General features: G+C 45.4%; 1 protein-coding gene and 1 non-coding gene across 3 annotated transcripts; both read left to right on the plus strand.

The window, feature by feature from the left end:
• The first annotated feature begins 8,870 nt into the window (after positions 1-8,870).
• PCMTD2 (protein-L-isoaspartate (D-aspartate) O-methyltransferase domain containing 2) lies at positions 8,871-53,665 on the plus strand. Of its 2 annotated transcripts, none has more exons than XM_069751109.1 (6): positions 8,871-8,998; positions 40,322-40,659; positions 42,487-42,589; positions 43,214-43,385; positions 46,718-46,841; positions 52,307-53,665. In XM_069751109.1, the coding sequence occupies exons 2-6, from the start codon at positions 40,353-40,355 to the stop codon at positions 52,669-52,671; spliced, it is 1,071 nt and encodes a 356-aa protein (XP_069607210.1). In that variant the 5' UTR covers positions 8,871-8,998; positions 40,322-40,352; the 3' UTR covers positions 52,672-53,665. The 2 variants fall into 2 exon arrangements, with proteins under 2 accessions (XP_069607210.1, XP_069607211.1); XM_069751110.1 differs by lacking the exon at positions 8,871-8,998 and adding an exon at positions 28,268-28,387.
• On the plus strand, positions 11,344-11,483 carry LOC138668334 (small Cajal body-specific RNA 16). Its single transcript, XR_011319160.1, has one exon. It is a non-coding gene; the product is annotated as a small Cajal body-specific RNA 16 (non-coding RNA).
• Positions 53,666-72,089: the final 18,424 nt, after the last annotated feature.

Here is a 72,089-nt window from a genome sequence, read left to right on the forward strand (position 1 = left end):
GTGTAGCCGGCAATGTGTCCTGCAACCGCCACGCTGACACAACAACTGAAATTTAAGGGAACCTGTCCCCCCCCCCCCCAGGCGTTTGTTACTGAAAGAGCCACCTTGTGCAGCAGTAATGCTGCACAAGGAAAAGGTAGCTCTTTTAGTTTAGCTCCTTGCACACGCAGAACTTAACACTTATAAAATGTGTCCACTGATACCGTAAAACCGTCCCTGAGGTGGGACTTTCCTTCGTAATGGGACATAGCAGAGCCATCATTCCTACCCCCTTGGTGCCGTGCGCCGCCTCCTCACTGTTGTTTGAATCTGTCCCGGAGGCAGCGCTGTTATGTTATCCCTTGGCCATGCACGCTTAGCGCTGCCCGTCTTCTGACATCTTTTGGTGTCAGGCTGGCTGCGCCTGTGCGGCCGCGCTGGCCAAGATCCCACCTCGCAGTGTCTTCTGATTTAATCACACTGCGTGCCTGGGATCCATGGGCATGCGCAGTGCATATCTTCACCTCAGGCTCTCACTCATCTCCCTCCGCCTTCTTTAGACTGTGCGCCGTCAGCTGATCCCTAATAGCATGCCACGGCCGTGACGCCGCACAGTCTGAAGAAGCCAGAAGGAGGGGAGTGAGAGGCGAGGATATGCACGGCACATGCCCATGGATCCCAGGCCCGCAGTGGGATTACATTAGACGACACTGCGAGGTGGGATCTCGGGCAGCGTGGCCGCACAGGCGCTGCCAGCCTGACACCTAAATGATGTCAGAAGATGGCCAGCGCTAAGTGTGCATGGCCAAGGGATAACATAACAGCGCAGGCTCCGGGACAGATTCAAACAACGGTGAGGAGGCGGCGCACGGCACCATGGGGGTAGGAATGACGGCTGTGCTGCGTCCCATTACGAAGGAAAGTCCCACCTCCGGGACGGTCTCACGGTATCAGGGGACACATTTTATAAGTGTTTAGTTCTGGGTTTGCAAGGAGCATAATTAAAAGAGCTACCTTTTCCTTTTGCATCCAGTGCTGCACAAGATGGCTCTTTCAGCTACAAACGCCTTGGGGGGGTTAAAGGTTCCCTTTCAACTTGCTGCAATCAGGCTTCGGCCTACACTGTAATCCTCTGCTCCTCCTGCTGTCCCTGGGCTTCAACACCGCTAGTTGCTGCCCAGAAGTGCTGTCTGCACAGTCAACAGTCGCTCCTCTGTTATTGGGGTTCAGCAACGCCAGCTGCTCCCCTGCTGTGTTGCGGCAATACCTCCAGCCTGCTCCTCCTGCTGTCCCTGGGCTTCAACACCGCTAGTTGCTGCCCGGAAGTGCTGTCTGCACAGTCAACAGTCGCTCCTCTGTTATTGGGGTTCAGTAACGCCAGCTGCTCCCCAGCTGTGTAGCCGTCAACGTGTCCTGCGACCGCCACGCTGACACAACAACTCAAATTAAAGGGAACCTGTCCCCCCCTAGGCATTTGTTACTGAAAGAGCCACCTTGTGCAGCAGTAATGCTGCACAAGGTAAAGGTAGCTCTTTTAGTTTAGCTCCTTGCACACGCAGAACTTAACACTTATAAAATGTGTCCACTGATACCGTAAAACCGTCCCTGAGGTGGGACTTTCCTTCGTAATGGGACGCAGCAGAGCCATCATTCCTACCCCCTTGGTGCCGTGCGCCGCCTCCTCACTGTTGTTTGAATCTGTCCCGGAGCCAGCGCTGTTATGTTATCCCTTGGCCATGCACGCTTAGCGCTGCCCGTCTTCTGACATCTTTTGGTGTCAGGCTGGCTGCGCCTGTGCGGCCGCGCTGGCCAAGATCCCACCTCGCAGTGTCTTCTGATTTAATCACACTGCGTGCCTGGGATCCATGGGCATGCGCAGTGCATATCTTCACCTCAGGCTCTCACTCATCTCCCTCCGCCTTCTTCAGACTGTGCGCCGTCAGCTGATCCCTAATAGCATGCCACGGCCGTGACGCCGCACAGTCTGAAGAAGCCAGAAGGAGGGGAGTGAGAGGCGAGGATATGCACGGCACATGCCCATGGATCCCAGGCCCGCAGTGGGATTACATTAGACGACAGTCGCTCCTCTGTTATTGGGGTTCAGTAACGCCAGCTGCTCCCCAGCTGTGTAGCCGTCAACGTGTCCTGCGACCGCCACGCTGACACAACAACTCAAATTAAAGGGAACCTGTCACCCCGTTTTTTGAGATTGAGATATAAATACTGTTAAATAGAGCCTGTGCTGTGCGTTACTATGGTGTATGTAGTGTACCCTGATTCCCCATGTATGCCGAGAAATACATTACCAAAGTCGGCGTTTTCGCCTGTCAATCAGGCTGGTCTGGTCAGGTGGGCGTGTTCACAGCGTTCTTTTCTTCCCCAGGTTTCCGTTGGTGGCGTAGTGGTGTGCGCATGTCCAAGGTCCGGATTCCCTGTGCCCACGTGAAGACACAGCGCGCGATCTGCGCTGTCATTCCTTTCATCGGTGCGGGCGGCCATCTTCCTGGGGCCGCGCGTGCGCAGATGTAGTGCTCTGCTGCACGGGGCTTCAGGAAAATGGCCGCGGGATGCCGCGCGTGCGCAGAAGAGATCGCAGCGGCCATTTTCCCAAAGCCGAGATGCAAACTCGGCTTTGGGAAAATGGCCGCCGCGATCTCTTCTGCGCACGCGCGGCATCCCGCGGCCATTTTCCTGAAGCCCCGTGCAGCAGAGCATTACATCTGCGCACGCGCGGCCCCAGGAAGATGGCCGCCCGCACCGATGAAAGGAATGACAGCGCAGATCGCGCGCTGTGTCTTCACGTGGGCACAGGGAATCCGGACCTTGGACATGCGCACACCACTACGCCACCAACGGAAACCTGGGGAAGAAAAGAACGCTGTGAACACGCCCACCTGACCAGACCAGCCTGATTGACAGGCGAAAACGCCGACTTTGGTAATGTATTTCTCAGCATACATGGGGAATCAGGATACACTACATACACCATAGTAACGCACAGCACAGGCCCTATTTAACAGTATTTATATCTCAATCTCAAAAAACGGGGTGACAGGTTCCCTTTAAAGGGAACCTGTCCCCCCCTAGGCATTTGTTACTGAAAGAGCCACCTTGTGCAGCAGTAATGCTGCACAAGGTAAAGGTAGCTCTTTTAGTTTAGCTCCTTGCACACGCAGAACTTAACACTTATAAAATGTGTCCACTGATACCGTAAAACCGTCCCTGAGGTGGGACTTTCCTTCGTGGTAGCGTGCAGGACCGACGTTATTCCTACCCCCCTTGGCGGCGTGCGCCGCTTCCTCAGCGTTGTTGGAATCTGTCACCGAGCTCCCCTCCTTTCGGCTTCTTCAGAATGTGCGGCGTTAGCTGATCCCTAATAGCATGCCACGGCCGTGACACCGCACAGTCTGAAGAAGCCGGAAGGAGGGTAGTGTGAGGCGAGGATATGCACTGCGCATGCCCATGGATCCCACGCCCGCAGTAGGATTACATTAGACTACACAGCGAGGTGGGATCACGGGCAGCGCGACCGCTCAGGCACCAAGGCCTGACACCAAGTGATGTCAAAAGACGGGCAGCGCTAACTGCACATGACCGAGGTTGAGCATAACAGCGCCGGCTCGGTGACAGATTCAACAACGCTGAGGATGCGCCGCACGCCGCCAAGGGGGGTAGGAATAACATCGGTGCTGTGCCCCACCATGAAGGAAAGTTCCACCTCCGGGCCGATTTCACGGTATCAGGGGACACATTTTATAAGTGTTTAGTTCCACGTTTGCAAGGAGCATAATTAAAAGAGCCACCTTTTCCTTTTGCAGCATTTGTGATGCACAATTTGGTTCTTTCAGCAACAAACGCATTGGGGGGGGGGGGGTTAAAGGTTCCCTTTCAACTTGCTCAAAGTAGGCTTCGGCCTACACTCAGCTCCTCCTGCAGACCCTGGGCTCTAACACCGCCAGTTGGTGCCCGGAAGTGCTAGCTGCACAGAGAAAAACACCCGCCAATGTGTCAGTGGGGTTCAGCAACGCCAGCTGTTCCCCTGCTGTGTAGCCGGCATCGTGTCCTGCAAACGCCACGCAGACACAACAGACCTAAAACTGCCTCCAGTGCAGGCTTCGGCCTATACTCTGCTCCCCCTGCTGACCTTTTGCTCCAACAACGCTAGTTGGGGCTCTAGGAAGACAATCTTGAATAGGTCCCCATCTTGGTTCCAGTGCCGTCAGCTGGTTCCGGGTAGAGCATTTGGGTTAGGTGCCTCCTTCTGGGTATCAGAGTTCCACCAACGTCAGGTGTCAGGTGGTCCTTGGTAGTGCTTTCAGGCACGGGTACCTCCTGCTTAGTAACCGGGTTCCAGTACCGTCAGCTGGTCCTCGGTAGTTCCATTGGCTCTTGGACCTTCGGCTACCATCCGGGTTCCAGTACCGTCAGCTGGTTCTCAGCAGTGTCTTTTGCTCTTGTACCTTCTGCTCCCCATCCTGGTTCCAGTACCATCAGCTGGTTCCGGGCAGAGCCTTTGGCTTAGGTGCCTCCTTCTGGGTATCCGAGTTCCACCAACGTCAGGTGGTCCTTGGTAGTGCTTTCAGGCACGGGTACCTCCTGCTTAGTAATCGGGTTCCAGTACTGTCAGCTGGTCCTCGGTAGTTCCATGGACCTTCGGCTACCCATCCGGGTTCCAGTACCATCAGCTGGTTCTCAGCAGTGTCTTTTGCTCTTGTACCTTCTGCTCCCCATCCTGGTTCCAGTACCGTCAGCTGGTTCTGGGCAGAGCCTTTGGCTTAGGTGCCTCCTTCTGGGTATCCGAGTTCCACCAACGTCAGGTGGTCCTTGGTAGTGCTTTCTGGCACGGGTACCTCCTGCTTAGTAACCGGGTTCCAGTAACGTCAGCTGGTCCTCGGTAGTTCCATTGGCTCTTGGACCTTCGGGTAGCCATCCGAGTTCCAGTTCCATCAGCTGGTTCTCGGCATTTTCTCAGCCTTCTTGTACCTTCTGCTACATTTCCAAGTTCAAGACCCTAAAGACGACGACCCGGAAGACCACCCCTAAGATGATGACGACACCAGAGACGACAACCACTGAGATGACGCAGCCCCAGAGACGATGACCCTGAAGACCACCCCGATGACGACGACGACCCTGGAGACGACAACATGGAAGACCGAGAAGCAGAAGAACAAGAGGCTGCAGAACAAAGAGCAGAAGAAAATTAAGCATAACACTAAATATCAGAGCAAAATATATTATCTAAATTATAAGCAGAAGAAGACTAAGCAGTGTATGGGGGTGAGTCCGTTCCTCCTCGTGGTGCCCCTGGATAAAGCCTGATGCTGCAGGCCAAACTGAACGCGGACAAATGTAACTTTTTTGTGACAGGCAGAACGGAAGGTGTAATCTTCAAACTTTTATAGATAACAACTACAGGAATGCCTGTCACAAATAAGAATATGATGAAGAAGTAGAATATGAAGAAGAATAATAGTTGAATAAAAAGAATATGAAGAATGTAACAAAAAAAAATAATAGGTAGAAGATGAAGAAGATGAATAAGGTGAAGAAGATTAAGTTGATGTCAAAGATGCTGATGATGATGAAGAAGAAAGTGTGGGAGAAGTGAAAAAAAGGTGAAGGGCGTGGAAGTAGTGAAACATCAATATCTGACAAAATAAAAAATATCTTAACATAGTCAATATCTTTGTAACTCCGTACGTCTAAAAAAAAAAAAATTCCTGCTATTCTATTTGATTGGGCTAAACCTCTATGCCTTTAATGTCTCCGCCACCTCCCCCAATACATCCTACATTATTCTTAGTTGTTTTCCTTCATGTAGAATGAACCTACAAGGAAAGAAAGGGTTTATTTTAATTCCGATATTTTCGTCCCATTGACTTGCATTGGTATCGGTATCGGCGATATCCGATATTTTTTGAATATCGGCCGATCCAATCCGATACCGATACTTTCCGATATCGGAAGGTATCGCTCAACACTAGTAGTGACACATTTGACAACAGAGACACATTGGTAGGTGAAATTTCACAAGGATATCGGAAGGAGATATAAAAGGGGAGACAAGGGGCGCAGAGTCTAAGTGTAGGTGTATATTCACAGCAAGAAATATATATTGATGCACTCACCCTTTGGATGTCTTGTATGTACATTCAATTGATCCGTATGATGGATCCACGCCTTATAATATTCCGGTATGCAGCACTATTGCAGGAACTATGTCAGCCTTAATCCAAGGATTGCATGTGAATACAATGGTTAGAGGGGAAAAAAAATTCCTTTCTTGGCGCTTCCGGAAGACAAGGAGAAGGTTGAGAGAATTTGCTCAGTACCAAATTTATTAGGACACTTTAATAAGAACAAAACAACGCGTTTCAGCCCACAACGGCCTTCATCAGGTATTATATGTGCTTTTAAAAATGTTTTAAAAGAAAGTTATCTTTATAGACTGGTGACTCCTAACACATAGCAGGGGTGTGCCTGAATTAATTAGGATTAACACTCCACCCCAAGTGAGTAGGTGTGATCTTAAAGGGACACTGTCACTGATAGTGTCCCTTTAAACCAATCCTGGTGTATCAAATGTTATAATGGTATAATAAAAAAAAAAAAAAATATATATATATATATATATATATATATATATATAAATATACAAGACATATTATAAATTGTAAAGTTACACAGTAAATCCTTTCGAAAAGCATTTAAAAAACAATTAAATTACATATCATCTTGGCAAAATTTAAAAGTTAGGAAAGGAAAAAATAATAAAAAATAAAAAGTAAAAATAAAATAAATGAATAAATAAATTAATAAATATGCGAAGCACATTATAAACTGCAAAATTACACAGTGGATCCTGTAATCCTTTCCACAAATATTAATAAAACAATTCAATTACATGACATTTTAGCAGAATTCAGAAGGGAGAAAATATACATATACCTATACGCACACACATACACACATACATACATACACACATATATATACCGTATATACTCGAGTATAAGCCGAGATTTTCAGCCCAAATCTTTGGGCTGAAAGTGCCCCTCTCGGCTTATACACGAGTCAAGGTGGGTGGCAGGGTCGGCGGGTGAGGGCGCTGAGGCATACTTACCTGCTTCCAGCAATCCTGGCGCTCCCCGCCTGTCCCACGGTGTTCGGTGCTGCAGCTTTTCCACTGTCCAGCGGTCACGTGGGACCGCTGATTTGAGAAATGAATAAGCGGCTCCACCTCCCATAGGGGTGGAGCCACATATTCATTTCTCTAATCAGCGGTAACGGTGACCGCTGATAGACGAAGAAGCTGCGGCACCGAAGACAGCTGTCCGGGAGAAGGAGCCGGACGCCGGGAGCAGGTATAGCATATTTACCTGTCCACGTTCCAGCCGCTGGGCGCCGCTCCATCTTCCCGGCGTCTCTCCGCTCTGACTGTGCAGGTCAGAGGGCGCGATGACGCATATAGTGTGCGCGGCGCCCTCTGCCTGATCAGTCAGTGCGGAGAGACGCCGGGACCGGACGCTGGGAGCTGCAAGCAAGAAAGGTGAGTATGGCATTTTTTTTTTATTGCAGCAGCAGCAACGGCAGAGATTTATGTGGAGCATCTATGGGGAAATATGAACGGTGCAGAGCACTATATGGGGCACAGCTATGGGGAAATATGAACGGTGCAGAGCACTATATGGCACAACTATGGGGAAATATGAACGGTGCAGAGCACTATATGGCAGAGCTATGGGGCAATATGAACGGTGCAGAGCACTATATGGCAGAGCTATGGGTAAATATGAACGGTGCAGAGCACTATATGCCCCTCATCAGTGTGGAGTAGGAAACTGGCTATCAGGAGCAGTGCCTAGTAGAAAGTCTATAAATGCACGGATGATTGACCTCGTGGGGACCAAAACATCCAACACCGCGGAGACACTATCACGTGTTATACGTGGCTATCAGTTTCCTACTCGACACTGATGAGGGGCAAAAACCCCGAAACAGCTGTCTGTGGATGGATACCATGCTTGGCATAGGTGGTTTTCCTTTATTGGATGTTTTCCTTTATTGGATGCTGCCCTTCCCTTGGTTGTTCCTTCCCGGGGAAAGGCCTGGCTATTCACTAACTGCGTTGAGAAACACGTGATGGTGTCTCCACAGCTTCTCTACATGCATTTGCATATTTGGGGGCAGTGTTCTGGATCACTGCGTTGAGAAACATGTGATGATGTCTCCGCAGCTCCTCTACACCCATTTCTTTAGTAGTCATCTGTATTCATTTTGAGGTGTGATAAATTGGGTCATATGTAATATTTGTGATAAAACCACCACAGGTAGGACGGTGCAAAAATGAGCAAGTTGTACATTTTGTGCAGCACTCATTGCTGTCCTCTTTAGCATGTCTTAAATCTGTCTCTCCAAAGTTAACAAGTATAGTTACATACCAAATCACCTATAAAGCTTTGCATTATATATTTAGTAAAATGAGCTTTTTGAACAGGGTCATAATTAGATTGCCCATGTCTTTTTGTTTGCAGACCAACCCCTTGTCAAAAGGCAAAATGTGTCAAACGTGATATTTTAACACCGGTCACTACAACACTTTGCTGGGTCTCACTGATATGTGAGGTTCCTCACTGTCTTTAGAGAACAAACAAAGAGCTGATGGCCGAGGTCTCCTGTGCGTTCTCAGAGGGGCTCCTTGTCTCTCCTCAGCGTCGTCTTCATGATTTGGAAGCACGCTAAGAGAAGAAAATAATTTCCCGCCCTCTGCCGGCCTGCACCACGTGACTGGCACAGGACTCAGGCGGCGCATGAGCAGTAAAAAAAAAAAAAAAGCGAGCCTGTGCTTTTGTTGGGCGGGGTTACGGACTAATAACGCCCACTTTATTACCTTGTCTGGTGACGTCACGGGTGGTCAGCTGCTTGTGTGTTTACAGCAGGAGGTGAGCGAGCGTGAGGGGACGCGCCGCTACGGAGCACCGACGGCAAACGCGGCCTCTCACCGAGCTCCACCGGGGTAAGACGCCGAGCCGTCCGGGGACGGTATAGTGCTAAACTCTGAGAGACGCATGCCATATGTATTGTCCTGCAGGCAGTCAGGACTTGTGTCCTGCAGGGGGCGCAGTGCAGTACTTCGTATTTGTAGCTACTGTCTCTAGCAAACGTAATCCTACTTGTGTCCCGGGGGGGAGGCGGGCTTTTGTTTTTTGGTGTCTACGTATTTCCTTTTAGTGGTGGGGGCGGATTTGTAGTTCTCTTCTTTCCTGCAGGCCCCCCCTCCCCCGATGAGACATTGCACGGGGTCAGCATTTACTGCTCGAAATGACTTGTTATTCCCATTGTGTCCTGCAGGGGGAGCTTTATTTTTTTATTGTGATTTCTATAACCTGTGGTGTGGGGGTGCAGTTCACTTGTTTGCCTTAGGGTATGTGCACACGATGCGGATCCGCAGCAGTTTCTCATGAGTTTACAGTACAATGTAAACCCATGGGAAACAAAATCCGCAGTGCACATGCTGCGGAAAAAAACACGCGGAAACGCAGCGTTTTATTTTCCGCAGCATGTCACTTATTTGTGCGGAATCCGCAGCGTTTTTACACCTGCTCCAATAGAAAACTGCAGATGTAAAAACAGCGGAATCCGCGATAAATCCGCAGGAAAAACCGCAGCGGTTTTGCCCTGTGGATTTATCAAATCCACTGCGGAAAAATCAGCAGAGGAGCTTTCTACGTGTGCACATAGCCTTATTCCTCCCAGGGGGTACTGCACAGTTGTCTTCTGCAGCGTGTCCCCTCTTCCAGGGGGTACTGTACAGTTGTTTTCTGCAGTGTGTCCCCCCCTCCTCCCAGGGGGTACTTCACAGTTTTTTTTCCACAGTGTGTCCCCCCTCCTCCCAGGGGGTACTGCACAGTTTTTTTCCACAGTGTGTCCCCCCTCCTCCCAGGGGGTACTGCACAGTTTTTTTCCACAGTGTGTCCCCCCTCCTCCCAGGGGGTACTGCACAGTTGTTTTCTGCAGTGTGTCCCCCCCTCCTCCCAGGGGGTACTGTACAGTTGTTTTCTGCAGTGTGTCCCCCCCTCCTCCCAGGGGGTACTGTACAGTTGTTTTCTGCAGTGTGTCCCCCCCTCCTCCCAGGGGGTACTGTACAGTTGTTTTCTGCAGTGTGTCCCCCCCTCCTCCCAGGGGGTACTTCACAGTTGTTTTCTGCAGTGTGTCCCCCCCTCCTCCCAGGGGGTACTTCACAGTTTTTTTCCACAGTGTCCCCTCTCCTCCCAGGGGGTACTGTACAGATGTTTTCCGCAGTGTGTCCCCCCTCCTCCCAGGGGGCACTGCACAGTTTTTTTTTTTCCCGCAGTGTGTCCCCCCCTCCTCCCAGGGGGTACTGCACAGTTGTTTTCTGCAGTGTGTCCCCCCCTCCTCCCAGGGGGTACTGTACAGTTGTTTTCTGCAGTGTGTCCCCCCCTCCTCCCAGGGGGTACTGTACAGTTGTTTTCTGCAGTGTGTCCCCCCCTCCTCCCAGGGGGTACTTCACAGTTTTTTTTTCCACAGTGTGTCCCCCCTCCTCCCAGGGGGTACTGCACAGTTGTTTTCTGCAGTATGTCCCCTCTTCCTCCCAGGGGCCACTGTACAACTTTCTGCAGTGTCCCCCCTCCTCCCTGGGAGCACTGTACAGCTCCGTCAATGGAAATGGTGCTCAGAATAAAGCAATGCGCTTTTTTTTTTTTTTTACCATAAAAGTTTTCCTTGTGTAAAATAAGCAAATTATGAAAAAAAATAATGTTCTATTACTGTAATCGTACTGAGCTGAAGAATAAAGCTGCCTTATGACCATACAGTGAACAGCATAATAAAAAAAAAAACTTCACGAATTGCTGTTTTTTGTTCATTCTGCCTTGTAAAAATCGAAATAGAAAGCGATCAAAAAATGTTATGTGCCCAAAAATAATACTAATAGAAACGTCAACTCTTCCCATGAGTGCAGAAATGGAAATTATAGCTCTCAAAATATTTTTAGTGTGTAACAGCAGCCAAATCTAAACTCTCCTTCAGGCCCTGGGATCCATATTCATGTAAAAAATAAAGAACAAAAATAAAAAATATGGATATACTCACCCTCTGACGGCCCCTGGCTCACAGCATTGCAAGGGGCAGCCTCCGTTCCTAAGAATGCATTGAGCATAGGACCTGCGATGACGTCGCGTGACCGGGGTTAAAAAGTCGTTTTATGTATGTATATTCTCTATCTATCTATCTATCTATCTGGTATCGCTGTAATCACACCGACCCGGAGAATACAGTCATTTAATTGCTTACACCGCACAAAGAATGGTGTCAACAACAACAAAAAAAGACAATTCTTGAGTGGTCTGGGCTTCAGCTTCTGGTTGATGTACCTGACAGCCTCGCTCTGACCTAGAGGAATCCCCCAGGTGAGTCCTGGGCAGTAACAGGTGTGGGCATCTCCTAGTGTCTCATGCCCATGTATGATACTGCAGACAGTTGTTGGTGGCGCTGCAGGGCTTGCTTAATATGTTCTGCCCAGCTTAGCTTTTGGTTAGTTTTCAGAAGTCCTTGAAATCTTCTCTAGTCTATGGTTATCTATTCACTGCCTCTATATATGGGACACAAAATGGGGAAAGCTCTAATCATCTTTATGGTCACTGGCATGTACTGGTGGTTCTACTCCTAAAACTGGTAAATATGTAGAATGCCAAATCCTGGCCTTTAAAGGTGTGCTCCAGCCTGGCATTCTCACTCCTGTGATTGGGTGACATTTGAGACACTGATTCAGCTGTAGGTCCTGTTTCCTTTAGTGCTATAGACTTTGCCTTAGCTTGAGTGAGAGAGTATTTACCATCCATGCTTTTCCTTATCTGGCTTGTTGAAGGATGTGAGGTACAGTGGTAAGTGATTACCATAGCTAGAAAAATGGGGACTCTTCCATTCAACGTTATGGGATCAGTTTTTCACTTGTCTTTATAGCATAGCATGTTTTAGCAAAAAAAAAAAAACCCTCAGTGACTAGAAATAAGGCCTTCCAAAGTTTGTAGGCCTTGATTGTTTTGTTTCCCTCTCTAGGACTTAGAGGGAGGCAGCTGTGATAATAAAATGCACAGTAGGATTTAAGGTGTTAATCTATATCTCTCCTATATTCCAGAAAAAAAAATTCTTGAGCTGCTGTTGATTTCTTCAAACTGCGTCTCAAAGATCACTGTAAGGCCACATTCACACGCTCCTTTTTTATACTGCGGGTTTTCCCGCAGCGGATTTGATAAATCTGCAGGGCAAACCCGCAGCGGTTATCCCTGCAGATTTATCATGTTTTGTCCTGCGGGTTCCGCTGCGGGATTGACCCCTACTATTGATGCTGCATATGCAGCAATATGCAGCATCAATAGTAGTGTTAAAAATAATAAAATCATGATGACATACTCACCCTCCGACGTCCCGATCTCCTCGGCGCTGCAGGCGGCGGTCCGGTTCCAAAGATGCTGTGCGACCAGGACATTCGGTGACGTCACGGTCATGTGACCGCGACGTCACCGAAGGTCCTGGTCGCATAGCAAACCTGAGACCGGACGGCCGCGTGCAGCGCTGAGACTTCCGAGGGTGAGTATACATGATTTTTTATTTTAATTCTTTTTTTTTTTTTTTTAATACAAATATGGTTCCCGGGGCCTGGAGGAGAGTCTCCTCTCCTCCACCCCGGGTATAACCCGCACATTATCCGCATTACTTCCCACATGGTGGGCACAGCCCCATGCGGGAAGTAAGCGGATCAATGCATTTCTATGTGAGCAGAATCGCTGCGATTCTGCACAAAGAAGTGACATGGTCCTTCTTTTTTTTCTGCAGCAATTCTGCGCGTTTTTTTTCGGGTTTTTCCGCATCATGTGCACTGCGGTTCCTGTTTTCCATAGGGTACATTGTACTGTACCCTGCATGGAAAACAGCTGCGGACCCGCAGCGGCAAAATCGCCGCGGTTCCGCAGTAAAAACCGCATAGTGTGAACATGGCCTAAGGCTATGTGCACAAGTTCAGGATTTCTCGCAGAAAATTCCTGAGAAAAACCAGACATTTTCTGCAAGAAAATTGCATGCGTTTTTGACGCGGTTTTGATGCGTTTTTGCCGTGTTTTTTTCCGGACACTTCCCAATGCATTTTGTAGTGGGAAATCCGCCAAAACCCCGCAAAATTAATGAACATGCTGCGGTTTTTACCGCGATGCGTTTTTTTTCGCGGAAAAAGACGCATCATGTGCACAAAACATGCAGAATTCATTCTAAATGATGGGATGCTTATTGTATGCGTTTTTTTTTGCTGTCTTATAGCGTTTTTATCGGGAAAAAACGCGGAAAAAAGCGCAACGTGTGCACACAGCCTAATACTCGGTTCATATTTATTTTGGGCTCTACACCTGGGTTTCCTTGTTAGGCCGCCGTCACACTTGCGAGTTTTACGGACGTATGAGTGCAGAAAATACGTCCGTAAAACTCGCCAAACAAACGGCACAATTATTCTCAAGGCCCCTTCTCCTATCTGCCGTATTTTACTGATCAGTATTATACGGCTTTCTACGGCCGTAGAAAATCGCAGGATGCTGCGTTTGTCACCGTATTGCGCAAAAAAAAGCCAATGAAAGTCTATGGAAGCCCCAAAAATACGGATTACACACGGACCAGCAGTGTGACTTGCGAGAAATACGCAGCGGTGTTAGAGAGAAAAGCCGGCAATTCAGTGCGGTGTACAGTAAAATCACACTGACAGCTTACAGTAGAATAGGTAGAATAAATGTGTACACATAGAATAGGTATATATATATATATGTCAGTGAGACACATATATATATATATATATATATATATATATATATATATATATATATATATATATATATATATATATATATATATATATATATATATATATATTATTACTTCATACAGTGCTATATAGCTTTAAAGCCGGTAATTCAATTGCCGGCTTTTGCTATCTCCTTCCTAAACCCGACATGATATGAGACATGGTTTACATACAGTAAACCATCTCATATCACCTTTTTTTTTGCATATTCCACACTACTAATGTTAGTAGTGTGTATATGCAAAATTTGGCCCTTCTAGCTATTAAATTAAAGGGCTAAATGGCGGAAAAAATTGGCGTGGGCTCCCGCGCAATTTTCTCCGCCAGAGTAGTAAAGCCAGTGACTGAGGGCAGATATTAATAGCCTGGAGAGGGTCCACGGTTATTGCCCCCCCCCCGGCTAAAAACACCTGCCCCCAGCCACCCCAGAAAAGGCACATCTGGAAGATGTGCCTATTCTGGCACTTGGCCACTCTCTTCCCATTCCCGTGTAGCGGTGGGATATGGGGTAATGAAGGGTTAATGCCACCTTGCTATTGTAAGGTGACATTAAGCCAAATTAATAATGGAGAGGCGTCAATTATGACACCTATCCATTATTAATCCAATAGTAGTAAAGGGTTAAAAAAACACAAACACATTATAAAAAATTATTCTAATGAAATAAACACAAAGGTTGTTGTAATAATTTATTCTACGCCCAATCCATTCACTGAAGACCCTCGTTCTGTAACAAAAAAAAAATAAACCAACAATATCCTTACCTTCTGAAGATCTGTAACGTCCAACGATGTAAATCCATCTGAAGGGGTTAAAATATTTTGCAGCCACGAGCTTTGCTAATGCAACGTTGTTCGTGGCTGCAAAACCCCGGGGAATGAAGGTAAAGTAGGTCAATGACCTATATTTACCTTCATTTGCGGTGAGGCGCCCTCTGCTGGTTGTTCCTAGATCGTGGGAACTTTCCTAGAAAGCTCCCAGGCTCGAGTTCATATGAGGACAACCAGCAGAGGGCGCCTCATAACCATGGGGGGGTGTTGTGAATTCTGTGGCTGAATTCACTCCTGTGGTCACAAGTGGTACTGCAGCTTCTGAGCTTCCTCCCTCAGGTGTTCTGGTGAGCTCGTTAACTGCTTCATTACTTAACTCCGCCTGATGCTGCTATCCTTGCTCCTTGTCAATGTTTCAGTGTTGGATCTGAGCTTCTCCTGATTGTTCCTGTGACCTGCTGCTCTGTATAGCTAAGTGCTTTTTGCTTTTTTGTTGCTTTTTTTCTGTCCAGCTTGTCTTTTGTTTTGCTGGAAGCTCTGAGACGCAAAGGGTGTACCGCCGTGCCGTTAGTTCGGCACGGTGGTTTTTTTTTGCCCCCCTTGCGTGGTTTTGCTTTAGGGTTTTTTGTAGACTGCAAAGTTCGCTTTACTGTCCTCGCTCTGTCCTAGAATATCGGGCCCCACTTTGCTGAATCTATTTCATCCCTACGTTTTGTCTTTTCATCTTACTCACAGTCATTATATGTGGGGGGCTGCCTTTTCCTTTGGGGAATTTCTCTGGGGCAAGTCAGGCCTATTTTTCTATCTTCAGGCTAGCTAGTTTCTTAGGCTGTGCCGAGTTGCCTAGGTAGTTGTTAGGCGCAATCCACAGCCGCTTTTAGTTGTGTTTAGGATAGGATCAGGTGTGCAGTCTACAGAGTTTCTACGTCTCAGAGCTCGTTCTTGTATTTTTGGGTATTTGTCAGATCACTGTGTGCGCTCTGATCGCTAAGCACACTGTGTTTCTGGATTGCCTTCATAACACCTGTCATTAGCAAACATAACAGGGGGGCCAATAACCATGGACCCTCTCCAGGCTATTAATATCTGCCCTCAGTCACTGGCTTTACTACTCTGGCGGAGAAAATTGCGCGGGAGCCCACGCCAATTTTTTCCGCCATTTATCCCATTATTTTAAGAGCTAGAACGGCCAAATTTTGCAGATACACACTACTATCATTAGGTGATATGAGATGGTTTACTGTATGTATGTTACCGACTTCAAAGCTATCTAGCGCTGTATGAAGTAATAATATATATATGTATCTAATGATAGAGATAGATATATATATATATATATTTAACACATGGATCCCTTGTATAGCCGTGTGTTGGTTTTGCAAGCCTGCGAGAAAAACACGCAGTACGGATGCTATAGGGATTACATACGGAGGATGCCATGCGCAAAATACGCTGACACACCCTGCCTATGGAGGAGCTACGGACCACTTTTTTGGGGACTTTTCAGCGTATTACGGCCGTATTGTCTTACGCCAAGTGTGACGCCGGCCTTAATATCTGAGATGTGATTGAGATGAGACCCCATGCAGAAGATTCCCTATAATTGTGCAGTTTTATGGACATCTGAAAAGGACACCACTGAACAGAGTCCAGAGTAACTCTGCTGCCCTATTATAGTGAATGGTTCCCATAGGCTTTTCATCTCAATCGCGTCATTCAGAGATTTAGAAGAAAAACCCCTATGTAAGAGCTCAAAGTAGAGAGCAAGTTAAATGTGATCCCAAATGTTACAGTATGTAAAATGTACCCAATAAAAGCTTCAGCTCAATCCACAAAAAAGCAAGGAGGGGCCATGCATACCGGGATGGGGATGAGGGGGGCCGTGCAGACTGGGATAAAGGGACAATTCATACCTGGCTTATACAGGTCCTTCTCAAAAAATTAGCATATAGTGTTAAATTTCATTATTTACCATAATGTAATGATTACAATTAAACTTTCATATATTATAGATTCATTATCCACCAACTGAAATTTGTCAGGTCTTTTATTGTTTTAATACTGATGATTTTGGCATACAACTCCTGATAACCCAAAAAACCTGTCTCAATAAATTAGCATATTTCACCCATCCAATCAAATAAAAGTGTTTTTTAATAACAAACAAAAAAAACATCAAATAATAATGTTCAGTTATGCACTCAATACTTGGTCGGGAATCCTTTGGCAGAAATGACTGCTTCAATGCGGCGTGGCATGGAGGCAATCAGCCTGTGACACTGCTGAGATGTTATGGAGGCCCAGGATGCTTCAATAGCGGCCTTAAGCTCATCCAGAGTGTTGGGTCTTGCGTCTCTCAACTTTCTCTTCACAATATCCCACAGATTCTCTATGGGGTTTAGGTCAGGAGAGTTGGCAGGCCAATTGAGCACAGTAATACCATGGTCAGTAAACCATTTACCAGTGGTTTTGGCACTGTGAGCAGGTGCCAGGTCGTGCTGAAAAATGAAATCTTCATCTCCATAAAGCATTTCAGCCGATGGAAGCATGAAGTGCTCCAAAATCTCCTGATAGCTAGCTGCATTGACCCTGCCCTTGATGAAACACAGTGGACCAACACCAGCAGCTGACATGGCACCCCACACCATCACTGACTGTGGGTACTTGACACTGGACTTCAGGCATTTTGGCATTTCCTTCTCCCCAGTCTTCCTCCAGACTCTGGCACCTTGATTTCCGAATGACATGCAAAATTTGCTTTCATCAGAAAAAAGTACTTGGGACTACTTAGCAACAGTCCAGTGCTGCTTCTCTGTAGCTCAAAAGTGGCTTTACCTGGGGAATGCGGCACCTGTAGCCCAATTCCTGCACACGCCTGTGCACGGTGGCTCTGGATGTTTCCACACCAGACTCAGTCCACTGCTTCCTCAGGTTCCCCAAGGTCTGGAATCGGTCCTTCTCCACAATCTTCCTCAGGGTCCGGTCTCCTCTTCTCGTTGTACAGCGTTTTCTGCCACATTGTTTCCTTCCAACAGACTTACCATTGAGGTGCCTTGATACAGCACTCTGGGAACAGCCTATTTGTTGAGAAATTTCTTTCTGGGTCTTACCCTCTTGCTTGAGGGTGTCAATGATGGCCTTCTTGACATCTGTCAGGTCGCTAGTCTTACCCATGATGGGGGTTTTGAGTAATGAACCAGGCAGGGAGTTTATAAAAGCCTCAGGTATCTTTTGCATGTGTTTAGAGTTAATTAGTTGATTCAGAAGATTAGGGTAATAGGTCGTTTAGAGAACCTTTTCTTGATATGCTAATTTATTGAGACAGGTTTTTTGGGTTATCAGGAGTTGTATGCCAAAATCATCAGTATTAAAACAATAAAAGACCTGACAAATTTCAGTTGGTGGATAATGAATCTATAATATATGAAAGTTTAATTGTAATCATTACATTATGGTAAATAATGAAATTTAACACTATATGCTAATTTTTTGAGAAGGACCTGTACTTGAGTCAATAAGTTTTCCCATTTTTTTGGTGGTAAAATTAGGTGACTCGGCATATACTCAAGTATATACGGTATTTTTACCAGAAAATGATTGCATTTATATATGCTTTATTATACAGCTGTTTATTTTCTTTGTGTGTAAAAGAACAACACAATAAAAACTGGAAAAAAAGGTAAATTGGATATACTTTCACACAAAACCCCCCAAATGGGCCACACAATATTGTCAAGTATGTGACGTTACGTACCTGTAGTAAGTAACCGGTGTGGGCAATATGAAAATCACACATTACGCCAGATTAAATAGAGTGTATAAGTTGACACAATCTTTGCATTGTGTGTCTGCCACACTAAAGGTACCGTCACGCTAAATGATATCGCTAGCGATCCGTGACGTTGCAGCGTCCTGGCTAGCGATATCGTTCAGTTTGACACACAGCAGCGATCTGGATCCTGCTGTGATGTCGTTGGTCGCTGCAGAAAGTCCAGCACTTTATTTCGTCGCTGGACTTCCTGCTGACATCGCTGAATCGGCGTGTGTGACGCCGATTCAGCGATGTCTTCACTGGTAACCAGGGTAAACATCGGGTTACTAAGCGCAGGGCCGCGCTTAGTAACCCGATGTTTACCCTGGTTACCAGCGTAAAAGTTAAAAAAAACAAACACTACATACTTACCTTCCGCTGTCTGTCCCTCGGCGCTCTGCTTCTCTGCCCTGTGTAAGCCCAGCGGCTGGAAAGCAGAGCGGTGCACAGTGGCAAAAGCTGGGTTTGTGTCCTGGGTCATTGGTCTTTCAGCAGGAAAATTACCCCAAACATACTTCAAGAAGCACCCAGGAATGGATTGAAAAAAAGTGAAGTGACCAGCAATGAGTCCGGATCTAAATCCCATTGAACACCTATGGAGAGATCTTTAAAATTGCTGTTGGTAGAGGGCATCTTTGAAATATGAGAGACCTAGAACAGTTTGCAAAAGAAGTGGTCTAAAATTCCAGTTGAGAGGTGTAAGAAGCTTGTTGATGGTTATAGGAATTGATTGCAGTTATTTATTCCAAAGGGTGTGCAACCAAATATTAAATTGAGGATGGTAACATTTTTGTCCGACCCTTCTTTGTGTTTTGTGTGAAATAATGTGCAATTTTTTTTATTTTATTTTTTTGTTCCAATACACACAAAGGAAATAAACGTGTTAAATAAAATGTGTTATTGCAATAATATTTGGAGAGAAATAATTTAATTTCAAGAACAATTTCAAGGGTGGCAATGCTTTTGGCCATGACTATATTTTGTGTGATATAAATATCTAGTTTAAGGGCATAAGAATTTTAAGTTTTAACCCCTTTGCCCCCAAGGGTGGTTTACACGTTAATGACCGGGCCAAGTTTTACAATTCTGACCACTGTCCCTTTATGAGGTTATAACTCTGGATCCTGGTGATTCTGACACTGTTTTCTCATGACTAGGGTTGAGCGAAACGGATCGTTCATTTTCAAAAGTCGCCGACTTTTGGCAAAGTCGGGTTTCATGAAACCCGACCCGATCCCTGTGTGGGGTCGGCCATGCGGTACGCGACTTTCGCGCCAAAGTCGCGTTTCGTATGACGCGCTTGGCGCCATTTTTTTCAGCCAATGAAGGGGCGTGGGCAGAGAGATGACATAGGTCTTAGGGGCGTGGACGCCTATCGCCATGTTGTCGCTTGTGCGCTGTAGCGATTTGCACTGTGTAACACCAGCTTTTCAGTTCAGGGACGGACGGAGGGGAGAGAGAGGGAAAGAGAGAGAGAGAGAGAAAAAAAAAAAAAATTCCCATTGGATTTGCATTGGGTTTCGTGTTTCGGTCGATCCTCGACTTTTCGCCATAATCGGCCGATTTCACTCGACTCGACTTTTGAGATAGTCGGGTTTCGTGAAACCCGGCTCGACCCTAAAAAAGTCAAGGTCGCTCAACCCTACTCATGACATATTGTACTTCATGATAGTGGTAAAATTTCCTTGACATTACTAGAGTTTATTTGTGTGACACCATTCTAAAAATTGCACCCCTCAGGGTGCTCAAAACCACATTCAAAAAATTTATTAACCCTTCAGGTTTCACAGGAATTTTTGGAATGTTTAACCCCTTTCTGACCTCGGACGGGATAGTACGTCCGAGGTCAGATCCCCTGCTTTGATGCAGGGCTCCGCGGTGAGCCCGCATCAAAGCCGGGACATGTCAGCTGTTTTGAACAGCTGACATGTGCCCGTAATAGTAATGAAAGATTATACCGCACTCACAAGTGGAATAACATGCAAAAATTGAACAATTTATTGTGTACAACACTAACATAGCATCACTATACAAAGTCCAAAATCAAAGCGTAAACAAAAATGACGTTTCGGACCCTCCGGGTCCTTACTCATATATCGCTGCGGAAAGAAAAAGAAAAAACATGCCATATATATACAAGGTCACATAAATAACAGACATAAATACAAAAGTCCACATAACATATATATAGTACACAATAGGTAGAGGAACCCCAAGTAAGTAACCCCAAAACCCAAAGTAAAGGAATCACACCACTATCAAATCGTGTCTACCTCCGACATCTCAAAGCACACTTATGTGGGGAGAGAGCACAATGAGATTTACCTTTGATGGAGTGATGTGTGGTATGAGAGTACACCCAAAAGGGTAGAGAACATAATATAGAGTCCGTATGCTGTAGAAAATAGCGTAAATATTAGATCAGGCTAGATTATTAGGATAAACGAAAAATGGAATAATGGTTTACCTAGCTGGATAGTATAGAGCGTTAGTGTATAGAGGATATGCCACAAATGTCGCACCTAATGAATAAAGGATGCAGTGTGTGAAGGAACAATAGTCTTACACCGATGCAGAGCCCATATGTATATAGTGTAGGGTATATACCTGGTATGTCGGTCTGGAAAAGCTGCGCTCCCGCGGCCCGCTGTAGCTGTGTGCACTGATAGCCAAATGTGGGCCCTTTATATATCCCCCTGAGTTAGCGCTGCAGCCAGGATAGTCCCGCCCCCGGAAATGACATGAACGCTAGTCAGTGCGCAAGCGTCCCTGTTGCTAAGGACGCTGTACCCGAAGCCGGCCGGCAAGTGGGGCGCGTGCGTAGTAAGCCCTGTGCAGAGAAACTGTGTCTTCTGTCGGCAAGTCGGGCGCATGCGTGGTAGACATCGGCGTCGGACTCAAGGTACTAAAGCCGCTGTCAGGAGCATATAGCTAGTGCGCCTGCGTGAGGGTGTACGGCGGTGACCCTGTGTAATCTAGGCCATCGGTCCATGGTAAAAGTGTAATCAGAAGCCTCCCCATATTATGTAACAAGGGCCGGTCCCAATGTAGGCTGAATAAGAGTGCAGACCAATTATACTCATAATGTGCCTGTAATAGGCGCGGGCAGAATCGCGATCTGCCCGCACCTATTAACTAGTTAAATGCCGCTGTCAAATGCAGACAGCGGCATTTAACTACCACTTCCAGCCGGAAATGATCGCATCGCCGACCCCCGTCACATGATCGGAGGTCGGCGATGCTTCAGAATAGTAACCATAGAGGTCTTTGAGACCTCTATGGTTACTGATCCCCGGCAGCTGTGAGCGCCACCCTGTGGTCGGCGCTCACAGCACACCTGCAATTCTGCTACATAGCAGCGATCTGATGATCGCTGCTATGTAGCAGAGGCGATCGGGTTGTGCCTGCTTCTAGCCTCCCATGGAGGCTATTGAAGCATGGCAAAAGTGAAAAAAAAAAAAGTGAAAAAAAAAAAAAATATATAAAAGTTTAAATCACCCCCCTTTCGCCCCAATCAAAATAAATGAATAAAAAAAAAATCAAAACTACACGTATTTGGTATCGCCGCGCTCAGAATCGCCCGATCTATCAATTAAAAAAAAGCATTAACCTGATCACTAAATGGCGTAGCGAGAAAAAAATGCGAAACGCCACAATTACGTTTTTTTGGTCGCCGCGACATTGCATTAAAATGCAATAACGGGCGATCAAAAGAACGTATCTACACCAAAATGCTATCATTAAAAACGTCATCTCGGCACGCAAAAAATAAGCCCAAACCGACCCCAGATCACGAAAAATGGAGACGCTATGAGTATCGGAAAATGGCGCAATTTTAATTTTTTTTTTTTTTTTTTTTTTTTTTCTTTTTAGCAAAGTTTGGAATTTTTTTTCACCACTTAGATAAAAAATAACCTAGTCATGTTAGGTGTCTATGAACTCGTACTGACCTGGAGAATCATAATGGCAGGTCAGTTTTAGCATTTAGTGAACCTAGCAAAAAAGCCAAACAAAAAACAAGTGTGGGATTGCACTTTTTTTGCAATTTCACCGCACTTGGAATTTTTTTCCCGTTTTCTAGTACACGACATGCTAAAACCAATGATGTCGTTCAAAAGTACAACTCGTCCCGCAAAAAATAAGCCCTCACATGGCCAAATTGACTTAAAAATAAAAAAGTTATGGCTCTGGGAAGGAGGGGAGTGAAAAACGAACACGGAAAAATGAAAAATCCCAAGGTCATGAAGGGGTTAAAAAAATGAACATTTAACTTTTTCACAAAAAATTTGCTTCTGATCCAATTTGTTTTATAATGCAGAGGCGTAAAAAAAAAAAAAAAAAAATTTTTTTCCACAAAAATGATTTTTTTGCCCCCAGTTTTGTATTTTCCCAAGGGTAACGGGAGAAATTGGAGCCCAAAAGTTGTTGTCCAATTTGTCCTGAGTACGCTGATACCCCATATATGGGGGTAAACCACTGTTTGGGTGAACGGCAGAGCTCTTAAGGGAAGGAGCACCGTTTTAAATTTTTTCAACGCAGAATTGTATGGATTGATATCGGACGTCATGTTGCGTATGCAGAGCCCCTGGTGTGCCTAAACAGTGGAAACCTCCCAATTCTAACTCCAACCCTAACCCCAACACACCCCTAAGACTAATCCCAACCCTAACCACACCTCTAACCATACCCCTAACCCCGACACACCCCTAACCCAACCGTAAACGTAATCCAAACTCTAGCCCCAACCCTAACCGTAATGGAAATAAATATATATATTTTTTTCCTATCGCCACGACAGCACCCACGAGAGAGGGGATCCGCCCACCTTCCGGACAGGAACCTACAGGTTAAAAAGGGGCGGTCCCCCTCGCCCTCCAGTTTGGGTTCCTGTCCGGACGGCGGGAGCCTACAGGTCGTTTCGTCTTACCCGGGTCCGCCAAGCCTCTGTGCGGTGTCCGGGGAGAACGGCAGAGTCGGGGGCCCGGAAGCAGCGTCGGGGGAAGTCCTGTTTCCAGCTTCCCCCCCTCGTCTGGCAAGGAGCGGCATGGCCGAGCGATAGAAGTGGCGTTCCCGGGGGAAGGCACGCCGCCCTGGGTCGTCCACACGCGCGCGACGCTGCGGGAGCAGGTCGGCGCTTATGACCCGGAAGTAGTGTAAACAACTTCCGGAGGAGGCCGGGAGGAGGAGCGCGGGACTTTCAAAAGGAGCAGCGCTCAGGTGAGATCGGTGTGCGGCATCATGTCTTCAGCAGGAGACGCCGAACACCGACAGGCAGGAGAGCACAGTTCTCATAGCGGTGAACGTGGGCAGCAGGACCCTGGCAAATCAGCGTCACGTCGCACCTCACCCCCTCAAAAACCGGTACTCTACATTTTCCAGTGGTGGTGAGTGTATTATGTAAACCATTGCCTGATACAGCTGTTTTTTCTACACTATGCTTTATTGTAGGGGAAAAAGGTCTCCCAAGTCTAAGCATAAGCAGTGTGCTGTATGTACAGAGCCTCTACCTGACGCCTATGTAAAAAGATTATGTCAATCATGCATATGTCGTATGTTAGAAGAAGAGGCCCCTCTCCGAGTATCGGATTTGAGGGAGGTAATTAGGGAAGAGATAAAATCATCCCTTAAAACCAGACGGCATGAGAAAAGCAGTGTGGAGTTGGTGTCCGATTCCAGCCCTTCAGTACAAGAGGGCGAATGTTCGGAAAGTTCTTCGGCATCCTCTTCAGATGAGGAGGGAAGACCTTGCTTTTCTACAGAGGGTATGGAAACCTTAATTAAGGCAGTCCGTGCGACTATGGGGGTCGCAGAGAGTAAGGAACCAAAAACAACCCAGGAGATCATGTTCGCTGGGCTGAGCCAGAGGAATAGGAAAGCTTTCCCAGTGGTCGATTCAGTTAAGGACCTGGTCAGACGGGAGTGGGACAAGCTGGATAAAGGATTTTTACCCTCAGCTGCAAAAAGGAGGTACCCCTTTGAAGATGACACTTTATCCCAGTGGATGAAGGTTCCGAAAATAGATGCGGCAGTAGCCTCTACTTCAAAAACAGCCTCACTTCCGTTAGAAGATGTAGGGCTCCTCAAGGATCCTTCAGACAGGAAGGCTGACATGCTCCTTAAAAAACTATGGGAGTCATCATCTGGAGCCTTTAAGCCGGCTATCGCATGCACCTGTACGGCCAGATCAATCATGGTCTGGGTGACTCAGCTGGAGGAACACATCAAAGCGAAGGTACCCAGGGATAAATTGTTGAATTCCCTGTCTCAAGTCAGAGAAGGAGCAGCTTATCTAGCGGATGCCTCAATTGACTCTCTGAAATTGGCCGCAAGATCGGCAGGTCTTTCAAATGCAGCCAGACGGGCACTATGGCTAAAGACATGGAAAGGGGATGCTCAGGCTAAAGCTAAACTTTGCTCCATTCCATGTAGGGGTGAGTACCTATTTGGCCCAGTGCTAGATGACATCCTTGCAAAAGCAGAAGATAGGAAGAAGGGTTTTCCTAAAACGTTTACTCCCACTTTTAGGAACGCCTTCCGAAGACGCATGCCCTTCAGAAGGTTCCAGGCAGACCAGCAGGGATATAATCGCGACTGGGAAACATCAGATCAAAAGAAGAAAGGTGGATACTATAAGAACCCTTCATCTTTCTCAAGACGTAGGCGTAATTACAGATAATACAGACCTACCAGTAGGGGGAAGACTAAAGTTCTTCTCAGATAAATGGAAAGAGATTACTTCTAGCGCCTGGATAATGGGGGTGGTTGAGTCCGGATTAAAATTAGAATTTTTAAGAACTCCCCCAGATTATTTTGTGATAACATCACTGGACACTCCGGCCCAACAACAGGCCTTAGAATTAGAGATTCAACAATTGCTTACAAAGCGAGTTATTGAAGAAATACCAAAACATCAGGAGAAGTCGGGTTTTTACTCTCCGTTATTCTTAATCTCTAAACCTGACGGGTCCTTTAGGACTATCATAAATTTGCGAAAATTAAATAAATATCTTCAGTACCACGCTTTTAAGATGGAATCCATTAAGTCAACAACTAAGCTTTTGTTCCCTAGGTGCTACATGTCGGTCTTGGATCTAAAAGACGCGTACTACCATCTTCCAGTCCACAGAAATCACCAGAAATTCCTCAGGATGGCAGTATGGGTAAACCATCAGATTAAACATTTTCAATTTTTGGCAATGCCATTTGGCCTGTCCATGGCACCTAGAGTTTTTACTAAGATTGTTTCAGAAGTAATGGCCCATATCAGGGAGAGAGAAACCCTTGTGGTGCCCTATCTAGACGATTTTTTGATAGTAGGAAATTCAGTTGACCAGTGTGTGTCTAGGGTAAATGCCATAATATCATCCCTACAGGAACTTGGATGGATAATCAACTGGGAAAAGTCAAAACTGGAACCCACAAGACGTCAAATGTTCCTAGGAGTTCTTCTAGACTCAGAAGATCAATCATCCTTCCTACCAGAAGAAAAGAAGCAGAAGATCGTTCAAAGGATCACGACAGTAAGGACAGTTACAAACTTAAGTCTAAGAGACGCAATGTCTCTACTAGGGTCTCTGACTGCGTGTATACCGGCGGTGAGATGGGCTCAGGTTCATACCCGAATGCTGCAATACGAAGTTCTTCAAGCAGAAAAAGATCTTCATGGTGCTCTGAGCAGAAGGTTCAAATTATCACCCGCCACTCTTCACGATCTGAGATGGTGGCTCAATCCGGTACATTTGTCAAAAGGAGTTCTCTGGACCATCAATCCGAACAAGATAGTTACAACAGATGCCAGCCCGTTCGGTTGGGGAGCCCATATGGGAGATATTCTAGCCCAAGGGCGATGGTCGATTCAAGAGTCCCAGAACTCCTCAAATCTAAGAGAGCTTACGGCAGTCAATCAGGCTCTTCTTTCCTTACTACCATCCCTGAGGAATATGCATGTACAGATACAATCAGATCAGACAATATGACTGTAGTAGCCTATATCAATCATCAGGGGGGGACAAGATCTCGATCCCTGATGACCACTACAGCACAGATATTGTCTCTGGCCGAGAGATACCTTCAGTCCCTGTCGGCAGTTCATATAAAAGGGGAACTCAATATAGAGGCGGACTACCTCAGTCGCCATTCCCTTCGTCAGGGAGAGTGGTCCCTAGACCAACAAATATTCGATCAGATAGTCAATCTGTGGGGGTTGCCGACAATAGATCTGTTTGCTACGAGGAAGAACAGGAAGGTCAGAAGGTTCGCATCTTTACAGATAGCAGACCAACCATTCATAGTGGATTCCCTTCGTGTCCGTTGGGATTTCCAGCTGGCATACGCCTTTCCCCCAATGTGTCTGATTCCGATAGTTCTCAGAAAAATCCGGGAGGAAAGAGCCAGAGTGATCTTAATAGCCCCCTTCTGGCCCAGGAGGCCTTGGTTCTCTCTCCTCAGGACAATGTCTGTGACCGATCCCTGGGTGTTGCCAGTGGTTCCGGAACTCCTTTCTCAAGGTCCATTTCGTCATCCAAATTTGGAGACTCTTCACTTAACGGCTTGGAACTTGAGAGGGAGCTTCTGAGGGAGAGGGGGTTCTCTAATGCTTTAATAGCTACCTTATTGAAAAGCAGGAAGGAGGTCACTACAAAGATCTACTCAAAAATTTGGAAAAAATTCCTTACGTTTTATCAACAGCCATTAGGAGATAAAGCGCCGATTTCGGCTATTTTAGAATTTCTTCAGAAAGGCTGGGAATTGGGTTTAGCAGTCAACACTCTAAGAGTTCATGTTTCAGCCTTGGGAGCTCTATATAGCAGTGATATAGCTGGTAATAGATGGGTTGCTAGATTTATTAAAGCATGTCAGCGTTCTAACCCAATCCATATTGTAAGAATACCCCCTTGGGATTTAAATTTGGTGCTTGAGGCGTTGACTGAACCTCCTTTCGAGCCTTTAGACTCTATTTCAATAAAAAATTTAACCTTAAAAACAGCTCTACTCTTAGCATTAACATCTGCCAGGAGAGTCAGTGATATACATGCGTTATCAGTAGATCCTCCCTATTTGATAATTCTCCAGGATAAGATTGTCCTAAAACCTGATCCCGCATACCTACCGAAAGTAGCAACTAAATTTCATAGGAGTCAGGAAATTTATTTACCATCTTTCTATGAAAATCCAGGTTCAGAAGAAGAGGAAAAATATCATACTCTAGATGTAAAGAGGGCGATATTAGAATACCTGGATAGGACACAAAGCTGGAGACAGAGTAGGGCTCTGTTTGTTTCTTTTCAGAATCAGAAAAAGGGTTCTGGTGTCACGAAGAACTCTATCGCTAGATGGATTAGAGAAGCGATATGTCTTGCCTATTCTGCCAGGGGAATAACACCACCAGAAGGCATCAGGGCGCACTCCACTCGGGCCATGGCATCATCCTGGGCGGAGAAGGCAGATGTCCCCATTGAAATGATATGTAAGGCGGCAACTTGGTCATCACCTTCCACCTTTTATAAGCACTATCGCCTTGATCTATCCGCTAATTCCAGCTTACAGTTTGGCCGTTCAGTACTTAGTGCTGTGGTCCCTCCCAGTTAAATAGTCTTTGAAAGTCTCTCGTTGTGGGTGCTGTCGTGGCGATAGGAAAACCGGGTTTTACGTACCGGTAATAGGATTTTACAGAGTCCACGACAGCACCCATACATTCCCCCCTGTATTTAGTTACTTATTCCTGCACTCTGTTGGAAAGTGTGCCTTAGAGATCACTCTATAGAGGTGGTGGTATTTAGTAGTGTTTAAGAGAATATTGTCATGTACTGATTCATTGGCGGTATCCCTTGTACTCTGGAACACAAACTGGAGGGCGAGGGGGACCGCCCCTTTTTAACCTGTAGGTTCCTGTCCGGAAGGTGGGCGGATCCCCTCTCTCGTTGTGGGTGCTGTCGTGGACTCTGTAAAATCCTATTACCGGTACGTAAAAACCGGTTTTTCCCTAACTAAGGCGGTGATAATGGGGGGTTTGATTTACTATTCATATCGGGTTTTTATAGCAAGTTTTTTTTTTTTTGGCAACTGTCACACACTAAAAGACGCTTTTTATTGCAAAAAATATTTTTTGCGTTACCACATTCTGAGAGCTATAACTTTTCCATATTTTGGTCCAGAGTCATGTGAGGTCTTGTTTTTTGCGGGACGAGTATTGGTATCATTTTCGGGCACATGACATTTTTTGATCGCTTTTTATTCCGATTTTTGTTAGGTGGAATGAACAAAAACCAGCAATTTGTGAATTTCTTTTGGGGTGGGGGGCGCTTATATCGTTCCGCTTTTGGTAAAATTGATAACGCAGTTTTATTCTTCGGGTCAGTACGATTACAGCGATACCTCATTTATATCTTTTTTTATGTTTTGGCGCTTTTATACAATAAAAACTATTTAATAGAAAAAATTATTATTTTTGCATCACTTTATTCTGAGGGCTATAACTTTTATTTTTTCGCTGATGATGCTGTAAGGCAGCTCGTTTTTTGCGGGACAAGATGCCGTTTTCGGTGGTACAATGTTTGCTTATATCTGTCTTTTTGATCGCGTGTTATAACACTTTTTGTTCAGCTGTATGATGCTAAAGCATTGTTTTTTGCCTAGTTTTGTTTTTGTTTTTAACGGTGTTTACTGAAGGGGTTAACTAGTGAGACAGTGTTATAGGCCATAGATTCGTTACGGACGCGGCAATACTAAATATGTGTACTTTTATTGTATTGTTTTTTTTATTTACATAAAGAAATGTAGTTATTGGAACAATATATATATATATATATATATATATATATATATATATATATATATATATATATATATATATATATAATATTATTATTTTTTATTTATTTTTTTTTTATTTATTTATTTAGGATTTTAATTTTTTTTTTTTTACACATGTAAATATTTTTCTTTTTACTTTGTCCCAGTGTGGGACATAATAGTAAAGTGTCAGATCGCTGATCTGACACTTTGCAATACACTGTGTCAGATCTGCGATCTGACAGGCACAGCAGGAGGCTTGCCGGCGTCTGCTCCGAGCAGGCGCTTGTAAGCCACCTCTCTGAGGACCCGGAAGGAGCCACGTGGCCATCTTGGATCCGTCTAATGTCAGAAAGGGGTTAAAATTGCAAAATTTTCAAACTTTTGTGTCAAATTTTTTATATTTTCAGAAATAAATTAAAATCCACAAAAGTTAAGTACAATATGTCCTGTAAAAACAATCTCCGAATCACTAGAATCCGTTGAAGCGTTCTTGAGTTATTACCACATAATGCGACACTGGTCAGAATTGAAAAAAATTGGCCTGGTCATGAGGGTGAAAACAGGCTGGGGGTGAAGGGGTTAAGGTGGGACACTTGGGCGTCTTTCTTTTTCCGTCACAATCCATCGTTTTGTGAAAAAAAAGAAAAAAAAAAACGGATCCAGCAAATGGTGCTTTTTTTTTTTTCTTCTCATAGACTTATATTAGCGATGGATTGTGACGGATGGCCACACGTTTCATCCGTCGTGCACTGGATCCGTCGTAAAATCGCTGTCCTTCGGGCGGAGACAATGCACAGAGGAACTTTCTTCTGTACGTCGGAAAATCACTCGGCGACGGATCTTGCACAGCCTGTAGTTGGCTATAATGGAAGCCTAGGGGCGCAGGATAGCTGACTGTGAAAAGCAGGAATCCAGCAACGGATGCAGTCTTTTCAAACTGAGCATGTGCGGAAGAATTTCCCATCAGGGAAATTCTCTTTCGCTCTCTCTTTTTATTATTGATGCTGCCTATGCAACATCAATAGTAAAAAGATATAATGTTAAAAATAATTTAAAAAAAATCGTGATATTATTGCCTTCCGGCGTCCCCCGCAGCCTTCCCGATGCTGCAGGCAGCTCCCGTTCCCAGTGATGCATAGCGAAATGACCCGATGACGTAGCGGTCTCGCGAGACCGCTTCGTCATCACAGGTCATTGTCTCGCTATGCATCACTGGGAACGGAGCATTGGCAAGGCTGCGGGGGCTGCGCGGGACGCCGGAAGGTAAGAATATCACTATTATTTATTTTTTTTTTTTTCATCATGGGTTGTGTTGTGTATTCGTTTTCGCAGCGAAAAACCGCGGTGAAGACTCATACACAACGTGTGCATATAGCCTTCTAGGATGCACTGGAACCGTCAAAAAAAACTGCTCCAGTGCATACGTTTTTTACAATCGGCACAGGATCCGTCTTTTCAACATTTTGACAGGTTGTGACTGATTGTAAATAACGGAAGTGTGAAAGAGGCCTTAGAGATAGATAATGGTGGATGTGGGGATCGCCTCTACTGGAGGTAACTTGAAATTTGCAAAGAATAATCTGAGAATCTTTAGAAGTCAAAGCAAGGTGAAATGTGCCTGTGGGAGCAAGCAAGCCTTGTTTTCCAGTTCACCACCTGACAGCACACTGGAGGACGTCCTTCTTATCCTTGATGGGACAGGAACACGAGAGGTTAAAAGGACCCTCCCCCTACCACCCTTCAGTGTTTTTCCTGTCCCATCAGGGATAGGAACGGACGAGAGGATCTGCCGTTCTGTGCGGGGGGGATGTGGATCGGGGGGGCTCAGCCTCACCCTTCCCTCCTGAGACACCCGTTGGCTGACACCCGCCCGAAGGGTCCCTCAGCCTACCAGTGTAGCGCTGCTCCTGGGTTGGGGATCGCTTCCTCCTGGCGGGGGCTCTCGATCCCTCCGTCCGTCCCCTGGTGTGTGCAGGCTCAGCGGCGGCCTCTGCTGGCGTTGGCGTCTCCATGCGGCCGCTGGGGGAACCAGTTCAACGCCGCACCTTCCTCTCTTTCCGGCCGCATGTCACTTCCTGTTTGCGGCTGAGGGGGACGGACGGCGTCTCTGCTACAGGAAGTGCAGAGAAAAGAGCGGTGGAGAACGCTGGAGCGTCATTTTTTTTTTTTTTTGAAGTGAGGAACAGAATAAAAAGGTATGTGCAGGGGCAGTAGTGATCTCTAGAGCATCATGGAAGACGCAGCTAGAGCAGAGGGTCAGGAGTCAGCAGCACTAGTAAGTAGAGGCCCTAAAAAAAAAAAAAATGCTACTGTTTGCTATATATATATATATATATATATATATATCTCCATAGGCAGCCTCCCTATCTGAGAAATCGGTAAAGAAACCCAGTAGGAATAAGAAGTGTCCTATCTGTGCGGTTAAGCTAAAGGATTCCTGGCAGAAACCCCTATGTGAAGCGTGCACCTGCAAAGTCATAGGAGAGGAGCAGGCGTCTCTTATGTCTAATATGAGAGCCATGATAAGGGAGGAAGTTCAGGCTTCAGTCTCAAGTCTGGTACTCCCTCAAGTCTCACCCCCACCTTCACCTTCGGAGAGGCCGAGGAAAAGACCAAGGGTCGAGTACTCTTCCATAGACTCATCATCCTGTGGGTCGGAGGTAGAGGAGGAAGATGAGAGTAGAGATCCCCCGGAGAAAGGGAGAAGATATCTGTTCTCTGCTGCGGACACTGGAGAACTGTTGGAAGCAGTGCGGCACACCATGCAGGTGGAGGAGCCGCAGCCATCTTGCTCCGTTCAGGACGAAATGTTTGGAGGCTTGCGCTCACAGACATCCAAGGTGTTCCCTGTTAACTCCCATATCAGATCTATGATTCTGGAGGAATGGGAGGAAGCCGAGAAGAGACTGACTATCGCTAAGGACTTCAGACTTCGCTTGCCGTTTAACCCAGAGGAAGTCAAGGAGTGGGTTGATGTACCAAAAATTGACATACCCTTGGCTAAAGTCTCCAAAAGGACGGCGATTCCGTTTGAAGATTCGTCCAACTTGAAAGAACCCATGGACAGAAAAGCAGATGGCTTTCTAAAAAGGGCCTGGGAAAGTTCCTCGGCAATTATTGGGGCTAATATTGCAGCAACATCTCTAGCCCGCTCCATGGACCTTTGGCTAGATGATCTTAAAGATCAATTGATAGCTAAAACATCCAGAGATAATATTCTAAAATCCCTACCCTTGCTAAAACTAGCAACTACCTTCTTGGCAGACGCATCTGCAGAATCGGTTAGGTTCGCAGCTAGGGGCCAGTCGCTATCAAATGCAGCCCGTAGAGCCATTTGGCTTAAGAGCTGGTCAGGGGACATGCATTCTAAGAATAAATTGTGTGCTATACCCTTTTCCGGGGGCAAGGTCTTCGGACCAGTCCTCGACGATATTTTAGAGAAAGCTGCAGATGTTAAGAAAGGTTTTCCGGAAGAGAAACCTAAAAAATTCCAGCCCTTTCGGAGGCCCCGCTATAATCAAAAACCCGATTATAGGGGTAAGGGAAAGCAGGGTAGATGGAGCTACCAAAAAGGGGGGGATAACAGGCCTAAAAATAAAGAAACAAGCTACTCTGGACAAGTTTCCAGTTACCGCAGAAAATGACGCCATCAGAGTGGGGGGTCGTCTGACAGGTTTTCTGGAAGGTTGGAGGGAGATCACATCAAGTCCATGGGTCTTACAGATAGTATCCCGGAGATACAAAATAGAATTCACATCTCTTCCTCCCGAAAGATTCCTGGTATCCAGCTCCCATCTAAAACGGTCATCCCCCATGTGGTCAGACATTCAGGACCTTCTAAAAATGGCGGCCATTGTCCCAGTACCCCCTCAGGAAGAGGGCAGGGGTCATTACTCCAATCTCTTCTCGGTAACAAAACCATCGGGAGAATCGAGAACCATTATAAATTTAAAACATCTGAACAATTGGGTCATTTACAAAAGGTTCAAGATGGAGTCGATTCGGTCCACCATTCCCCTGTTGGGAAAAGGCATGGTCATGTGCACTCTAGACTTAAAGAGTGCATATTACCATGTTCCCATCTATCTAAACCATCAGAGGTTCCTGCGGTTCGCGGTAGTCTTGGAAGGAAAGATCTTCCATTTCCAATTCCGCTGTCTCCCCTTCGGCCTGGCCTCCGCTCCCAGAGTTTTTACAAAACTTATGGTAGAAGTAGTTGCTTTCCTGAGGAATCAGGATATAATGGTGGTCCCCTATTTGGACGACTTCCTAATAGCAGCAGACTCAGAAGTCCAACTCAGGATCAACTGTCGGTCCCTCATCTCAACTCTAGAGAATCTAGGATGGATTGTAAATTGGCAAAAATCAGACCTAATCCCAAAACCCAAAATAAAATTCTTGGGAGTCATGCTCGATTCACAAACAAGAATGTCCTTCCGGAGGACAGGCTGAAGGGCATAATACAGAAGATCCGTCACTTTTCCCGAGGTCGGAATACGATCAGAGACGGGATGAAGATACTAGGTCTGATGACGGCGTGTATTCCCTGTGTAAGATGGAGCCAGTTTCATTCTCGACAGCTTCAGAGGGGAGTCCTGAGAAGCTGGAACAGAAGACAAAACTCGCTGAACCGAACTCTGAACCTTACTCCGCAGATCAAAAGATCTCTGGGTTGGTGGACTCTTCCCAGGAACCTCCGACTGGGGGTACCATGGCTTCAAACACCAAGCGTTTCAGTTACAACAGACGCCAGTCAGCTCGGTTGGGGAGGTCATGTACTGGGAAGATATTTTCAAGGTCGCTGGAAAGAGGCAGACAGCAACCAGTCATCAAACCACAGGGAACTACAAGCGGTTTGGGAGGTCCTGACGGCAGCACAACATCTGCTACAGAACAAACACGTGAAGGTCTTTTCAGACAACACGACAACGGTAGCATTCCTGCGGCATCAAGGGGGTCCAAGACATCCGGCATTACAAGACCTGGCAGAATGGATATTCAAGTGGGCAGAAAGGTCGGTTCTGTCAATCACGGCAATTCACCTGGAGGGCTCCAAGAACCAGTTGGCAGATTTCCTCAGCAGGAAAAGCGTATCCCCCACGGAGTGGGAACTGAACAACGAGGTGTTCAAAGACCTGTGTCATCATTGGGGAATGCCGACGGTGGACCTATTCGCTTCAAAGGGAAACGCAAAGCTCAGGACCTTCTACTCCCTAAACCCTTGGGAGAGTCCAGCCGCGATCGATGCTTTCTCACAACCCTGGAATCACGGTCTCCTGTATGCATTTCCTCCTCTAGCGATGATTCCGAGGACACTCAGGAAAATCTGCGAGGACGAGGCCAAAGTCATTCTCGTAGCTCCTCACTGGCCGAAACGCAGTTGGTTCCCATTGTTGAGAAAACTATCAGTAGAAGAACCCCTCCTGTTGCCGGAGAGAGAGGATCTTCTTCTACAAGGACCAGTTCTACACCAGAATCCAGGAGCACTTCAGCTGGCGGCCTGGATCCTGAACGCAAGGTCTTGAGAGCAAAAGGACTCTCGGATGATGTCATTTCTACCCTTCAAGCGAACAGGAAGCCGGTAACATCGGCTATTTATTTGAAAATATGGAAGAGATTCTGTGGGTTTTGCGGAGAGACGACAGTTGATACTGACCACCCAAATATCCCCAAAATTCTTGATTTTTTGCAGTCAGGGTTTCAAAAAGGTCTTAGACCAAGCACATTGAGGGTCCAGATAGCGGCCCTAAGTGTATTCTTTGACTCTTCCCTTTCTGCTCATCCCTGGATTAGCCATTTCTCTAAAGCCGTCCAGAGACTAAAACCACTGATTAGACGTTCTGTCCCGCCGTGGGATCTGAACTTGGTTCTGAATTTCCTATGTAAACCGGCGTGGGATGTATCGGGGGATATAGAAGTGGATAAACTCTCTCTCAAAACCACATTTTTAGTTGCAATCACGTTGGCAAAAAGATTGGGGGAACTACAGGCCCTGTCGGTGCAGAATCCATACTTGCAGATATTCAAGGATAAACTAGTATTCAGACTCGATCCGGCGTTTCTCCCTAAAGTTGTGTCAGATTCCAATATGAATCAGGAAATTGTCTTACCATCATTTTGCCAATCCCCTAAAAATCAGAAAGAAAGATTTTATCATAACTTAGACGTAAGGGTCTCGGTGCTCAGGTACCTTGAAATATCCAGACCCTGGAGACAGGACAATTTGTTTGTCCAGTTCAGGGGTCCAAATAAAGGTAGGAAAGCGGCTAAAGCGACTATCGCACGGTGGATAAAATCCACGATCAACTTAGCCTATAGAGCTAGCGGGCAAAATTCCCCGGTCAACATCAAAGCCCATTCATCTAGAGCCATGGCCACGTCATGGGCAGAGAAAGGGGGGGCGACGGCAGATCAGATCTGCAGAGCTGCATCATGGTCTAACCTTAGTACCTTTTCGAAGCACTACAAGTTAGATGTAGTATCGCCTCAGTTGGCTTTTGGTAGGAAGGTACTTCAAGCAGTAGTCCCACCCTAAATACCATTCTCCTTTGGTATTTCTCCAGTGTGCTGTCAGGTGGTGAACTGGAAAACAGTAATTAGACCTACTGGTAATTGTATTTCCAGGAATCCATCCTGACAGCACTATTAGTTCCCTCCCTAATGTATGATCTTTATACTCATGTGATGTAACATTTGTATGATTGATTATTTTGTTGGAATAAACCTGTGTTTTTGCATCCATCCAGATGTGTTACTTTGGAGAAGCACTGAAGGGTGGTAGGGGGAGGGTCCTTTTAACCTCTCGTGTTCCTGTCCCATCAAGGATAAGAAGGACGTCCTCCAGTGTGCTGTCAGGATGGATTCCTGGAAATACAATTACCAGTAGGTCTAATTACTGTTTTTCACATGCAGCCTCCCTTGGTTGTTTCGGGTAGTGGCGCTTCAGCAGTATCTTCTTGGAATAACCTTAATCATGCTGCTTAGAACCTGCGGAATCTCAGCCCTATTAAAGAGATTTCCCACTTTTGGGGTTCTCCCAAACAAATAAAATCAGATGTTCCTTACCCGCTGTCAGATCTGTAAGACTGCTTTCACACATCCGGTTTTCACCCTCAGGCGCAATCCGGCAAATTGTCAAAAAACCGATCTGGCGAATGATGCCTCCAATCTGTTTTTTTTTCCCATAGACTTGTATTAGCGCCGAATTGCTCTTAATGGCCTTCCGTTTCGTCCGTTTTTCGCCGGTCTGGTGGCCGGAGAAAATGTACCGTGGGATGTTTTTTTGTTCCGGCGAAAAACCTGATGTCGCTGGAATCTGCGCCATCCGGCTTTTCTTACAATGGACACCTATGGGCGCTGGATGCGCCACATGACGATATCCGTCGCTGGAGTCCGGCCTCCAAACTGTGCACTCACTCTCTGCTCCTCGCGATGCTCCCGTTCCCAGTGATGACTAGCGACAATAACCCCAGATGATGTGCGGTCTCGCGAGACCGCTACATCATCACAGGTCATTGCTGCAAGGCATTACTGGGAATGGGTTCATCGCGAGGAGCGGGAAGGTGAGAATATCACGTTTTTTATTATTATTTTTTACATTATATCTTTATCCCGGATCCTGAAGAAAAGCTGATCCGGCGCATACGTTTTTACACTAATTGCTCCAGATCCAGCCATCTGTCCCGCCGCTGGATTGTGCCTGACGGCATGGAACGGATATGTGAAAGTAGCCTAATACAGAGATATGCACAGAAGCTGAGAACCGGTGCTGAACTGATAGAAGGAAGAACCCTGAAAGTGAAAAAAACCCTTTAAGACCCTTCCTTTCAGAGCAGCTCTGACAAATTGTTGTTCTGAATGACCCCATTCATTTTGCAATATAACATCCTGTAAAATGGGAAAAAAATAACAAGTGTGGTGAAATCGCCAAAAAATGCAATTCCGCATTTTTTTTTGTTTCTAATTTTCCATTGAAAAAAAATGCAATATTTTTAATCAATTTATTAAAGTGCTGCACCTGGGAGAAAATGAACTTTATTCCACCCAAGAGCCATCTTAATTCAGTCATCTGAGCATGGCTTCATGGCATCTGTCAGCAGCTGTAACCACACCATGGCACTGACTGACAGCCGACTTTGCAGTGCATCAATGCAGAGATGGCTGTCAGTCAAATTACTAGTAGCTACAATGCCATGACTCTAGCTGCATCAGCACGTCTGCATGACCGAAAACCGGCAGCTTCTGGGAGGAATAAAACTGTTTTGTTTTTGTTTTTCTTGCTATTAGCTAGCTACACAAATTATGGTAGTCAAAATAGAAACAATAGTGTCTTATATATAATTGTCTAAGGCTCACTTCTGTCTCTGTCCTTCTGTCACAGTTATTCATTCGCTGATTGGTCTCGCCAGCTGCCTGTCATGGCTGCCGCGACCAATCAGCGACGGGCACAGTCCGGAAGAAAATGGCCGTTCCTTACTCCCCGCAGTCAGTGCCTGTCTCCCGCATACTCCCCTCCGGTCACCGCTAACACAGGGTTAATGCCGGCGGTAACGGACCGCGTTATGCCGCGGGTAACACACTCCGTTACCGCCGCTATTAACCCTGTGTGTCCCCAACTTTTTACTATTGACGCTGCCTATGCGGCATCAATAGTAAAAAATGTAATGTTAAAAATAATTTTAAAAAAACTTGCTATACTCACCCTCCGTAGTCGCTCAAGCCGGCCACCATCTTCCGTTGCAGGTTCCGGTGGCAAAGATGGTATGGGAGAAGGACCTGCCATGACGTCACGGTCATGTGACCGCGACGTCATCACAGGCCCTGCGCTCATACCAACCCTGGGACCGGAAGCTGCGGTGGACTACAAGGGGCCCTCAGAAAGGTGAGTATATGTTTATTTTTTATTTTTTAACCTGTTACAAACCTGGCTGGACAATATACTACGTGGCTCTGTGCTGTATACTACGTTGCTGTGCAATATACTACGTGGCTCTGTGCTGTATACTACGTCACTGGGCAATATACTACGTGGCTCTGTGCTGTATACTACGTCACTGGGCAATATACTACGTGGCTCTGTGCTGTATACTACGTCACTGGGCAATATACTACGTCACTGGGCAATATACTACGTCACTGGGCAATATATTACGTGGCTGCGCAATATACTACGTAACGGGGCAATATACTACGTGGCTGGGCAATATACTACGTGGCTGGGCAATATACTACGTGGCTAGGCAATATACTACGTGGGCTGTGCAAAACAGCCACGACCAATTAGCAACGGACACAGTCCGGAAGAAAATGGCCGCTCCTTACTCCTGCGCAGTCAGTGCCTGGCGCCCGCATACTCCCCTCTAGTCACCGCTCACACAGGGTTAATGCCAGCGGTAACGGACCGCGTTATGCCTCGGGTAACGCACTCCGTTACCGCCGCTATTAACCCTGTGTCCCCAACCTTTTACTATTGATGCTGCCTATGCGGCATCAATAGTAAAAAAAATGTAATGTTAAAAATATTAAAAAAACAAAAAACCTGCTATACTCACCCTCTGTAGTCCGCCGAGCCGCTCGCGCCTGCCGCCATCTTCCATTCCCAGGGATGCATTGCGAAATTACCCAGAACACTTAGCTGTCTCGCGAGACCGCTAAGTCATCTGGGTAATTTTGCAATGCATCCTGGGAACGGAAGATGGCGGCAGCCGCGCGCTCATCGCCTGCGCCATAGCCTCGCTGGATTCGATCCTGGCAGGTGAGTATATAACTATTTTTTTATTTTAATAATTTTTTTAACAGGGATATAGTGCCCACACTGCTGTATACTATGTGGGCTGTGTTAGATACCGCGTGGCTGCTATATACTACATAGGCAGTGTTATATACTATGTGGGCTGTGTGATATACTCCATGGCTGTGGCTGTGCTATATATTACGTGGCCACTGTTATATACTGTGTGGGCAGTGTTATATACTATGTGACTGGACAATATACTACGTGGCTCGGTGCTGTATACGTCACTGTGCAATATACTACGGAGCTGGGCAATATACTACGTGACTGCAATATACTACTTGGCTGGGCAATATACTACGTGGCTCTGTGCTGTATACGTCACTGTGTAATATACTACGTGGCTGTGCAATATACTACGTGGCTGTGCAATATACTACGTGGCTGGGCAATATACTACGTGACTGGGCAATATACTACGTGGCTGGGCAATATACTACGTTGGCATGCATATTCTAGAATACCCAATGCGTTAGAATCGGGCCACCATCTAGTCCATAATAACAAGTGTATAAATAAATGCTGTCATTGAAATAGTGAAGATGGAATCTGCAATAGATGAAAATTCAGAACAATATTGTAAACCTATAAAGTATTGAGATCAAAAGCACTTAAATAAGAAAATACAATTTATTTATTTTTTTATTTGATCAACAACATTTTTTAAATTTTACATGGGATTTTAAAAGTAGAAACACAATGGACCAAAAAGACAACATGGCAGAGTTGATAAATACAGGCAGCAGAGTCCAATACGTAATGTATAGTGCTGATGTTTTACAGGAATGGCACGTAAACGCACAGTGATATAATTGCAAGATTTGATACATGTATAAGTACAGGTATATTCTTAATACACCAGGTGGTGTGGTAGGTGAGCAAGTGTCAGTGTCTTGCAAATACATAAATTCTCAATGATGTATTGCAAGACACGGACACTGCACATCACCCCCATCGTTTGCTGAAACGGGAGCACAAGCTTGCAGCTGTCAAAAATCAAGAAGCAAAGGCTCAGCGCTCCCGCTCCTTAGTTCCAGTGATTTGATGGGGTTGGACGCACTTGTTCCTCTATCGATCAAACTTATCGTCACCATGGCATGTCATTACCTAGCTGGAACGTTTTATTGGGGCTCAGCTTTGAAAGATTTCCAAACTAAGCGCCAAAATACTGCAGCAATAAGTCTCAATGTTTCCAAATGCTAGAATTCTGTTGACCCAGTACTGTAGTGTGATACTTTTGATTGCGATGTTTGCAGATAACACTGGTCACTCATTTATGTGAATGCTTTTTTTTCTCCTCTCAAAAGTTGAATAAGATCTATAGTAAAAGAAAAAAAAATGGGAGGAGCGGTGAGTGCAGGCGAGGATAACGATGACCTGATCGACAACCTATTGGATTCTCATTACATCCGTTCCGATTGGGTGGAGAATGCCTTTCGTGCCGTTGACCGGGCAAATTACTACTTGGATGAATATAAGGAAATCGCATATAAAGACTTGGCCTGGAAGCACGGCAATATCCATCTGTCTGCCCCCTGCATTTATTCTGAGGTCATGGAGTCGCTGGAGTTACAGGCAGGACAGTCCTTCCTGAATTTGGGCAGTGGTACTGGATATCTGAGTACTATGGTGGGACTTATCTTGGGTGAGTAACTCCAGCATTTCTTTGTTTGTTTAGTTTACCGTTTTTTCTTTTATAGTACGTTGCCTTTGTCAACATAAACCTTTTCATTAAAGCTACGCTCCCATTAAGTAAAATGGGTCACTTGTGTTTTTTTCGAAAATGCACCGTGTAAAAACTAATTGTGGGAACGTAGCCTTACACCTAAAGGCTAAAACCTTTAGTTGTTCAAGCAGGCCTAGAGCCCTGAGGGTTTAGTCACAAGGTAATTGCGTAGGCTAGACATAGGCAAATTTATTTGAGTGGAATTGAATTCTCCTAAAATTTTAGATCCTGGAGAATACAGATTGTTTTGTAATTTGCTTCCTTTCAATTCCTCAAGTGGTGACCTGCAGCTGTCATCTTGCTGAACAGTAGAAGGCTGGTAAAGGGTTAAAAAAAAAAAAAAAACCTCCTCGGGCTGCCCACTGTCCAATCCTCTGCTCTTCCATTACGTTGCATCATTTATTTATTCAGTTATTTCAGGTCCATTGTTCACTCTAAGGCCGGGGTCACACTAGCGAGTGTGATGCGAGAAACTCGCGGATCAATACCCGGCACTGCCGCGGCACTCAGAACCGGAGTGTGCGGCTGCATGTATTTCTATGCAGCCGCACACTCCGGTGCCGGCGGCGGTGACTGGTATTGATGCGAGAGACTCGCATCATACTCGCTAGTGTGACCTCGGCCTATGCCAGAGTTTTCGATTGCGAGCAGGCCACGGAGTTAACAGCAAATAACTCTGGGACCTAGAGTGAAAAGAGTCGTGGAGGACCAGCTAGGGAACTGCCGGAGAGGAGAGCAAGCACTGTATTCTTATTTTTACATGTCACATTCATCATGACCCCAGGGCTTATTAAGGGATATTAAATTTGTTGAGAATGTCTTCTTTATAAATCGAATTTCCTGGTAAAATCCAAACAAATGGGCCAATTTGACTTTTGTCTGATTTGCTCATCTCTAGCATAGGTAGAAGCCACAATTGTCAAGTCCAGGTCAGCACAGACTGACACTGCCCCTGGGGTTTATCCCTCACAGGACTATATAGATTACATGCATTGAGATCATTGTATGGTACATATGTGACAGTCACTAAAGGCAAGCAGCGATATTGGAAAGTGTCGGTCCTTATTTTCCATTGGTTAGATATTCTTTTCAGACAGTACCTTGGATGAATTCGTACTGGATAGCACTGACTGTAACAAAATTATAGAATACTAGATTGTGGCCCGATTCTAACGCATCGGGTATTCTAGAATATGCATGTCCCCGTAGCATATGGACAATGATGATTCCAGAATTCGCGGCAGACTGTGCCCGTCGCTGATTGGTCGAGGCAACCTTTATGCCATCATCGTCGCCATGGCAACCATTATAACATGTACGTCAATACTGTGCCCGCCGCTGATTGGTCGAGGCGAATTCGCGGCAGACTGTGCCCGTCGCTGATTGGTCGAGGCAACCTTTATGACATCATCGTCGCCATGCTGTGCCCATCGCTGATTGGTCGAGGGCTAGCGGCCTCGACCAATCAGAGATGCGGGATTTCCAGGACAGACAGACAGACGGAAAAACCCTTAGGCAATTATATACATAGATTATTTGAGCACATTGATCCAAACTAGAAGGGTAGACAGACAATCTGTCTAATTGGAGCTGCTGTCCCTCTTGACTTCCCACAGCAGCTCTTTTATTGTATTGTATTGTATTGTATAGAGAATCTGTTTTTAGATTGTTTTTTAATTTATTTATTTATTTTTTTGAGAAGTTAAATCCCAGTGTTGACAGATCATGCTTTATCTCTAACCTCAGGACCATTTGGAATGAACCACGGAGTAGAGATTCATCCAGACGTCATTGAATTTGCAAAAGAAAAGCTGGATCAGTTCATCCGCACAAGCGACAGCTTTGACAAGTAAGACTACTGTCTATGGCCTATAGGGTTCCAGATTTGTAGGAGCATTGGCTGTAAACCACATTGGTAATGCTCTGTTCACATTCCTATTCGAAACATTCCAAATATCTGTTATGTTTTAGGATCTGCATTTAATGTCCCAAATGGATGAGTTCCATAACTAATGTAAACGGAAGCAGAGTGTCCCTATTGATTATTATGGGGTCTGTTTGGGGTGTATTTCTCTGCTTTTAGATTGAAGGGGCTTGATGCCCTTTTTTTTTTTTTCTTCTGTTTTAAAAACATTAATGCAACAGACCTTATAATCAATGGGGCCGCTCCGCTGTTGCTTGCATCAGTTACACAATGCATCTGTAATGGACAATTAATTCTATTTGTCTGTTTTATAAATCAGGACAGACAAATGACATGTCCATATGTAAATGTGAAGGCGATACGGATATGTGTATGACCTGTGCCATCTATAAAACTATTTACTATACAGTACCTAATAAGTGGTTGGAGGTCATCCTCTCTGGCGCCATCACTGGTTCTTACTACTCGATCGAAAACTGACTGCTGAATAAAATGTATTTTTTTTTTTTTCTCTTTTTCACCGTTTTCATGTATGTCTTCCTCCACAAGGTTTGACTTTTGTGAGCCGTCCTTTGTGGCTGGGAACTGTCTGGAAATCGCACTCGAATCCTTGGCTTACGATCGCGTGTACTGTGGAGCCGGAGTACAGAAGGAACATGAAGAATATATGAAAAACCTGCTGAAAGTCGGCGGCATCCTCGTCATGCCACTTGAGGAAAAGGTAGTCGTTTCGGGATTCTGTCCTGATTGACTTCTGTAACAGAATATCAAGACGCTAAAGATCCATTTTTTTCCTGATACAGAGCTTCCAACGTAATTTATTTTTTTTTAGGAAATACGGGTATTTTTGCAGTTACTCCTTATTATAAATACTGTTCATTATCAAGAACGGTGGGATTTTTAATTTGTATTGCGTGCTGCAGATTTTTCCATTGTATTGAGAATTTAGAAAATGAATGATCAGTGATGTCAGAGAAGGAAGCTGATTTCTCTGATCAGATATATTGCAAAGTATCTTATTTTATATGGTCTTTTGATTTATGAAATGAAATATAAAATGACGGTTACTCTTTAAGTTCAGGACAGTGATGACAGCATACATACTGGTGATTTGAAGAGTCAATCAGTAGCACACCATTTTCTCTAGGAGGCAGGAAAGTGGCATGCTCCTGAAGACTATATGAGGACGTCTTTTTGGAATTAGATCTCAAGACTTTGATATGTCTGATTTACAAAAAATAAATACATAATATATGGAATTGCAAGCACTGATGTACAAATATTGGGACAGCTTTTGTTTCCTCCCCTATGTATTAGTGCTTGCAGCTCTACTTCCACCTTGTGCTCATCAGAATAACTGTGTTGAAGGAGGCTAGCCTATGCATCAGCCATGCTAGAGAGGGAGGTGGCTGTTGAAAAGAGATAACCGTATTTATTAATTGACTAGATGGTGGCCCGATTCTAACGCATCGGGTATTCTAGAGTATGTATGTATGTATATAGCGGCCACGTAGTATATAGGAGCCATGTAGTATATAGCAGACAAATACTACGTGGCCTGTGCTATATACTACGTGGCTGCTACATACATACAGTCATGGCCAAAAGTATTAACACCCCTGCAATTCTGTCAGATAATACTCAGTTTCTTCCTGAAAATGATTGCAATCACAAATTCTTTGGTATTATTATCTTCATTTAATTTGTCTTAAATGAAAAAACACAAAAAGAATTGTCCTAAAGCCAAATTGGATATAATTCCACACCAAATATAAAAAGGGGGTGGACAAAAGTATTGGCACCTTTCGAAAACTCACGTGATGCTTCTCTAATTTGTGTAATTAATAGCACCTGTAACTTACCTGTGGCACCTAACAGGTGTTGGCAATAACTAAATCACACTTGCAGCCAGTTGACATGGATTAAAGTTGACTCAACCTCTGTCGTGTGTCCTTGTGTGTACCACATTGAGCATGGAGAACAGAAAGAAGACCAAAGAACTGTCTGAGGACTTGAGAAACCAAACTGTGAGGAAGCATGAGCAATCTCAAGGCTACAAGTCCATCTCCAAAGACCTGAATGTTCCTGTGTCTACCGTGCGCAGTGTCATCAAGAAGTTTAAAGCCCATGGCACTGTGGCTAACCTCCCTAGATGTGGATGGAAAAGAAAAATTGACAAGAGATTTCAATGCAAGATTGTGCGGATGTTGGATAAAGAACCTAGACTAACATCCAAATAAGTTCAAGCTGCCCTGCAGTCCGAGGGTACAACAGTGTCAACCCGTACTATCCGTCGGCGTCTGAATGAAAAGGGACTGTATGGTAGGAGACCCAGGAAGACCCCACTTCTTACCCCGAGACATAAAAAAGCCAGGCTGGAGTTTGCCAAAACTTACCTGAAAAAGCCTAAAACGTTTTGGAAGAATGTTCTCTGGTCAGATGAGACAAAAGTAGAGCTTTTTGGGCAAAGGCATCAACATAGAGTTTACAGGAGAAAAAAAGAGGCATTCAAAGAAAAGAATACGGTCCCTACAGTCAAACATGGCGGAGGTTCCCTGATGTTTTAGGGTTGCTTTGCTGCCTCTGGCACTGGACTGCTTGACCGTGTGCATGGCATTATGAAGTCTGAAGAATACCAACAAATTTTGCAGCATAATGTAGGGCCCAGTGTGAGAAAGCTGGGTCTCCCTCAGAGGTCATGGGTCTTCCAGCAGGACAATGACCCAAAACACACTTCAAAAAGCACTAGAAAATGGTTTGAGAGAAAGCACTGGAGACTTCTAAGGTGGCCAGCAATGAGTCCAGACCTGAATCCCATAGAACACCTGTGGAGAGATCTAAAAATGGCAGTTTGGAGAAGGCACCCTTCAAATATCAGGGACCTGGAGCAGTTTGCCAAAGAAGAATGGTCTAAAATTCCAGCAGAGCATTGTAAGAAACTCATTGATGGTTACCGGAAGTGGTTGGTCGCAGTTATTTTGGCTAAAGGTTGTGCAACCAAGTATTAGGCTGAGGGTGCCAATACTTTTGTCTGGCCCATTTTTGGAGTTTTGTGTGAAATGATCAATGTTTTGCTTCATCTCTTTTGTGTTTTTTCATTTAAGAATACCCGATGCGTTAATACAGGCCACACAATATATAACACAGCCCACGCACTATATAACACAGCCCACGCACTGTATAATACAGCCCACGTTCTATATAACAGCCCACGTAGTATATAGCAGCCACGCACTATATAACACAGCCCACGTAGTATATAGCAGCCACGCACTATATAACACAGCCCACGTAGTATTTAGCAGCCACGCACTATATAACACAGCCCACGTAGTATATAGCAGCCACGCACTATATAACACAGCCCACGTAGTATATAGCAGCCACGCACTATATAACACAGCCCACGCAGTATATAACACAGCCCACGTACTATATAACACAGGCCATGTAGTATATAGCAGTGTGGGCACCATATCCCTATTAAAAAAAATAATTAAAATAAAAAAGTTATATACTCACCCGCCAGGATCCAACGAAGCTCTGGTGATGCGTGCGCGGCTGCCGCCATCTTCGGTTCCTAGGATGCATTGCGAAATTACCCAGATGACTTGGCGGTCTCGCGAGACCGCTAAGTCTTCTGGGTAATTTTGCAATGCATCCTAGGAACGGAAGATGGCGGCAGCCACGTGCGCCTAGGCGGACTACGGAAGGTGAGAATAGCAGGTTTTTTGTTTTTTTAATTATTTTTAACATTACATCTTTTTACTATTGATGCTGCATAGGCAGCATCAATAGTAAAAAGTTGGGGACACACAGGGTTAATAGCAGCGTTAACGGAGTGCGTTACCCGCGGCATAACGTGGTCCGTTAACGCTGGCATTTACCCTGTGTGAGCTGTGACTGGAGGGGAGTATGCGGGTGGCAGGTACTGACTGTGGAGAGTATGGAGGGACTAATCGGACTGTGCCCGTCCCTGATTGGTCGCGGCAGCCATGACAGGCAGCTTGCGAGACCAGTCAGTTTTTCTTCTTTGATTCCCCTTTTATGCAGCTTACAAAGATAACTCGCACAGGTCTAACAAGCTGGGAGACCAAGAAGATCCTGGCTGTGTCATTCGCTCCTCTAGTGCAACCAAGTAAAATGATAACCGGAAGGAGGCACCCGCTCCATCTGCGTAAGTGCGGTTACAGATGTGTGAGGGTTTGGTTTTCTTTTTTTCCTTTTTTCCCTTTCTTCGTTAAAGGGCATTTATAGTTAAAAGGTGGGAAAACAAAAACCGAAATTACTACTTGGTAAACTATAGATATAGTGCAGATATTATCCACCCTGTATCTGTGGTTTATTCACAGAAATTGCTCTTCTGTCACTTCACAGCCACAAGTGACACCTGATAGACTGAACCTATGACTGAAAAGCCTCCAGTGCAGATGTGAACACGGCCCAAGTTGTCTTAAAGGAGTATTCCCATCTCCAATATACTAATCCAATATGCAATAGGTGTGATTAACCCCTTCATGACCCAGCCTATTTTGACCTTAAAGACCTTGCCGTTTTTTGCAATTCTGACCAGTGTCCCTTTATGAGGTAATAACTCAGGAACGCTTCAACGGATCCTAGCGGTTCTGATATTGTTTTTTCGTGACATATTGGGCTTCATGTTAGTGGTAAATTTAGGTCAATAAATTCTGCGTTTATTTGTGATAAAAATGGAAATTTGGCGAAAATTTTGAAAATTTCGCAATTTTCACATTTTGAATTTTTATTCTGTTAAACCAGAGAGTTATGTGACACAAAATAGTTAATAAATAACATTTCCCACATGTTTACTTTACATCAGCACAATTTTGGAAACAAAATTTTTTTTTTGTTAGGAAGTTATAAGGGTTAAAATTTGACCAGCGATTTGTCATTTTTACAACGAAATTTACAAAACCATTTTTTTTAGGGACCACCTCACATTTGAAGTCAGTTTGAGGGGTCTATATGGCTGAAAATACCCAAAAGTGACACCATTCTAAAAACTGCACCCCTCAAGGTACTCAAAACCACATTCAAGAAGATTATTAACCCTTCAGGTGCTTCACAGCAGCAGAAGCAACATGGAAGGAAAAAATGAACATTTAACTTTTTAGTCACAAAAATTATCTTTTAGCAACAATTTTTTTATTTTCCCAATGGTAAAAGGAGAAACTGAACCACGAAAGTTGTTGTCCAATTTGTCCTGAGTACGCTGATACCTCATATGTGGGGGTAAACCACTGTTTGGGCGCACGGCACGGCTTGGAAGGGAAGGAGCGCCATTTGACTTTTTGAATTAAAAATTGGCTCCACTCTTTAGCGGACACCATGTCACGTTTGGAGAGCCCCCGTGTGCCTAAAAATTGGAGCTCCCCCACAAGTGACCCCATTTTGGAAACTAGACGCCCCAAGGAACTTATCTAGATGCATAGTGAGCACTTTGAACCCCCAGGTGCTTCACAAATTGATCCGTAAAAATGAAAAAGTACTTTTTTTCACAAAAAAATTCTTTTAGCCTAAATTTTTTCATTTTTACATGGGCAACAGGATAAAATGGATCCTAAAATGTGTTGGGCAATTTCTCCAGAGTACACCAATACCTCACATGTGGGGGTAAACCACTGTTTGGGCACATGGTAAGGCTCGGAAGGGAAGGAGCGCCATTTGACTTTTTGAATGAAAAATTATTTCCATCGTTAGCGGACAACATGTCGCGTTTGGATAGCTCCTGTGTGCCTAAACATTGGCGCTCCCCCACAAGTGACCCCATTTTGGAAACTAGACCCCCCAAGGAACTTATTTAGATGCCTAGTGAGCACTTTAAACCCTCAGGTGCTTCACAAATTGATCTGTAAAAATGAAAAAGTACTTTTTTTTCACAAAAAAAATCTTTTCGCCTCAATTTTTTCATTTTCACATGGGCAGTAGGATGAAATGGATCATAAAATTTGTTGGGCAATTTCTCCCGAGTACGTCGATACCTCATATGTGGGGGTAAACCACTGTTTGGGCACTCGGCAGGGCTCGGAAGGGAAGGCGCGCCATTTGACTTTTTGAATGGAAAATTAGCTCCAATTGTTAGCGGACACCATGTCGCGTTTGGAGAGCCCCTGTGTGCCTAAACATTGGAGCTCCCCCACAAGTGACCCCATTTTGGAAACTAGACCCCCCAAGGAACTTATCTAGATGCATATTGAGCACTTTAAACCCCCAGGTGCTTCACAGAAGTTTATAACGCAGAGCCATGAAAATAAAAAATAATTTTTCTTTCCTCAAAAATGATTTTTTAGCCTGGAATTTCCTATTTTGCCAAGGATAATAGGAGAAATTGGACCACAAATATTGTTGTCCAGTTTGTCCTGAGTACGCTGATACCCCATATGTGGGGGTAAACCACTGTTTGGGCGCACGGCAGGGCTCGGAAGGGATGGCACGCCATTTGGCTTTTTAAATGGAAAATTAGCTCCAATCATTAGCAGACACCATGTCACGTTTGGAGAGCCCCTGTGTGCCTAAACATTAGAGATCCCCCAGAAATGACCCCATTTTGGAAACTAGACCCCCAAAGGAACTAATCTAGATGTGTGGTGAGGACTTTGAACCCCCAAGTGCTTCACAGAAGTTTAGAACGCAGAGCCATGAAAATAAAAAAATAAAAATATTTTCTCAAAAATGATCTTTTAGCCTGCAATTTTTTATTTTCCCAAGGGTAACAGGAGAAATTTGACCCCAAAAGTTGTTGTCCAGTTTGACCTGAGTACGCTGATACCCCATGAGTGGGGGTAAACCACTGTTTGGGCACACGTCGGGGCTCAGAAGGGAAGTAGTGACTTTTGAAATGCAGACTTTGATGGAATGGTCTGCGGGTGTCACGTTGCGTTTGCAGAGCCCCTGGTGTGCCTAAACAGTAGAAACCCCCACAAGTGACCCCATTTTAGAAACTAGACCCCCCAAGGAACTTATCTAGATATGTGGTGAGCACTTTGAACCCCCAAGTGCTTCACAGACGTTTACAACGCAGAGCCGTGAAAATAAAAAATCATTTTTCTTTCCTCAAAAATGATGTTTTAGCAAGCATTTTTTTAGATTCACAAGGGTAACAGGAGAAATTGGACCCCAGTAATTGTTGCGCAGTTTGTCCTGAGTATGCTGGTACCCCATATGTGGGGGTAAACCACTGTTTGGGCACACGTCAGGGCTCGGAAGTGAGGGAGCACCATTTGACTTTTTGAATACGAGATTGGCTGGAATCAATGGTGGCGCCATGTTGCGTTTGGAGACCCCTGATGTGCCTAAACAGTGGTAACCCCTCAATTCTAACTCCAACACTAACCCCAACACACCCCTAACCCTAATCCCAACTGTAGCCATAACCCTAATCACAACCCTAACCACAACCCTAATTCCAACCCTAACCCTAAGGCTATGTGCCCACGTTGCGGATTCGTGTGAGATATTTTCGCACCATTTTTGAAAAATCCGCGGGTAAAAGGCACTGCGTTTTACCTGCGGATTTTCCGCGGATTTCCAGTGTTTTTTGTGCGGATTTCACCTGCGGATTCCTATTGAGGAACAGGTGTAAAACGCTGCGGAATCCGCACAAAGAATTGACATGCTGTGGAAAATACAACGCAGCGTTTCCGCGCGGTATTTTCCGCACCATGGGCACAGCGGATTTGGTTTTCCATAGGTTTACATGGTACTGTAAACCTGATGGAACACTGCTGCGAATCCGCAGCGGCCAATCCACTGCAGATCCGCAGCCAAATCCGCACCGTGTGCACATAGCCTAATTCTAAAGGTATGTGCACACGCTGCGGAAAACGCTGCGGATCCGCAGCAGTTTCCCATGAGTTTACAGTTCAATGTAAACCTACGGGAAACAAAAATCGCTGTACACATGCTGCGGAAAAACTGCACGGAAACGCAGCGGTTTACATTCCGCAGCATGTCACTTCTTTGTGCGGATTCCGCAGCGGTTTTACAACTGCTCCAATAGAAAATCGCAGTTGTAAAACCGCAGTGAAATGCGCAGAAAAAAACGCGGTAAATCCGCCATAAATCCGCAGCGGTTTAGCACTGCGGATTTATCAAATCCGCAGCGGAAAAATCCGCAGAGGACCAGAATACGTGTGCACATACCCTAACCCTAACCCTACCCCTAACCCTAACCCTATTCTAACATTAGTGGAAAAAAAAAAAATTCTTTATTTTTTTATTGTCCCTACCTATGGGGGTGACAAAGGGGGGGGGGGTCATTTATTATTTTTTTTTTTATTTTGATCACTGAGATTATATCTCAGTGATCAAAATGCACTTTGGAACAAATCTGCCGGCCGGCAGATTCGGCGGGCGCACTGCGCATGCGCCCGCCATTTTGGAAGATGGCGGCGCCCAGGGAGAAGACAAACGGGACCCTGGCTGGATCGGTAATTATGATGGGGTGGGGGGGGACCACCGGGGGGGGGGAGTCGGAGCGCGGGAGGGGTGGAACGGAGCACGGGGGGCGTGGAACGGAGCACGGGGGGGCTGGAATGGAGCACGGGGTGGAACGGAGCACCGGGGGGGGTGGATCGGAGTGCAGGGGGGGTGATTGGAGCACGGGGGGGTGATTGGAGCACGGGGGTGAGCGGACAAGAGCACGGGGGGGAGCGGAGCACAGGACGGAGGGGAGCGGGGCAGTGTACCGGGCAGATCGGAGGGCTGGGGGGGCGATCGGAGGGGTGGGGTGGGGGCACATTAGTATTTCCAGCCATGGCCGATGATATTGCAGCATCGGCCATGGCTGGATTGTAATATTTCACCCGTTATAATAGGTGAAATATTACAAATCGCTCTGATTGGCAGTTTCACTTTCAACAGCCAATCAGAGCGATCGTAGCCACGAGGGGGTGAAGCCACCCCCTCTGGGCTAAACTACCACTCCCCCTGTCCCTGCAGATCGGGTGAAATGGGAGTTAACCCTTTCACCCGGCCTGCAGGGACGCGATCTTTCCATGACGCCACATAGGCGTCATGGGTCGGATTGGCACCGACTTTCATGACGCCTATGTGGCGTCATGGGTCGGGAAGGGGTTAATAATATTAGCAAATACCTCCAATTAGCAATGTAGTATAGTTCTATGTTGCTTACCCCGTGTGCAGACATTGCAGTAGCTTAAGTATCCATGGTTATGACCACTCATATAGTGACAGTTAGTTGCTAGTGGTTGTAATCATGGATACCTAAGCTACTGCAATACCTGTGCAATTTGTTAAGCGACAGTTAATCAGAAGGACTATATTGTATTTTTAAATGGATGTATTTGCTATTATTATTACCACTACCACACCTACTACATATTAGGATAGGATTTTGGAGATGGGAATACCCCTTTAAATTCTTTGCCTCCTTTTTACCTGTTGCATATCCCTGCCCTTCCTATTATACACCCCATTATATTTTATGTAGAGCCTTTGGGCTACTGGATGAGGAGGAAAATGACCCTTTCACATTTCTATTCATAAAATGAACAACATGGTTGAATCTATTTACATCCAATATTGAGTTATGTAACAAATTCTATGAGCTGCACTGAACCTTCTAGTCATAAATTGAATCCAGCTTCTTTCTTCCCTTAGCTCCTCCAAACGTGCGCTCACTTCAAGAGTTGGCGCGGTTTGCCATCAGGAAGCATATTAGGAATATCCCGAAACGGCCGTCAAACCTCAGGAACGTTACTCCACACGACCTGCACAAACCTCGCTTGAGACGGAGTCGGCGGCACCAAAAGGAGACCATAGACTTTCTGGACCAAGACGTGTTTGACAGCCGCACTCCAAACCCCTTTGACGACAACAACAATTACGACGACGTGGAGGAGGCACAGCGAGTCGTCAATGGTACAAAGTCAGACCCTCCTGTTAATTTTCTCCGAAAGAAGATCCTGAGCCTGCCTCTTCCAGATCCTCTGAAATGCTATCTACTCTACTACCGTGAGAAATAAACTCCAGGACAATATGGCTGCTGGCTGTCGTGACTCATTTTTGATTTTTTTTAACCCTGAAACTGACTGTCATCTGGTCTTATGGGGAAGATGGCCTGACCTGCTGCCCCTTTTGACCATCATTTCTCTTTATTTTCAGTTGTCAGAGCAACCAGGGAATACTTTTCCTAGAATCCAAAATGTTTGATGTCTTTGGCAAATCTTTCCATTGTTGGCGGAATAAAGGAACTGATTACTCTTCTCTAGAAGACCCGAGCAGTCCTTGACAAGCACAACATTTTTTTTTTTTTTTCCCACGTTCCGCACTTAGTATAGCATTAGATCATAGACACAGAGTATCTAAAGTGTTTTATCCGAAGCACCGTTTGATATCTGTTCTGCATAGATGTTGCCCCAAACTTCCATTCGGAGGCCTCGGTGATAGATTAACCGTTTTTTACAGATATTGGATAAAACATTTAATATAAATAATAAGCTGTTTATTTCGGGTAAGCATGATGGAGCTTCATATGCCTTGGCTGTAGCATTACATGGCTGTCGTCACGCAAACTATGCACCATTTTTCAAGTGAGATTTTTTTTCTATACTGGATCATTCTGCAAGTACCGGTATCCGTCATTGAATACATAATCTACAACATCAGTGTGAATAATTCTGCCTTGTACCTTCTGAGAATGCCGGGCAGAGCAGCCTATCATTCAGAAGGCGCACACGTCCTATATGATGCCATTCTGAATCTACAGGACAGAAAAGGGTTGTAAACAGCTGTTGTCTCCCCCTGGTGGCTCAAGCTTAGAACGACAGCATGACTTCTATGTATATATTTGTATTTTTTATTTGTTGTTTGTTTGTTTTTTATGAAAAATGCTGAATAGCTTATTGGACTTCACAGATCCCAATAAGACACTATGTACACTTCATGAGGTAATCATTGCTTATGTACTTTACCCAAGAAGTGAATTGGAGATTAAACTGCTTTTCCATTTACAGTAAAGTTGTCTTAAGATAGTATGTTGTATAAAAAAAAAGATAGAAATAAAATTGTCCCTTACTCACCTTTTCCAGGTCCATTGCTGAGTTTAGTTAGCTTCTCCAGGTGTCTGTTGTTATCTGCAATGATGACATCACATAGAAAGTGCTGCAGCCAAGCAGCTGTGTCCATGAATAGGACACAAGCCGCTAAGCTTGCCGATTACCTGAAGCGATGTTGACGGGACGTCCACACTGCAGACAACAATAGACAACTGGCGCAGCAACGGACTCTGCATGGATTTGGAAAGAGGGAGGAAAAAAATGCTGTTCTTGAATGACAGACTTCCTGGCAGAGAGGAAACAGCCCTTTGACCTGAATTGTGTATAATCAACAAATCAATGCAGCCTGCTGTACTTGGTTGTGACCACAAGGTGGCACTAGATTACATACTGTGGATAGGTCAGTACAGCCTGCCATACTCCAGTACAGCTGCTTTACATTCTTAGGGGCAGTAGGCAATTCAGCAGTGTGTTGTGCTGAAGTTCAGCCACAAGGGGGAGCTTTAAAACTTGTGTGACCTTATGTTTAGCATATCATCATGCTACATCCAGCCTCTGTAAGGGTTCATCTATGAGTGAGGGTGTGCTTTGTCAGTAGAAGTTCTTTGTCCATGGTGTTAAAAGCCGTTTTGTGTGAGTCACTAGTATGGTTTAAGGTATCTAGAAATAAAGCAACAAAAGTCTGCACTGGGCAGTATTTAATGTGGTTGAAAGGGACCTACCATGTTATGTTATCAACCTTTAACCCCTTCATGACCCAGCCTATTTTGACCTTAAAGACCTTGCCGTTTTTTGCAATTCTGACCAGTGTCCCTTTATGAGGTAATAACTCAGGAACGCTTCAACGGATCCTAGCGGTTCTGAGATTGTTTTTTCGTGACATATTGGGCTTCATGTTAGTGGTAAATTTAGGTCAATAAATTCTGCGTTTATTTGTGATAAAAACGGAAATTTGGCGAAAATTTTGAAAATTTCGCAATTTTCACATTTTGAATTTTTATTCTGTTAAACCAGAGAGTTATGTGACACAAAATAGTTAATAAATAACATTTCCCACATGTCTACTTTATATCAGCACAATTTTGGAAACAAAATTTTTTTTTGCTAGGAAGTTATAAGGGTTAAAATTTGACCAGCGATTTCTCATTTTTACAACGAAATTTACAAAACCATTATTTTTAGGGACCACCTCACATTTGAAGTCAGTTTGAGGGGTCTATATGGCTGAAAATACCCAAAAGTGACACCATTCTAAAAACTGCACCCCTCAAGGTACTCAAAACCACATTCAAGAAGTTTATTAACCCTTCAGGTGCTTCACAGCAGCAGAAGCAACATGGAAGGAAAAAATGAACATTTAACTTTTTAGTCACAAAAATTATCTTTTAGCAACAATTTTTTTATTTTCCCAATAGTAAAAGGAGAAACTGAACCACGAAAGTTGTTGTCAAAATTGTCCTGAGTACGCTGATACCTCATATGTGGGGGTAAACCACTGTTTGGGCACATGGTAAGGCTCGGAAGGGAAGGAGCGCCATTTGACTTTTTGAATGAAAAATTATCTCCATCGTTAGCGGACACCATGTCGCGTTTGGAGAGCTCCTGTGTGCCTAAACATTGGCGCTCCCCCACATGTGACCCCATTTTGGAAACTAGACCCCCCAAGGAACTTATTTAGATGCCTAGTGAGCACTTTAAACCCTCAGGTGCTTCACAAATTGATCTGTAAAAATGAAAAAGTACTTTTTTTTTCACAAAAAAATTCTTTTCGCCTCAATTTTTTCATTTTCACATGGGCAATAGGATAAAATGGATCATAAAATTTGTTGGGCAATTTCTCCCGAGTACGCCGATACCTCATATGTGGGGGTAAACCACTGTTTGGGCACTCGGCAGGGCTCGGAAGGGAAGGCGCGCCATTTGACTTTTTGAATGGAAAATTAGCTCAAATTGTTAGCGGACACCATGTTGCGTTTGGAGAGCCCCTGTGTGCCTAAACATTGGAGCTCCCCCACAAGTGACCCCATTTTGGAAACTAGACCCCCCAAGGAACTTATCTAGATGCATATTGAGCACTTTAAACCCCCAGGTGCTTCACAGAAGTTTATAACGCAGAGCCATGAAAATCAAAAATTATTTTTCTTTCCTCAAAAATGATTTTTTAGCCTGGAATTTCCTATTTTGCCAAGGGTAATAGGAGAAATTGGACCATAAATGTTGTTGTCCAGTTTGTCCTGAGTACGCTGATACCCCATATGTGGGGGTAAACCACTGTTTGGGCGCACGGCAGGGCTCGGAAGGGAAGGCATGCCATTTGGCTTTTTAAATGGAAAATTAGCTCCAAACATTGGAGATCCCCCAGAAATGACCCCATTTTGGAAACTAGTCCACCAAAGGAACTAATCTAGATGTGTGGTGAGGACTTTGAACCCCCAAGTGCTTCACAGAAGTTTATAACGCGGAGCCATGAAAATAAAAAAAAAAATTATTTTCTCAAAAATGATCTTTTAGCCTGCAATTTTTTATTTTCCCAAGGGTAACAGGAGAAATTTGACCCCAAAAGTTGTTGTCCAGTTTCTCCTGAGTACGGTGATACCCCATGTGTGGAGGTAAACCACTGTTTGGGCACACGTCGGGGCTCAGAAGGGAAGTAGTGACTAGGGTTGAGCGAAACGGATCGTTCATTTTCAAAAGTCGCCGACTTTTGGCAAAGTCGGGTTTCATGAAACCCGACCCGATCCCTGTGTGGGGTCGGCCATGCGGTACGCGACTTTCGCGCCAAAGTCGCGTTTCGTATGACGCGCTTGGCGCCATTTTTTTCAGCCAATGAAGGGGCGTGGGCGGAGTGATGACATAGGTCTTAGGGGCGTGGACGCCTATCGCCATGTTGTCGCTTGTGCACTTTAGCGATTTGCACTGTGTAACACCAACTTTTCAGTTGAGAGAGAGAGAGAAAGAAAAAAAAAAAAAATCCCATTGGCTTTGCATTGGGTTTCGTGTTTCGGTCGATCCTCGACTTTTCGCCATAATCGGCCGATTTCACTCGACTCGACTTTTGAGATAGTCGGGTTTCGCGAAACCCGGCTCGACCCTAAAAAAGTCAAGGTCGCTCAACCCTAGTAGTGACTTTTGAAATGCAGACTTTGATGGAATGGTCTGCGGGCGTCACGTTGCGTTTGCAGAGCCCCTGGTGTGCCTAAACGGTAGAAACCCCCCACAAGTGACCCCATTTTAGAAACTAGACCCCCCAAGGAACTTATCTAGATATGTGGTGAGCACTTTGAACCCCCAAGTGCTTCACAGACGTTTACAACGCAGAGCCATGAAAATAAAAAATAATTTTTCTTTCCTCAAAAATGATTTTTTAGCCTGGTATTTCCTATTTTGCCAAGGGTAATAGGAGAAATTGGACCCCAGTAATTGTTGCGCAGTTTGTCCTGAGTATGCTGGTACCCCATATGTGGGGGTAAACCACTGTTTGGGCACACGTCGGGGCTCGGAAGTGAGGGAGCACCATTTGACTTTTTGAATACGAGATTGGCTGGAATCAATGGTGGCGCCATGTTGCGTTTGGAGACCCCTGATGTGCCTAAACAGTGGTAACCCCTCAATTCTACCTCCAACACTAACCCCCCCACACCCCTAACTCTAATCCCAACTGTAGCCATAACCCTAATCACACCCCTAACCACAACCCTAATTCCAACCCTAACCCTAAGGCTATGTGCCCACGTTGCGGATTCGTGTGAGATTTTTCAGCATCATTTTTGAAAAATCCGCGGGTAAAAGGCACTGCGTTTTACCTGCGGATTTTCCGCGGATTTCCAGTATTTTTTGTGCGGATTTCACCTGCGGATTCCTATTGAGGAACAGGTGTAAAACGCTGCAGAATCCGCACAAAGAATTGACATGCTGCGGAAAATACAACGCAGCGTTTCCGCGCGGTATTTTCCGCACAATGGGCACAGCGAATTTGGTTTCCATATGTTTACATGGAACTGTAAACCTGATGGAACACTGCTGCGAATCCGCAGCGGCCAATCCGCTGCGGATCCGCAGCCAAATCCGCACCGTGTGCACATAGCCTAATTCTAAAGGTATGTGCACACGCTGCGGAAAACGCTGCGGATCCGCTACAGTTTCCCATGAGTTTACAGTTCAATGTAAACCTATGGGAAACAAAAATCGCTGTACACATGCTGCGGAAAAACTGCACGGAAACGCAGCGGTTTACATTCCGCAGCATGTCACTTCTTTGTGCGGATTCCGCAGCGGTTTTACAACTGCTCAAATAGAAAATCGCAGTTGTAAAACCGCAGTGAAATGCACAGAAAAAACGCGGTAAATCCGCCATAAATACGCAGCGGTTTAGCACTGCGGATTTATCAAATCCGCAGCGGAAAAATCTGCAGAGGACCAGAATACGTGTGCACATACCGAAACCCTAACCCTACCCCTAACCCTACCCCTATTCTAACATTAGTGGAAAAAAAAAATCTTTATTTTTTATTGTCCCTACCTATGAGGGGGGGTCATTTATTTATTTTTTTTATTTTGATCACTGAGATTGATCACTGAGATATAATCTATCTCAGTGATCAAAATGCACTTTGGAACGAATCTGCCGGCCGGCAGATTCGGCGGGCGCACTGCGCATGCGCCCGCCATTTTGGAAGATGGCGGCGCCCGGGGAGAAGACTGACGGACCCCGGCAGGATCGGTAAGTATGATGGGGTGGGGGGGAGCACGGGGGGGGGGGATCGGAGCATGGGGGGGTGGATCGGAGCATGGGGGGGTGGAACGGAGCGCGGGAGGGGTGGAACGGAGCACGGGAGGGGTGGAACGGAGCACGGGGGGGTGGATCGGAGCGCAGGGGGGGTGATTGGAGCACGGGGAGGGTGATTGGAGCACGGGGGGAGCCGGAGCACAGGACGGAGGGGAGCCGGAGCAGTGTACCGGCCAGATCGGAGGGCTGGGGGGGCGATCGGTGGGGTGGGGGCACATTATTGTTTCCAGCCATGGCCGATGATATTGCAGCATCGGCCATGGCTGGATTGTAATATTTCACCAGTTATAATAGGTGAAATATTACAAATCGCTCTGATTGGCAGTTTCACTTTCAACAGCCAATCAGAGCGATCGTAGCCATGGGGGGGTGAAGCCACCCCCCCTGGGCTAAACTACCACTCCTCCTGTCCCTGCAGATCGGGTGAAATGGGAGTTAACCCTTTCACCCGGCCTGCAGGGACGCGATCTTTCCATGACGCCACATAGGCGTCATGGGTCGGATTGGCACCGACTTTCATGACGCCTACGTGGCGTCATGGGTCGGGAAGGGGTTAAATTCTTTCAAATTTGGGAGCAATTTTTTTTTTCAATCAGACATTTTAAGCTCCTCTCAGCTCCTATGATATGGCCACATACTAAATTAAAATTGCATTTGACGGAACCAAAAAAGCCTCTAAAAGCCAAACGCTGCAAAATTTGTAATTGAACCTAATAGCATAAGTGATTTTGTTTGTTCAAAATACATGCATTAAGTTACACACAAAACAATTGACCCCCCAAAGCAAGCCAACCCTTTTTAGGTTAAGCCTCTTAATATGTGAGTACTTGAGGGGCAATGGCGGTAGTTGTCCACATCCCTTGATGCCATGGAGAAGAGCACGGTGTTGTGGTGAAGTGGTTTAGGTAAACTTCTCCTTTTGCCGTTTGGGTTCGACTCATTATAAGACTTCAGTGCCAAATGGCAGTTTGTTTGTTTTTTTATTTTTTTTTTTTATTTCTTCTATTTGTGCTGTTTGGTTAATATTGACTTTACAACTTGTGTGCTGTATTACTTGTGCTAATATTTTTTTGTTTGTATATTTTATGTAGCCTTTAAGTATAAATGTTTTTTTGTACCCTTTTCTTTTGTCAGTGTCTTTTTTTTTTTAATAGATTTCTGAGGATGAGATACAGGCTGCTCCTTATTGACAGGGCTGCAATGGTGACAGCCCATCTGCAACATGTACTATTGCATCAACTCGCTACCATCGGCGCTCAGGTTGAATCACATGGGGCAGAGGTAGTTTTTTTGCCGCTGTAGTCAAGTTTTCAGAGCACGGCTCAATGTGGACTTGTTCCCGAATCTTCATGAGACTTTGTCCTCGCTAATAAAAGTACAACTAAGCATTATTAAAGCTTTGCTTCTTGCACAACGTCTTGTCCTGGCAGCACAGTAATGGAGGGAAGAAGATGGCAGGGCAGATGTTAGAGTATATTCTGTCTACTTGGCAATAAAGCAATAAAACTCCCCAGGTAAGTGCTGGAGTAGGTGGACAGACCTGAGAACACCTGTGCAGCCTGAAGCCTCATTCTGTAATTCACCTGCTATGTAGAAAACAGACACAAGACCTCTTGCTCTAACACCAAGTCAGATGACCCTGTCGACGATTTTGACTCTAGCGATGAAGCCTCAGGAAGTGACACCACTCAGATAGACTCTGGAGGAATCTCAAAATCCTTCCTCAAAAAGGCATTAATCCAAGCAATGAAACCATTGATAGCAGAAGTTTCTGGCCTACGAGAGGACATTCAACAAATTGGCAATAGGGTCGAATCCCTAGAAACCACTCAGTCCTCTCTTATAAACCACTCTAACAAAATAAAAGACCACCTGGACTTCCACAAATCCCAACTAAATATGGCATCCCTAGCTATAGAGGATCAAGAAAACCGGAGTCGCCGGAAAAATATTAGAATTAAGGGGATACCCGAGAGCGTCTCTAACGAGATACTTGAAAAAACAACCAGAGAAATATTTGCTACCCTACTGCCTCAGGAACGATGTGACCAAATGGTCATTGAGAGGATACATCGCTCACTTAGACCCAAACCTAAACCCTCGGACCCCCCAAGGGATATGATATGTGGTCTCCTGAGTTACTTGGATACCTCGGCAATCCTAAACGCCTCCAGAGATAATAAAAACTTATCCTATGAAGGTTCATCAATCCAGCTATATCAGGACCTTGCTCCGTCGACTCTCGCCAAACGTAGAGTCTTGAAACCTCTTCTTGACACACTACGTGCAAATAAGATACTATATAAATGGTTATTTCCTTTCGGCCTAGCTGTGCATGATAGAGGAAAGCAGGCCATAATCCGTCATCCAGATGACATCGCCAAAGTTTGGTCCACATTTGGCATTGATGCGGTGGATGTCCCTTCTTGGCTGCCTTTGGATATGACACTAAATACCCCTTCTAATCTTCACACCTTACCGGATCATGGCGAGTGGTCCCTAGCCAAGAGGTCTGCATCTCCGAAGCAGAGCAAGTCTGGAACTAAAAAGAAACCACCTCCTTGAGTCACCTACGTGACGCTATTCTTTTTTGCCTTTGATCGACGGATGGACCTGGCTTGTCTGTTGTGTCCGGTCCGGATACTACTTCAAATTCGTTTGGCTAATGGAATTTTTTCCTTTTTCTTTTCATGTTGCCTTTATTACAAATTTTATAAGTAGTAAATGTTCATATTCTGCTTACCACTTGTGCGCCTACAATGGACTGTCCTGTCTGTCTGGGAAGGATGCTAGGGGCCTCGACCTCTGCCACAGACGGGATTTTTGTTGGATTTATGTTATACTTCTTTCTCAAAAATGTTCTTATTGCATTTATGGTTATGTTTGTTCCGTACACGTGCACAGATGACACTCTACTTTCCTTTATAACCAATGACCGGTAGCGTTTCAGAGTCAGCCACTGTGGTAGTGGCTTCATATAATGTGAAGGGCATGCGCTCACCAAGGAAAAGAGGGCAATTGTTAAGATTTCTGCAATCCAAAAATTCTAGCATCGCATTTTTCCAAGAAACCCACTTCAAAAAAGATAGGACCCCTGATATGTCAAGAACACAATTCCCTACATGGTACCATAGTACTGGCACCACAGCCTCGAGAGGAGTCAGTATAGCCTTCAAGAGAAATATTCCTTTTACTTTGATAGACACCCTTTCAGATGCCGACGGGAGATACATAATGATAAAGGGATTATTAGCCAATACGAAGGTTACCTTTTGCAATATCTACTCCCCAAACCAAAACCAAATTAGCTGGCTATGCCAGGTATTAAATACCCTTAGATTATTTAAAGAAGGGATTATAATTTTAGGTGGGGATTTCAATGTTACTTTTAACCCAGCAATAGATTTCTCATCGGGGAAATCCTCCATATCACAAAAAGCTCTAAGAAAATTACATATCAACTTACAATCTTTAAACTTAATTGACCCATGGAGAACACTATACCCGACGACTAAAGACTTCACTTTCTTCTCCTCACCCCATAATAACTATCACAGACTAGACTACCTTTTAACACAGTCTTGCCACCTTCAACTAGTGAAATCCGCAAGGATTGACGTCATATCCCTTTCAGATCATGCCCCGATTTTCTTGGAGATGAACATTAAATCACTCCCACTCACTTCATTTACTTGGACACTAAATGAGACCCTTCTCGGTACCAGCTCCTATGTGACTAGATTCTCTACTTCCATTAATCTCTTTTTTAGGGAGAACTGTCTCCCGGGCTCCCCCATGCCCTTGGTTTGGGAAACACACAAAGCGGTACTAAGAGGAGAATTTATAGCCTTGGGCTCATATTTGAAAAAAGAACGGTCCAAAGAGGTAGTGGCTATCCTGCGTCAGATTAATTCTGTGGAAAGGACGCACAAACGCTCTCAGTCGGACAAAGCCCAGATAGAACTCATTTCACTCAGAAGATCCCTGAAAGATCTTTTGAACATACACTCCGCTAAGATATACATGAGAAGCCAACAGAAGTTTTACCTTCACGGCAACAGAGGGAGCAAACTCATGACTTCTCTTCTGAGAAAGCGTGGTGGGCGTACTTTCATCGCACAATTGAAAGGTGTAGGTGGCCCAACTATTTCTGAGACCAAGGGCATTGCTAAAGAATTCAAACACTTCTATGAGAATCTTTATAATCTGGAGGTTCCGGAGGACATGGGGGAGCCCGGGGCAGCCTTGGAAAGAATAGATGCATTTCTTTCCTCTTTGAGACTCCCCTCATTGTCTTCAGACGATATCTCTTGCTTAACAGCCCCAATTACCCCTGAGGAGGTTTTAGAGACTCTGTCTAGTGTTCCCAATGGTAAAGCTCCGGGTCCTGATGGCCTCCCTATCACCTACTATAAGAAATTAATAAAATCCCTTATGCCCCACATAGTTACATTATTCAATTCTTTTTTGACGGGACAATCCCCACCGAAACAAGCTTTAGAAGCTTATATCACAGTTTTACCAAAAGAAGGGAAGGATCCCAATCTTTGCTCTAGCTATAGACCTATTTCTCTCCTTAATACAGATATGAAACTATGGGCTAAACTTCTGGCGACTAGACTGGGTAATATACTCCCCAGAATAATTCACTCGGACCAGGCGGGCTTTGTACGTGGGAGAGAGGGGAGGGACAATTCGGCTAAAGCAGGGGTCCCCAACTCCAGTCCTCAAGGCCCACCAACAGGTCATGTTTTCAGGATTTCCTTTGCATTGCACAGGTGATGCAATTATTACCTGGGCAAGACTAAGGAAATCCTGAAAACATGACATGTTGGTGGGCCTTGAGGACTGGAGTTGGGGACCCCTGGGCTAAAGCTCTCCAATCTATAATGTATGCTAGAAGGCGGAATTTGCCGCTCACTCTCCTGTCTACCGATGCCGAGAAGGCGTTTGATAGGGTGAGTTGGAGATATATGGAGAGGGTTCTACATAGGTTTGGTTTTCCCCCCCAGTTTATTACAGCGGTCTTTTCCCTGTACTCCTTTCCCACTGCCAGAGTCCGGGTGAATGGTGTTCTATCTGACGTTTTTAATATTAATAATGGTACCAGGCAGGGATGCCCCCTGTCCCCTTCCTTGTTTGTGCTAGTTATCGAAACTCTTATACAAAGAGTCAGACAGGAGGTCCAGGTTCAGGGATTGCGGATAGGTAGATTAGAGATAAAAACATTGGCATTCGCGGATGACCTACTTTTCCTGATTTCTAACCCTTTTAAAGCATTCCCCATTATCCTCAATATACTTAACCATTTTGGCAAACTTTCACATTTTAAAATTAATAATACCAAATCGGAAGCGCTTAATATTACTTTATCGGCCACTCAACTCACCAATCTACAAAAACTAACCCCCTTCTCCTGGTCCACATCCTCCATAAAGTATTTAGGTATCTGGATCACTAGAGACCCCAAGGACCTATTCGAATCTAATAGAGTTGAGCGACCTTGACCTTTTTAGAGTCGAGCCGGGTTTCGCGAAACCCGACTATCTCAAAAGTCGGGTCGAGTGAAATCGGCCGATTATGGCGAAAAGTCGGGATCGACCGAAACACGAAACCCAATGCAAGTCAATGGGGCAGCATAGTCGGCAGTGAGTGGGGGCCAGGAAAACACCTAGAGTGCCCATTTTAATATCAAAACCATCCATTCTTCTTAATGAAGCTTGTCAAGCGTAATTTACCTTATAATAATTGGAAGGCATTTGAAATTGGGGGTCATTTGGCTAAAGTTGTGTGGGGTAGGGCTGGTTCAAGTAATTAGTGGGCCCAGGAAATCTGGACCACGTCACGGCAGTGGAGCAGGGAGAGGTAAGTATTTCAACTTTGCAAGTGCTGTGATCCTGAGCAAGCAGGGGGGGCCCACTTGTTGGCATTGGCACTGGCACAGGGCCCCTCAAAGTACAGCGGTGTGTTTGCACGGCGGGGGCGCCTCCCACCGGCAGCAACACTTTTGCGTACTATGAGAGGCCCTGTGCCAGTGACGTCGCCAACTAGTATTCCTGCCCCCACCTGATGAAGGAACCTGCACTTTCATCTGCACCTTCCTCTTTGTCCCCGTGTAAGGTGGTATGGTATGCGGGAAGAGCAACCTGACTTTCAGCAGGGTCACAATGTTGTTGTGTAGCATGCACGGGGAATGTTGCGTTATGGGTCAATGTACCAGCAGACTCATCTATCACTGGCTGGGCAATGGGCACGATGAAGTGGAAACACAGATATAGGCCCAAAGAATAAAGTGGGCTAAATGCAGTTCAAAATTGGTAACACAGGAATAACCAGGGGGCATTGCAGTGGAGGACAACTGGAATGAGAGGCTGACACAGAGAGTAGGGCCAAATCAGTAAGTAGTCGAAATGCAGTTCAAAATTGGCAACCGTAGTAAACAGGCGGCACAGCTTTGTTCAGTGGAGGAGAACAGCAAGGAGTGGCAGACACCGATAGTAGGCCCCAACCCAACTAGTAGGCCAAATGCAGTCTAACATTAACAACTACTTAACGAGAGCCTGAAAATGGAATTTCAGGACAGGAAACCAGGAGAACAGCAAGGAGTGGCAGACACCGATAGTAGGCCCCAAACCAACTAGTACGCCAAATGCAGTTGTTCCATTTAACCACAATTTAATGAGAGCCTGAAGATAGAAGCTCAGGAAAGGCAACCTGGGGAACACCTTGGAGTGTAACACACCATCTCTCTCCACCCCATACCCATTTTGTAGGCCTAATGCAGTGTACTTTTCTACAACTACTAAACGAGAGTCGGAAGACCGAAGCAATGGCAAGGAAACCTGGGGAACACCTTGGAGTGTAACACACCATCTCTCTCCACCCCATACCCAATTTGTAGGCCTAATGCAGTGTAGTATCCAAGAACTACTAAACGAGAGCCGGAAGATCGAAGCTCAGGAAAGGCAACCTGGGGAACACCTTGGAGTGTAACACACCCTCTCTCTACACCCCATACCCAATTTGAAGGCCTAATGCAGTGTAGTTTCCAAGAACTACTAAACGAGAGCCGGAAGATCGAAGCTCAGGAAAGGCAACCTGGGGAACACCTTGGAGTGTAACACACCCTCTCTCTACACCCCATACCCAATTTGAAGGCCTAATGCAGTGTAGTTTCCAAGAACTACTAAACGAGAGCCGGAAGATCGAAGCTCAGGAAAGACAACCTGGGGAACACCTTGAAGTGTAACACAACGTCTCTCTACACCACGGAAGGGCTGATTCTTAGGAAGGAAGGCTGTTGGAAATAAGCATTGCGCGTCCGAGGGTGATTATATTCTTATTAGGTATATACTCACCCTCGGACGCGCCCTGCTTCTTTATTTGGAATGAATGTTTATTTGCAATGTGGTGTTGACTTTCTCTATTATTTTGGTAATTAATGATTTTATTATTTTCATTGTTTTGCATCTTCTCGGCAATAATATAAAGAAGACGCGACAGGACAACACTCGGTGGATGCCATATCTGTGTTTTCAATTTAAAAAACCTTTCAGTTAAATACTTGCAGGATAAAGTAATTGTAGCTGGTGGCCATTTTTAGTACTGCACCAGATTTTAGTTGTGTGTTTGTTTTTAATGTTAAAATGTCTGCATTTGATATCTCACCAGTATTTTCTTTTTTATAAGCAAAATACTTTTTTTTTATTTTATGATGCTGGTTCAAGGGGTACACGGGCAGCAGTAGACAGGTCAGTGGAGGCCTAGTGGAAGGAGGGACCGCAGACAGGCTTCGAAGCCCTAACATAATAAATTGGGCTGCCTGTAGGCAATTTAAAATTGGTTCCAGGGGAACACGGGCAGCAGTAGACAGGTAAGTGGAGGCCTAGTGGAAGGAGGGACCGCAGACAGGCTTCGAAGGCCTAACATAATAAAATGGGCTGGCTGTAGGCAATTTAAAATTGGTTCCAGGGGAACACGGGCAGCAGTAGACAGGTCAGTGGAGGCCTAGTGGAAGGAGGGACCGCAGACAGGCTTCGAAGGCCTAACATAATAAAATGGGCTGGCTGTAGGCAATTTAAAATTGGTTCCAGGGGAACACGGGCAGCAGTAGACAGGTAAGTGGAGGCCTAGTGGAAGGAGGGACCGCAGACAGGCTTCGAAGGCCTAACGTAATAAAATGGGCTGGCTGTAGGCAATTTACAATTGGTTCCATGGGAACACGGGCAGCAGTAGACAGCTCAGTGGAGGCCTAGTGGAAGGAGTGACGGCAGACAGGCATCAAAGGCCTAACATCATAACATTGGGCTGTTGGCAATTTAAAATTGGTTCCAGGGGTACACGGGCAACAGTGGTCTGGTCAGTGGAAGGAGTGACGGCAGACAGGCTAAGAAGGCCTAACATAACAAAATTGGGCTGGCTGTAGGCAAGTTTAAATTGGTTCCAGGGGAACACGGCCAGCAGTGGCCTGGTCAGTGTAGTAGTTGTAGAAAGAACGGACCGCAGACAGGCTTCGAAGGCCTAACATAACAAAAATGTCAAAACAATGGTATTGTCAGTGCCAGGCATTGAAGGATGTCAGCGCATAGACTAAACATTGGTGAAGCTGTGAGAGATAATTTTGCTAGTGGTAGAGCACTGTTTGAGCTGGGGGGGGAACTGTCTTGTGGCCGGCGGTACAGGCCCAGGGCCCCTCATATTACAATGGTGTGTCTGACGTTGGGTGCGCACCACCACCGCCAGAGACACTTTATTGTACTATGAGGGACCCAGTGGCAGTGCCGTCGACCAAAAGCGGGCACACCCACCTCTTCAGACAAACAGCACTCTCACGGGTGCTGGCGCAAAGTGGCGATACCACGGCCCCGTGTGGGGAGTTTGGCCATTTTGTTAGGAGTAAACATGTCGTATGCTGGACAATCAGGTGCAGAAAATTACGAGATCGGAAAAGTCATTCAGAAGAGTCCACAGGCAAGACCTTTTCATAGGAAAGTTAGGTGTCAGCCGGGCAAGGTGGGGCAAAAGATTTCGAAATCCAGTTGTGGTTAATTTTAATGAAGGTTAGATCATCTACATTTTGGGTAGCCAGACGAGTCCTTTTTTCAGTTAGTATTGAACCTGCAGCACTGAATACTCTTTCTGATAGGACACTAGCTGCCGGGCAAGCAAGCTCCTGCAATGCATATTCTGCCAATTCTGGCCAGGTGTCTAATTTGGATGCCCAGTAATCAAATGGGAATGACGGTTGAGGGAGAACGTCGATAAGGGATGAAAAATAGTTTGTAACCATACTGGACAAATGTTGTCTCCTGTCACTTTGAATTGATGCTGCAGTACCTGTCCTGTCTGCGGTCATAGCAAAACCACTCCACAACCTGGTCAGAAAACCCCTCTGGCCAACGCCACTTCTGATTTCTGCCCCTCTAACACCTCTGGTCTGCTGGTCCCTGGAGCTCGTGTGAGAACGATCACGGGCGCTGTGTGCAGGGAATGCCAGAAGCAAACGGTCAACAAGAGTTGATTGTTTTGTTGCTAATATTAGTTCCAAGTTCTCATGTGGCATAATATTTTGCAATTTGCCTTTATAGAGAGGATCAAGGAGGCAGGCCAACCAGTAATCGTCATCGTTCATCATTTTTGTAATGCGTGTGTCCCTTTTGAGGATACGCAAGGCATAATCCGCCATGTGGGCCAAAGTTCCAGTTGTCAAATCTGCGGTTGTGCTTGGTTGAGGGGCAGTTGCAGGCAAATCTACGTCACTTGTGTCCCTCAAAAAACCAGAACCCGCCCTTGCCACGCCACCAATTTCCAATGACCCCGGGAAAGCTTCCTCATTAAAAATATACTCATCCCCATCATCCTCTTCATCCTCCACCTCCTCTTCGCCCGCTACCTCGTCCTGTACACTGCCCTGACCAGACAATGGCTGACTGTCATCAAGGCTTTCCTCTTCCTCTGGTGCAGACGCCTGATCCTTTATGTGCGTCAAACTTTGCATCAGCAGACACATTAGGGGGATGCTCATGCTTATTATGGCGTTGTCTGCACTAACCAGCCGTGTGCATTCCTCAAAACACTGAAGGACTTGACACGTCTTGAATCTTCGACCACTGCACACCTGACAACTCCATGTCTGCCATCCTACTGCCTGCCCGTGTATGTGTATCCTCCCACAAAAACATAACAGCCCGCCTCTGTTCGCACAGTCTCTGAAGCATGTGCAGTGTTGAGTTCCACCTTGTAACAACGTCTATGATTAGGCGATGCTGGGGAAGGTTCAAAGAACGCTGATAGGTCTGCATACGGCTGGAGTGTACAGGCGAACGGCGGATATGTGCGCAAAGTCCACGCACTTTGAGGAGCAGGTCGGATAACCCCGGATAACTTTTCAGGAAGCACTGCACCACCAGGTTTAAGGTGTGAGCCAGGCAAGGAATGTGTTTCAGTTGGGAAAGGGAGATGGCAGCCATGAAATTCCTTCCGTTCTCACTCACTACCTTGCCTGCCTCAAGATCTACAGTGCCCAGCCACGACTGCGTTTCTTGCTGCAAGAACTCGGACAGAACTTCCGCGGTGTGTCTGTTGTCGCCCAAACACTTCATAGCCAATACAGCCTGCTGACGTTTGCCAGTAGCTGCCCCATAATGGGAGACCTGGTGTGCCACAGTGGCAGCTGCGGATGGAGTGGTTGTGCGACTGCGGTCTGTGGACGAGCTCTCGCTTCTGCAGGAGGACGAGGAGGAGGAGGAGGGGGTGCGAACGGCTACAGCCAACTGTTTCCTAGACCGTGGGCTAGGCAGAACTGTCCCAAACTTGCTGTCCCCTGTGGACCCTGAATCCACCACATTTACCCAGTGTGCCGTGATGGACACGTAACGTCCCTGGCCATGCCTACTGGTCCATGCATCTGTTGTCAGGTGCACCTTTGTGCTCACAGATTGCCTGAGTGCATGGACGATGCGCTCTTTAACATGCTGGTGGAGGGCTGGGATGGCTTTTCTGGAAAAAAAGTGTCGACTGGGTAGCTCGTAGCGTGGTACAGCGTAGTCCATCAGGTCTTTGAAAGCTTCGCTTTCAACTAACCGGTAGGGCATCATCTCTAACGAAATTAGTCTAGCTATGTGGGCGTTCAAACCCTGTGTACGCGGATGCGAGGCTAAGTACTTCCTTTTTCTAACCATAGTCTCATGTAGGGTGAGCTGGACTGGAGAGCTGGAGATCGTGGAACTAGCGGGGGTGCCGGTGGACATGGCAGACTGAGAGACGGTGGGAGATGGTAACATAGTAACATAGTTAGTAAGGCCGAAAAAAGACATTTGTCCATCCAGTTCAGCCTATATTCCATCATAATAAATCCCCAGATCTACGTCCTTCTACAGAACCTAATAATTGTATGATACAATATTGTTCTGCTCCAGGAAGACATCCAGGCCTCTCTTGAACCCCTCGACTGAGTTCGCCATCACCACCTCCTCAGGCAAGCAATTCCAGATTCTCACTGCCCTAACAGTAAAGAATCCTCTTCTATGTTGGTGGAAAAACCTTCTCTCCTCCAGACGCAAAGAATGCCCCCTTGTGCCCGTCACCTTCCTTGGTATAAACAGATCCTCAGCGAGATATTTGTATTGTCCCCTTATATACTTATACATGGTTATTAGATCGCCCCTCAGTCGTCTTTTTTCTAGACTAAATAATCCTAATTTTGCTAATCTATCTGGGTATTGTAGTTCTCCCATCCCCTTTATTAATTTTGTTGCCCTCCTTTGTACTCTCTCTAGTTCCATTATATCCTTCCTGAGCACCGGTGCCCAAAACTGGACACAGTACTCCATGTGCGGTCTAACTAGGGATTTGTACAGAGGCAGTATAATGCTCTCATCATGTGTATCCAGACCTCTTTTAATGCACCCCATGATCCTGTTTGCCTTGGCAGCTGCTGCCTGGCACTGGCTGCTCCAGGTAAGTTTATCATTAACTAGGATCCCCAAGTCCTTCTCCCTGTCAGATTTACCCAGTGGTTTCCCATTCAGTGTGTAATGGTGATATTGATTCCTTCTTCCCATGTGTATAACCTTACATTTATCATTGTTAAACCTCATCTGCCACCTTTCAGCCCAAGTTTCCAACTTATCCAGATCCATCTGTAGCAGAATACTATCTTCTCTTGTATTAACTGCTTTACATAGTTTTGTATCATCTGCAAATATCGATATTTTACTGTGTAAACCTTCTACCAGATCATTAATGAATATGTTGAAGAGAACAGGTCCCAATACTGACCCCTGCGGTACCCCACTGGTCACAGCGACCCAGTTAGAGACTATACCATTTATAACCACCCTCTGCTTTCTATCACTAAGCCAGTTACTAACCCATTTACACACATTTTCCCCCAGACCAAGCATTCTCATTTTGTGTACCAACCTCTTGTGCGGCACGGTATCAAACGCTTTGGAAAAATCGAGATATACCACGTCCAATGACTCACCGTGGTCCAGCCTATAGCTTACCTCTTCATAAAAACTGATTAGATTGGTTTGACAGGAGCGATTTCTCATAAACCCATGCTGATATGGAGTTAAACAGTTATTCTCATTGAGATAATCCAGAATAACATCCCTCAGAAACCCTTCAAATATTTTACCAACAATAGAGGTTAGACTTACTGGCCTATAATTTCCAGGTTCACTTTTGGAGCCCTTTTTGAATATTGGCACCACATTTGCTATGCGCCAGTCCTGCGGAACAGACCCTGTCGATATAGTGTCCCTAAAAATAAGAAATAATGGTTTATCTATTACATTACTTAGTTCTCTTAGTACTCGTGGGTGTATGCCATCCGGACCCGGAGATTTATCTATTTTAATCTTATTTAGCCGGTTTCGCACCTCTTCTTGGGTTAGATTGGTGACCCTTAATATAGGGTTTTCATTGTTTCTTGGGATTTCACCTAGCATTTCATTTTCCACCGTGAATACCGTGGAGAAGGTGTTTAATATGTTAGCTTTTTCCTCGTCATCTACAACCATTCTTTCCTCACTATTTTTTAAGGGGCCTACATTTTCAGTTTTTATTCTTTTACTATTGATATAGTTGAAGAACAGTTTGGGATTAGTTTTACTCTCCTTAGCAATGTGCTTCTCTGTTTCCTTTTTGGCAGCTTTAATTAGTTTTTTAGATAAAGTATTTTTCTCCCTATAGTTTTTTAGAGCTTCAATGGTGCCATCCTGCTTTAGTAGTGCAAATGCTTTCTTTTTACTGTTAATTGCCTGTCTTACTTCTTTGTTTAGCCACATTGGGTTTTTCCTATTTCTAGTCCTTTTATTCCCACAAGGTATAAACCGCTTACAGTGCCTATTTAGGATGTTCTTAAACATTTCCCATTTATTATCTGTATTCTTATTTCTGAGGATATTTTCCCAGTCTACCAGATTAAGGGCATCTCTAAGCTGTTCAAACTTTGCCTTCCTAAAGTTCAATGTTTTTGTGACTCCCTGACAAGTCCCCCTAGTGAAAGACAGGTGAAACTGTACAATATTGTGGTCGCTATTTCCTAAATGCCCAACCACCTGCAGATTTGTTATTCTGTCAGGTCTATTAG

The sequence above is a fragment of the Ranitomeya imitator genome, chromosome 2 (genome assembly GCF_032444005.1).
Source record: "Ranitomeya imitator isolate aRanImi1 chromosome 2, aRanImi1.pri, whole genome shotgun sequence".
NCBI classification, from domain to species: domain Eukaryota; kingdom Metazoa; phylum Chordata; class Amphibia; order Anura; family Dendrobatidae; genus Ranitomeya; species Ranitomeya imitator.

Coding starts and splice junctions, on each gene's coding strand:
- PCMTD2 (XM_069751109.1), top strand. CDS start 40,353: ATGGGAGGAGCGGTGAGTGCAGGCGAGGATAACGATGACCTGATCGAC. Junction 43,386..46,717: donor TCATGCCACTTGAGGAAAAG/GTAGTCGTTTCG, acceptor CCTTTTATGCAG/CTTACAAAGATAACTCGCAC. Junction 46,842..52,306: donor GAGGCACCCGCTCCATCTGC/GTAAGTGCGGTT, acceptor TTCTTCCCTTAG/CTCCTCCAAACGTGCGCTCA.